Source organism: Girardinichthys multiradiatus, chromosome 17, assembly GCF_021462225.1.
Source record: "Girardinichthys multiradiatus isolate DD_20200921_A chromosome 17, DD_fGirMul_XY1, whole genome shotgun sequence".
NCBI lineage: Eukaryota > Metazoa > Chordata > Actinopteri > Cyprinodontiformes > Goodeidae > Girardinichthys > Girardinichthys multiradiatus.
The window spans coordinates 15745115-15815789 of NC_061809.1; the positions used below are offsets into that span (position 1 = coordinate 15745115).

The window sequence follows — 70675 nt, forward strand, 5'->3', positions numbered from 1 at the left end:
TATGAAACAAGCTCAGGGAATATGGAAAAACTGAGGATATATTTCTATAATATGTATAAAGTAAATGATCTATAATGGACAAGAACCTTTTATGAGCAGGTTATATATTTTTAGGTTTTGTCCACATCAGCTGAACCATCAGTCCCTTCAGCTACGGAGCTTTTAAGAGGGATTAGAGTAGGTATGGCACTTTCCACTGATGTTACACCACAGCGGTTCCACAGAGAACGGCACGCAAAAGCCAAGAGCTTTTACAGAAGCAACTACAGTACTACATCATTAGGGTTTTGACTTGTTATTAGCATACACCTGGGTAGTTTGAATACATTTATTACATAACTTCCTGCACCAATTTTGCTACTTTGGGTAATGGCTCTTTTCCAGGGTAATGGATGCATTCCTGATAATGTGCCTTGCTTGGAATACATTTTATTCCTAATGCAGATGGAAGGCATTTTGGACCAAAAAAAAACATTAAATGTTATTTAAGATCTACTTTTACCACACAGACAAAGAGGAATAAACAGGCTTTCCAGTGGAACAATCATAATTGCCAAGAAGAAAATCCCAATAAAGCCTTTTTTAAATTTGTGTTTTTTCTATGAAAGACTGAAACTGTCTTTTTGCTACTCTACATCAAGTGTAGACAGGGATCTAGGGTAATATGATCTTTTTTATTAAGAGTTCACTTGACTTCTCATTTTTATGACAGAGATTGTAAAAATCAGCCTGTATATAATAGCTGCATTGCTGAACTCAAGTGTCCTTTCACCTCATGACAGCAAATACTATGTGGAATACTCAAAGAGAGTTGAATATTAGGTCATCTATTACTGAAATGACAATTTGACAGAAGATCGGCACAATGGATTCATGCATTAAACAGATAGAAAAGCCAGGGGGCATGAGTTTATGGCGGATGGTCTTAACAGCCTCAGTAATACAGTGTGGTGCAGTCACATTTGAGCATTTTGAAGGATGCGGTTTAGAAAATGGTCTTTAAGGAACAATAAAACTTCTGAACATTTCTTCAAATAATTCTTTATGGTAGCCATGCAGTCGGTGAAAGCCTGTTTTATGGAAGAATATGGAAGGACTTCCCTTCTTGGCAGATATGACCAACCACTCTGGTTTTTGCAGAGGAAGTTAAACTTGTGGCACTTTCTTAAAGGAAGGCATTGCATATAACAGGTTTTCACCTTCCAAAGCAAAGTGTAACTTTTGGACTTATAAATGTGTACCTAGCATCCAATAAGTTGCCAGCTGAGAAAAAAGACTTGCAGCTGCAAATATGTTCTCAAAGAGGTGATGTTCTAAGGTGTTAAAAACTCAGTTAATCGTTTGACATGTTTTAAAATAAGATGTAAATAAAGTCTTCATTTCAACTGTTATGTTAATGACCTGCCTTCTAAAAGTCTCTTCCTGAAGTCTCTGCTATGCTTTCAACAGTTAAGGTGATGGGGACAAATGGAAAACGGGGATTAGAATAACTGATATTTCCAATTGACCCCTCCTCTCATATGGTTCTCAAAGGCTTCATCACAAACTTCCATGCCTACAGTCGGCAAAAGCACCGTGAAAACCCACATTTATCTTACCTCCATGCACACTGAGGAGGAAGGTAATCCAGTCCAATATATCTTGAACCTTCACTGTTAGAGAACTGCAGCAAAGAGTAACATCTTAAAATCCTCAAGTCTCCAAAACAACAATTTATTAGCCCTGATGATATATAAACAAATTATCGGCCAAGCCGTGTAAGAGTTAAAAATTATCACATCACTTTTACCTGAACAGAAGTGTTTTCCATGTTTCACTATTCACACCTGTAACCTTTTAGGGGATGCTGCATATTGATGTCAACACTGATGTCACAGTGAATGTTTTTTTTATCTTCACTTCACTTGTTCTGCATTTGCAATTTATTCAGACAAAGTGCGCAAAAACATGGCCTAAAAACGCACTTACACGAGTGGGTGTGTTGTCAACGTCTTTGAGAGGGAGTGTGGATCAGCGGCTCCTCACCAGTAACATGACTCACTCGGAATGAAAAAATAAATAAATCTGCCTGTGTGTGCTTCCTATACATCTTCATAACAGCTTGTCCTCTTTCCCCCCCCCCTTGAATAAAACTCACCCAGTAACAAAGAAGACACGAACAGTCTCCATACTGCTGCAAGTAAGCAAAAGGATATATTTAGAAATGAACATATTTCATCCAAAAACAAATCACATTTATAGAAAATAAGACAAGAAAGATTTCAGAATAAGAAAAACGATTTCACTTTCTACTGTGAGTGAATGCTAAAACAGTGCTTTGCCCGTTAGAGATTTGTTCTATTTTTGATTTTTTTGTCACACTCTAATGTTTAAGATCATCAAAAAATATAAGAATATGAAATTCAAATAAGAATATACTTGATTAAGAGAAAAAACCTATACAAACCATCCTTGCATGAGTTCAAACTGACTTGCCACATTCAGACTGGATTGCTGTTCTTAAAATAGAACCCATCTGACAACGCGAAGTAGGCTAATAGACATAACAAAACAACGCATCATGTCTAAATCTGAAGACATTTAAGAACAAATAAATTTTACTTAAAGCCAGGTCATGTTGAATAGCTTTTTACTCTTAATAAATGACATTAACATTTGAAAACTGCAGTCTGTATTTATATATGTTTGATATTGAATTTGTTTGATGATCCTGAAACATTTAAGAACAACATTTTGAGAGGGGTAATGTATTTTGAAATCTGAATCCTGGTTCAAAGTGAGTGCAAATTTCCAGCACAGATTTTCATTTTCTCAGAGTAAGAATTCAGGTTTGTCTCCTGCTCCGTTTCCATCACCATCTTCATTCTGCAGTGTTGATTTCTTTGTTTTCTGTATTCTTATCGTAGATGATGTGGAACCTCCACCTGGAAAATTACAGATTATGTTGAAGGACAAAAAGGAGACAACTGAATGATGAAGTACATTAAAAGGGTCACTGATTTAACGCTAAATAGCAGCAACCAGACTGTTTTCAGCCATGCTAATGTGATAAACTGTCAAGTCTGTTGTTATCAAAGCTCCAGTGAACAGTTTCTATAAATACCTGCACTGAGTGGATGGAATTTACCAGCTACAGCCAGAGACCCCATTATCTGAGGGCACAGATGATTTTCCACAACAATGTAACAAGCTGTGCTCCATCTGCAGGAAAAGCTAATACTCAAATCTCCACTTACTGATAAAAAAAAAGGAAAACTCTCAAAAATAAAGGCTTTTAGTATCATTATTTGCCCTGTTGTCTATGTTTTCCATTCCTCAGTTATAGATGTCGGCTTATCATCCACTTCAGGGTAAAAATGCAGGCTGGCTGACTTTATCATTGTCTGTATTCCTGCCCTATCCTGGGTGTAAAAGCAATGTGCTCATACCAGCACAGGCTGGTGGCAAACAGCCTTTTTGCCTGCCTACTGCTGTCCAGGGACAGATCATACCACAACAGCCACCAAGATGACTCAGACACCGCTGACTCTGTGTCATCCTTGTCTAAATTAAACTCCCCGCTTGTGGAGTCTGCCTTAAGAGAGTTTGTCTGCTTCTGTTTTTCACAACTGAACCTGTAAATGAGGAAGTTTTTTTTGTCATGATTTTACAATAACCCCTCACCCGCCTGAGGCTCCTAATGCTGCTGCTGCGGATGGACTCCATCAGCTGATCGTGAGCGGACCTCATGGGCGTGGATGGCCTGCTGCTGCCTTCCTCCCCTCGCCTCTCTGTCGACACAGGTCTCAGGGTGTTCTTGAGCTCCTTCAGGATGCAGCCTGTCTCCTCTTTCCCCGTCTCCTTCCCCTTGCCCTTCTTCCCCTTCTTCCCTTTCATTTTGGCCACCTTCTTGCTGCCCGCTTCGTGGGCCTTGATGACCTCCGCAATCATCCTCGTAGGTTTCTTCTTCTCCCCTTTGAATGGGAGAAGCGGAGCAGGAGGAGGTGGTGGTGGAGGAGGTGGCGGAGGAGGAGGTGGAGGTGGTGCAGGGGGAGTCTGTTGTTTAGCCAGGTCATTTCGGGGCAGTTTGGGTGAGGACCAAGGGGAGGCTCTGGGTGAACTATAGGGTGATGAACTAGGTGTTCCTCTCTTTTGAAAAGAAAATACACATATAAGAAATAATTTAATTTAAACAAAATTAATGATGGAAACTAGTTAAAGTGTTAACAGGTATAAATGCGGGGTGTGTTACTGAAGATAGTGACATAAACCCTCTGTAATCTGATTTTGCACACATTTCACTCTTCGGATCAAGCCTCTGGAAAAGGTCTTAATCGTCACACATTAAATTTAGGTGAAATAATATTTCAGGGATGAGCACACATACACATCTGTTAAAACTCAAAAGATTTTTTTCTGTGTAAAGTTTAAAAAATGTAATTTTCCCCTGTAAAAAAACGCCAAAAAATCAATAACAAATTATAAATCACAAAAAACTCTACCTGACTTGACTGAATTCAACTGTGTTGCAGTTTGATTGTTTTGGAAGTAATTGGTTGGAATGGAATTGAAATGAGTTTACTTTAATTGAATCAAGGTATTCATGTTAGTCTTACAATCTGAAGAAAAGATGCTTACGAGAGCAGAGGTTCTTGGGTTAACAGCTGCATCTTGCACTCCCTGTTGGCCCTGTTGCTGTTGCCTTTGTTCCTGGAGCCGTTTCTGCCTCTGGCGGTCCTGGTTCCTGGTGAGGATACCCGTCATGCTCATTCTGGGACCAGGGAGGTTGAACTGGTAACCAAGCTTGATCAAAGTGTGATTTTCCCTCAGAATCTTCACCATCTCCATTTCTACCTGTAGCAGGTTGTTGCAGTTATTTACATTTACTGTAGCCATAATTTTTCACACCACAGGAGTTTGGCCGATTTGGACTGAAACCAACCTGTCCTCCACACATGTGCCTCTGGTTGTGAAAGCGAAGCTCAGTCAGGGTGTTGTTGCCCGGAAGTGCTTGAACCAACGCCATCACGCCCTTCCCACTCACATAGTTGGACTCTATGTTCAGACTGGTGATGGAAGCGTTCTCCTTCAACATCTTAGCAATGGCCAGAGAAACGTGGTCATCAGCCCGAGTGTTTGCGAGACTGAAAACTCGTACATGACTGTTGGCTCTTAGTGCTTCAGCAAATCGAATAAGAGTTTCCTGAAAAACGAATTAGAATAAAACAGAAAATCCTGAACAGTTCTTTCTGTAATTTCCAGTCACAACAGATGTTTATACAAGAGCTGTATTCACAGCCTTCTTTTGATGATATTGGATTCTAAAAATAGACTAGTATACAATCAGAGGTTGCTCAACAACTTAAAAAGTGAAACCTTGGTACCTCTGACTAAACCTCAATGATATTAAAAACATATTAGACAATATTACTGCAAGGATGAGGCTTAATAGGGGTTTGATTTTGAAGCAATCATCCTGATTTGATTGTGCCTTTTGCAGCAATTTGCAAGGTTTTACTAAGGTTTGGGGTTCTTGCATTCAGACACCCTGGGCTACCCTCTTCTTCTGCATTTCAAACACTCCACACTCTTTGCAAAATTCACATTGACCTTTTATATAATCAGGAATAAAAGGATTCCCAATCTGTCACAAAAAAAGTTTTCTTTTTGTTAAAATGTATGAAAAATACCAGCGATAACAGAGTTTCTAAGACATTAAAATAGTATTTTTCAACAATGTTATTTCCAAATAGCTATTAGCTGACATGTAGTAGCTTTTTGGGCCAAAACTCTTCTTCTCTTGTTTCCCAGTTGTCCATCTACAACATTTTTAAATACATACTGCGTAATACCTTGTCATCATTTGTTAAAAAAATCTCAGCAAACATAAAGAAGCTTTGATAAATACCTTTTAAAAAGGATAATTAAACGTCTGGCTCCTTGGAAGTAAAGTAATTGGAAATTAAGGATGTTTGGGGAACTTTTGCACAATACGGTTCATACACTTGGCTCAGGATCATTTTCAAGGTAAATAGATAAATTAAATATGTTTTCCAAAGACATGTATTTGTTGGAGGCATTGAGACATGAATTATTTAAATGTATCTTGATAAGTATTATAAGGATTAATTAAATACATCTTTTAGTAGGCATCAGAAGAAGATAATTTCCAACACAATGGTCACTGGTTAAAAAGTTTGACAAAATGTAAAATTCTTTTGCTGATTATATGAAACATAAATTAATGTATACCAGCAATCAATATATTGTTGATGCCTCTTCACTGCACAAAACTGTATCCTTTTTATTAACTTTTTCAACAAGTGGAAAATAGCAGAATGGACAAATCTGCCTTTGGAACACTGGAGTAGTCAAAGTGTCAACCCATTAGTACTCACAGCACTTTAAGCCTAAAAATGTGAGTATGTCAGTGTTTAACTGTTGCGAACGATCTTTAAATCCCCGTTGATGTTCTCTCGATGGTATTACCATTACAGATTTGTTGTAATTAAAAAGGAGAGAAAAAGATGTTACCTGTTTGATGTCATCAATGTTGTTCAGATTCACCTCAGTGAGTTCAGAGTCATTATTAAGAACTCGTTGCAAAGCATCATCAACAACTGTAGGGTTTCCACTGGAGTTTGGGTCAATGGGTGGAGGAGGAGGAGTCAGCCTGATAGGCTCCACCTTCTGAGGTCTTAGTAGTGTTGGTTTAACCGCCTGCATCGTCAATAGCATTGAATCTCCTGAGGGTTCAAGTTTTGATCTATTGTCTTGTTTGTCTTCCTCCACTTCATCCTCATCTTCTTCTTCTGTTACAGGTTCCTCTTCCTCACTTTCTTCCTCTTCTTCTTCATTACTGTCTTCTTCTGTGTAATCTTCCTCCTTTGAATTTTCAGACTTTTTGTTTTCTTTTTCATTCTCATCATTTTTTTCATCCTCCTCTTCACTGTTTTGACACTCGTCATCTTCTTCTTCATCCTGTGTTTTGATAAAATTATTGAAGGCAAGGAATGGTAGACTTTAGGTACGAATTACAGTGATTTTAGGGCTCAACAAGCAGAAAGTGTTTAAGGCTAAATTTTCTGGCACACAACTTGTCTCAGCTCTTACATAGCAGAGAAAAAATATTTTCCTGATGCAGATTGTTTTCAAATTTTTTCTTTTTTTGTTACACTCAGTTGCAGCCACATATTTACAACCTCTGGGTAAAAAGACAATATATTTTTCTCATTAACATTAAATCAGACTAAACCTTGATTGTTTTAGGTCACTAATGTTATTTCTGTCAGCTAAATACCAGAATAATGCGAGAGAGAAATTTTTCATATCTTTGTTTAAAATCAGAACTTTACATACATTTCATATTTGGTAGATTTGCCTTTTTAACTGATTTAGGTCAATGTTTTAGGAATCTTTTCACAAGCTTGTCACAATAGTTTGCTGGAATTTTGGCCATTTCTCCTGGTGGAACTGGTGGAACTGAGTCAGGTTTGAAGGTCTCCCGTCTGCCAACAAATTTTCTACAGTAAATATGAGTCATAAATTTGGTGGTAAACTTAGAATTTTTGTTCTTTTGGAAGATCCATTTGAACTAAAACCTTAACTTTCTGGCTGATGTCTTGAGATGCTGCGAAGATATTTTTATTTATAAAGTGCTGTCCCTGAATGCATTTGGAGTAATAGATTCTTCCTTGCTGAATGGCATTTCGGCACAAGTTAGTCCAGGAATTGTGGCATAAGAGTAAAAAAAAAAAAAACGTAAATCTTCAAGGGGACAAATTCATTTATCACTGACAACCAAATGTAACTGTTTCTCTTACCAGTTTGGGGCTTCCTCCTGCTATCTCATTCTCCAAAAGTTTACGGGTCTCATTTTCCCAGTACTTCATGAGGGCCTCTCTGCTGAAAGTTCCCGTTGGGGTCTTGTCTGTCTGGTCTCTCTGTCTGAGTCCAATGGGCACGTTGGCGTCAGGATCAATGTCCACCAGTTCCTTTTCCAACTCAGCCAGCTCCTCCGGGCTAAGTGATGCCAAGAGCTCGTCCTCATCAACATCTTCATACTTACTCAGCTCTCGACGATACCCAAAACAACTCATGGCCAAAGCCTGATAAGCACTGACCCGTAAGATTTAAACCGTCAGATGCACTAATTGTTAACAATGACCTAGCGGGGATCCCAGAAGGTAGAAGTTTGGATAAAGAAAGTCAAACAAAACATAAGGTCCACCATAAGGCTTGAGGGGATCTATGAAGATCTCTGCAATGTTAGATTAAAGATCACTTGATCCATGCCAAGAGAAGATGTTCCCACAAATTGTCTCCTTTCCTCATGAAAACCTGCTCCAGTCTGAACTGGATTCCTCCTGGCTGACCAACGTTAAGTAAGGGCTAGTATAAATGTGTGTGTGTGCATGTGTGTGTGTGTGTGTCAATGTCCTCTCCTACCTAATCTCACCAGTTGCTGTTTAGATTTTAAGAGGAGGGGATCAGAGGGGAACGCACCAACGTGTGGGCCCCATGATGCAGCGTCTTTTTTTGGGTGTCAATGCCCTGAGAGGCAGAGCTACAAAAAGCCTGTGAGCTCAGAGGCTCCATGTCCTGCTGTTGTAGCAGTCAGTCACTGGGACTGGCGTGGCTTTGTTCATGGACAAAAAAAGACTATGTTTGATCAGAGAAAAAAGATTACCAGGAATAACGGAAAGAAAGTACTATCACAACAGAACTGTCTTTATCTATGATATGTTTAATGAATCCAACAAATTTTAGCAATTGACTGGGAGTCCTTTAAAAACCACAACAAGGTTACATATTTCATCAAGTTTTATTAGGGAGTGAATTATATGTGCTATATGTTGAACATTGTTAGCAGCTCTAAGCAAACTATAACAAAAACTTCAAAATGCAAATATGCCTAATTTTATGAAACTACATTGCTAAAAGTACATTACTGTGGAGACATATTTGCTTTTTTATCAAACTTAAATGTTTTTGGTATCAAAGATAACCTGACAAAATATTAAATGCAGTTATCAAATGATGATATAATTTATCAAGTGACAAAAATATATCCCAATTGACCTGGTCCTATGTGAAAAAGTAATTGTCCTGCTTATTAAATCATGAATCAACTGTGAACAATCACATTGTCTGGTTCAATTTCACTTGCCAAACACTGGCCTGATTACTACCTGACCTTTAGAATCAAAAAAATCACTTAAATAGAACCTGTTTGACACATTAAGTAGGTTGAAAGATTTCAAAAAGCAACACTGTCAGGGTTCTGAGGTATTTGGGTTTTGATTTTCAGTTGGGTGTGTATTTTGACCATTTATTTTCAGTGCATTCTGTTCTTCAGTTCTTGCATTCTTACTTTTATTTCTTTGTGTTCTATTTTGTTAGGTGTTTTCCTTGTCTGCTCATTGTTTTTTGTTCTGGTGTTCTTCATTCAACTAGAATTATTTTTTGATGGATCTACGTTAGATATTTTCCCTGGGTTTTCTTGTATTTCTGTTTCTGCTCTGGCAAATTACTCAACTTCCTTCAGCTGCTCTGCCCTCCCTCTGCCACAGCTGCTCCACATTTCCCCTGATTAGCTCTTCTGGTTCTTTTATGCCTGTTTATTTCCACCAGTGACCTGTTCCTATGGTAAATGGACTAAACTTATGTAGCACCTTTCCAGTCATACAGATCACTCAAAGCACTTTACACTAGAGCCACATTCACTCAATCACTAACGCTCACACATTCATACACTGATACACAGATCAGTAGGCCAACTTGAGGTTAAGTGCCTTGCCCAGGGGCACATCGAGATATGGCAGGAGGAAGCTGGAATCAAACCCACAACCTTCTGATTGCAAGACGACTACTGAGTCACAGTCGCCACTATCATGACTACCTCATAAGTTCTTTCAAACATTTGTTTTTGTAAGATAAATTCAGAAAGCTATTCATAAATCAGGAAGATTTGATGAAAATTTGCAGCAGGAAGGTTTAAAAAGATCTGAACTTTTTACAAAACTGTAAAAATCAAGTTTTTTGAATATTCCTTTTCAATTTGAAGGGTTTTGTGATCTTGTTAAGTTTTGTTCAAGAACAAATATTACTGTTGATATTAGTTACTAAAAAATTGCTGACTATGTCCTTCCATTGATTTTGAATTTATTATTTTAACTTATGTGAATTATATTTTATGTCCTATATAAGGAAATTACAATAGAATAAAATTGGGATTTCATGTGAAATAAATTATTGTGAAGTGTGAGGAAAAGCATATATATATATTTTTTCTTTACAAAGAGGGACTTAAAAAGTGTCACATTCATTTGTATTTATCCTCCCTGAGGCGGTACTTTGTGATTGAATTACAGCTGAAAATCCACTAGAGTATCACTCTAAAAGCTTTGTATATTTGGAGACTGAACATTTTTGCACATTATTCTTTGCAAAATAGGCCAAGCTCAAATTTAGATCTGGGCATAGATATCACCTATTTTATTCGCCATACATGCATTTATCAGGTGTGCTGGTTCTACTTTTACAAGTGTACAGTACGAATATAAATACAGGAAAATACAGATTTTCAACACACTTTTGTCAAAAAAAAAAAAAGGCACTAAATGCACACTTATTACAAAATTCATAATGAGTTAATGCAGATCAGAGCTTGTCATCACTAGAGTCCCCCATTCAGGTCGTCCTCACTGTAGGTCAGGTAATTGATCAGTCTGGGAGGGAAAGGAACAGCTGCCATGGCCTCTGGGTCATTCAGCATCCTGATGTCCATTCTACCTCTGATGACGAGTCGGCACAAGTGCTGCAGGGAGCGGGGTTCACCTGGAGCAGAGGCAAAGTGAATTAGGCTCTAGCTACCCAGAATATCAAATCAGTACCATATGTTTACAGTTTTACTCAGAATAGCAGAAATTTCCTCCCACTGTGGAGTTCTCTCCAAGATGCATTTCAGGTTGAAACAGATGCTGATGTGGCTGACATAGTCCAGAAGTATCCTTACAACGCTGCCAGCCAGATGGGCCAGCCATGACACTGACACAAACTCACAAAACTGAAAGAACAAAGATCAGGAATATCCTTTATTGCTGGCTCCTACTTTTGTCACTGTAGCAAGAGAATAAGGATGTATCTGTGTCAGTTCATACTGGGATGACATTAGGCTGGCAGTATATCCTGTAGGCCTGATTGTGAAGGTCAGTCCAGGTACTGTCCATGTCTTCACTTTTATTATGGCAGCACTGAAAGCACCTACAGGAAGAATGGGATGTAAAATGTTTTAGCAGTTTTATAAGGTATTTTTATTAGGAATTTGGTTTAAATGGAGTTTGATTATCAGTTAGTATACGTGCTTGTGAGCCTGATAGCCATTGTTGAGCAGCAATCGCAACATGGCCTGGTCTCTGAGGCAATATTGAAGGGCGGTGGGGAACACTGTATTGCTGATCACACGGAAATAACAGTTCACCTCGGCTCCGTAGGAGAGCAGCAGCTTCACCAATTCATACCTGGACACGGAAGATAATTCTAGGCCAACCAACAATAATTGTACACCAGACAAAACATGTCAAATGCCTCCGGCATACCTTTCTGCCCGTACAGCAACCAAGATGCATCGGAGAGGGTCCAGGTCAGTTCTTGCTCCAGCTTTCAGCAACATCTCAGCACAGGTCACATCGCCATTAGAAACGGTGAAGTACAGAGGAGTCTTCCTCAGGTCGCTATAGTTCTCTGTAAGATTTAAAAAGGTCCATAGGTTTTTGAGCATCTTTTATCATTTTCACAGCTTTTCCTTTTTAATTGTGTTCAGATGTGTAGTTCATTGTCATTATATTCATTTCCTTGGTCAAAGTCAATAAAAAGGTCAGGATTGTGAAAGCATCTTAAGGCAGGCAGGCAAAAACCTCCAAAGAGTGATGATGTAAGGTATGGAAGACTAAACTTGGACATCAATGCATAACACAACAGCTGCCAAAGAGGACGAAAGTGATGCAATGTCTCCAAATATGAGCTTATAAAGTAAAGACTTCTATGGCAATTTGTCCAGTGAGGGGGAGGAAAAAACACTGTCTGTGAGCAGTAGTTTGGAAATCTAACAAACCGACACCCTACACAAATATTTAAAAATGCTTTATGGTGAGCCCAGTCTTACAACAGCGAAAAATGACATATGACGTATGACTTATGACAAAAAGTTGAAAATGAAACAACTAAAATTATGGTAGAATTCAGGTAGATACTGTGATTTCTGCTGCTTGTCTGACCAGCATTCTTACTCTGGGTGTGCGTCAAGTACTCCCATTTCTCCAAACAGCTGTCTCACCAGAAAACATTATATGAGTGAGCCATGCAGTTATAGTAAATAAATCATTAGGTTATTAAAACCCACTGAGTAAATCTAAAACCTTCCAGTTGCTTTAGACACTAATTCAAGTTTGAAAATCACACAGCAAACATCTGCTTTGCATTGCTAAAAAGTATAGCATATATTTGGAAAGTCAAACAATTTTGAAAAACAAGTCATCGCATTCATCCACAATGCACTCATATTGATGCAAACACAATACATTTTAACAGCTTTAAGCCATTTAAATTGCAACACTTCTTACTTGCACACTATAAAAGCATCACTATAGTGCTTTACAAATGTATTCAGACCCCTCATTTTTTTCCCCCATTTTTCATGTAACCAACTCAAACTTCAACAACTTTTTGGGTTTTATGTGATAGACCAACAAAAGGCAGCACATAATTGTGAAGTGGATGGAAAACAAAAAGGTCCTTTTCAAATTCTTTACTAGTTATAGTTTGAAAAGTCTTGTGTGAGATTGTGTCTACCCCGAGTCACTACTTTGGAGAACCTCCGTTAGCTGCAACTAGCTGCAGGGCTTTTGGGGTATGTGTTTAACAGCTTTGCACATCTAGAAACTGAAATATTTGTTTCATCCCAAACAACTCCACTGCAGCTCTGTCAGTATGTTTTGAATCGTCCTGCTGGAAGGAGAATCCCTGCCCCAGTCTCAAGCCTTTGCAGCCTCTGACAGCATGACGTTGCTACCACAACTATAGTGGATGGTGCGTTTAGGGTGATATGCTGGGTTGATTTTTTTGCCCCACAGAGTATTTTCAATCTAGTCCAAAAATTTTTATTTTGGTCTCAACTGTAAAGAGTACCTTCTTCCACAAGTTTGCTCTGTCCTCTAATGGCTTCAAGGAAACTGCAAACGGGACCTACTATGGCCTTCTTTCAATAATGGCTTTACATAAAGGCCTGTTTTATAGTCATTAAGTAATAGTTGCCATGTTTTGATTAAAGTAGTGCTGTAAACAAACACTTATGTGGTCGCACCTACCAGAGATGTGTTTATCTAACTGGGCGTTGACATCATAACCCTTCTGGATGAGTAGCTCGAGACATTCGGTCTGCCCCCCATCAGCAGCAGAGTGGACAGGGCTCTGGCCTGAGAGACGGATCGCTCTCTTCGTGGTGACAGGGATCAGAGTTCTTAGGGCTCTGTGGTAGAAAAAAAGGGACCAAAACAGAGGAAGCAACACAGTGAAAAATACTCTGTAACAAACAAAAATAGCACAAAAGGATCGCTCATTAGTCAGTGGTTTGAGGAACAGTGTTATTTACACACCGAACTTAGAAACAGTGATAAACAAAGGGCTCTTTGTGGGGACTGTAAAGATCTGTCTTGTTCTGCAGAACTTTCCCTCTGTTGTTTGCTTATTGTGATGCAGAAAATGGGTTAAGTAATTTTATTTAATCTAGAGTGAGTTCTTTATTCCAAGAACTAAATCTGGTGAAATGTTATGAGCTGAGTATAATTCCACATCTAATGCATCAGAACGATGCCTCATGTTCCTTCAAAACCTGGGCCAGAACTCACAGTATGTGCCCTTCATACACAGCTCTGTGGATGGGCAGCTGACAGGCGTAGTTGGCCACATTTGGGTTGGCTCCGTGCTGCAGAAGCAGCTTGACGCAGTCCAGGTTTCCTGACCCAGATGCATCATAAAGGACTGTGTCCCCATTGCTGGCCTGGGCATTCACATCACCACCTAGTGGAGAACAGAAAAAATACAAAAACAGAGGGATGAGTAAGGAAATTCTGCAGGGTTGAATTATATTTTTAACAGTAAAATGTTGAGGTTTTACCATGTTGTATAAGTATTTCTAAGGCTTCAGTCTTGCCGTGCTCAGCTGCGATTCCCATAGCAGTCACACCATGACCGTCTCTAATAGTAACCTTGGCACCATGGCGAAGCAACAGCATCAGAATAGCTGGACAACCCACCTGAAAAACGAGATAGGAAACAAACTAGTTAAAAAACATAGAAAATATTCTCTACTATCCAGTAGTGTCTTTATCTCGCAAAATCTCAGAAATGAAGAAGAGATTTCCAATGCAGGATTACACAGCTAATTCTACTTAGTGGGTATATGGGTTGATGACATCACAGGAGCCGCAAGAATCAAGCAGATCACCCAGCATTAATATTTACTATGGACAGAACACAAGTAAACACATTTGAAGGAGGAATTACATTAAAAAGAGAAAAAAAAATAAGAAAAGTACAAATGGGCATACTTTAAAAAGTCTGACCAGTTGCCTTATACAGTGCCCTGCGAAAGTACTCGGCCCCCTTGAACTGGTCAACCTTTTGCCACATTTCAGGCTTCAAACATAAAGATATAAAATTCAAATTTTTTGTGAAGAATCAACAAGTGGGACACAATCGTGAAGTGGAATGAAATTTATTGGATGTGTCAAACTTGTTTAACAAATAAAAAACTGAAAAGTGGGGCGTGCAATATTATTCAGCCCCCTTGCGTTAATACTTTGTAGCGCCACCCTTTGCTGCAATTACAGCTGCAAGTCTCTTGGGGTTTGTCTCTATCAGTTTTGTACATCGAGAGACTGAAATTCTTGCCCATTCTTCCTTGCAAAACAGCTCTAGCTCAGTGAGGTTGGATGGAGAGCGTTCGTGAACAGCAGTCTTCAGCTCTTTCCACAGATTCTCGATTGGATTCAGGTCTGGACTTTGACTTGGCCATTCCAACACCTGGATACGTTTATTTGTGAACCATTCCACTGTAGATTTGGCTTTATGTTTTGGATCATTGTCTTGTTGGAGGATAAATCTCCATCCCAGTCTCAGGTCTCTTGCAGATTCCATCAGGTTGTCTTCCAGAATGATCCTGTATTTGGCCCCATCCATCTTCCCATCAACTTTGACCATCTTCCCTGTCCCTGCTGACGAAAAGCAGGACCAAACCCACTTGTTGTTGATTCTTCACAAAAAATTTAAATTTTATATCTTTATGTTTGAAGCCTGAAATGTGGCAAGAAATTGAAAAGTTCAAGGGGGCCGAATACTTTCGCAAGGCACTGTACCTAATGTGATGTCATCAGAGGCTTAGTAGCTTGTTTTCAAATTACGTTTTACAACAAAATAGCAAAACTAAAGGAAAATCTGACCTTGATGCATTGTGTATCAAGCACATTTAATTACACATTACACATTTAAGCACATTAAATGCATCATGCATTTAAGTGACAAACTATATCTGAAGTGAGTTTCATTGACTTTACAGAAAAGCATGGATTGTAGTTTTAAAGCACTGCTCACCTTTGCAGCTTCATGAGTTGCTGTCCACTTTTTGAGACACACCTGTTCCACAAAGGCCCCACCCAGGATGAATGAATAAACACTGTTGTATGAACTCTGTCTCACTGCTACAAAATGAGGAAAGTATAAGATGTGGCAGTAAAAATCCTTTTGTGAAGGGTTTCTTTTGCAGAAATGACTTAAAAGACAATAAAAGTAAAACATGAACTTTTTACCAACTTTGGTGATTGTAAAGGATGCCTTTTATTTAAAAAAAAATACATTGTGGGGAGAAAACCCGAAAAGATAAAGATTATTTTGGTGTGGTCCTGTGGTACCCAGAAAAATTAAATCTACACATAAGCATATGAACTGCTATAAGTTATTCAAAATGTCTTAAAACCTTTAGGTAAAATGGGAAAGACAAGAGACCACTGCAACAAGAAATGTGCTAAAGAGGTGTAGGAGGATGGTAACAAAGATAAATATATATATACAGTACAGACCAAAAGAGTTTTCTTTATTTTCATGACTATGAATATTGTAGCTTCACACTGAAGGCATCAAAACTATGAATTAACACATGTGGAATTATATACTGAACAAAAAAGTGTGAAACAACTGAAAATATGTCTTATATTCTAGGTGCTTCAAAGTAGCCACCTTTTGCTTTGATTACTGCTCCGCACACTCTTGGCATTCTGTTGAATGCTCCTCCTTCAAGACTGTTGGAAAACCATTTCAGGTGACTACCTCTTGAAGCTTATCAACAGAATGCCAAGAGTGTGCGGAACAGGTAGTAAAGTAATGATGGCCACTCGTTTTTCTTTACTTAGCTGCTTTTTTCTTGCCATAATACAAATTCTAACAGTCTATTCAGTAGGACTATCAACTGTGTACTGTATCCACCTCCTGCACAACACACCTGACAGTCCCAACCCCATTTATAAGGCTTGAAATCCCACTTATTAAACCTGACAGAGCACACCTGTGAAGTGAAAACCATTTCAGGTGACTACCTCTTGAAGCTCATCAACAGAATGCCAAGAATGTGCAGAGCAATAATCAAAGCAAAAGGTGGCTACTTTGAAGAACCTAGAATATAAGACATATTTTCAGTTGTTTCACACTTTTTTGTTCAGTATATAATTCCACATGTGTTAATTCATAGTTTTGATGCCTTCAGTGTGAAGCTACAAAATTCTCGTACTCATACTCGTCGTCTTCTGCTTTATCCGGGACCGTGTCGTGGGGGTTGCAGACTCAGCAGAGACGCCCAGACGTCCCTCTCCCCAGACACCTCCTCCAGCTCCTCCGGGGGGAGCCCAAGGCGTTCCCAGGCCAGCCGAGAGACATAGTCCCTCCAGCGTGTCCTGGGCCGTCCCCTGGGCCTCCTCCCGGTGGGACGTGCCTGGAACACCTCCCGAGGAAGGTGTCCAGGAGGCATCCGGTATAGATGCCCGAGCCGCCTCAACTGGCTCATCTCGATATGGAGGAGTAGTGGCTCTACTCCGAGCCCCTCCCGGATGGCCGAGCTCCTCAACCTATCTCTAAGGGAGTGCCCGAACACCCTACGGAGGAAGCTCATTTCAGCCGCTTGTATCCGGGATCTCGTTCTTTCGGTCATGACCCAAAGTTCATGGCCATAGGTGAGGGTAGGAACGTAGACCAACCGGTAAATCGAGAGCTTCGCTTTTCGGCTCAGCTCTCTCTTCACCAGAACGGACCGGCACAGCGACCCCATCACTGTGGCAGCCGCACCGATCCGTCTGTCGATCTCCCGCTCCATTCTTCCCTCACTCGTGAACAAGACCCCGAGATACTTAAACTCCTCCACTTGAGGCAGGAACTCCCCTCCAACCTGAAGAGGACAAGCTACCCTTTTCCGGTAGAGAACCATGGCCTCGGACTTGGAGGAGCTGATTTTCATCCCTGCCGCTTCACACTCAGCTGCGAATCGCCCCAGTGCGTGCTGTAGGTCTTGGCTAGAGGGGGCCAGCAGGACCACGTCGTCTGCAAAAAGAAGAGACGAAATCCTCTGGTCCCCAAACCAAACCCCCTCCGGCCCTTGGCTGCGCCAAGAAATCCTGTCCATAAAAGTTATGAACAGGACCGGTGACAAAAGGGCAGCCCTGCCGGAGTCCAACATGCACCGGGAACAGGTCCGACATAGTGCCGGCAATGCGAACAAAACTCCTGCTCCGCTTGTACAGAGACCGGATGGCCCCTAGTAAAAGGCCCCCGATTCCATATTCCTGGAGCACCCCCACAGGGCATCACGAGGGACACAGTCGAATGCTTTCTCTAGGTCCACAAAACACATGTGGACCGGTTGGGCAAACTCCCATGAACCCTCAAGTACCCTATAGAGGGAATAGAGCTGGTCCAGTGTTCCACGGCCGGGACGAAAACCACACTGCTCCTCCTGAAGCCAGGGTTCGACTATCGGCCAGACTCTCCTCTCCAATACCCTGGCGTAGGCCTTACCAGGGAGGCTGAGGAGTGTGATCCCCCTGTAGTTGGAATACACCCTCCGGTCCCCCTTCTTATGTAGGGGGACCACCACCCCAGTCTGCCAATCCAGAGGCACTGTCCCCGTCTGCCACGCAATGTTGAAGAGGCGTGTCAACCATGACAGCCCCACAACATCCAGAGACTTGAGGTACTTAGGGCGGATCTCATCCAACCCCGAAGCCCTGCCACCGCGGAGCTTTTTAACCACCTCAATGACTTCAGCCTGGGTGATGAAAGAGTCCAACCCCGAGTCCCCAGCCTCTGTTTCCACCAGGGAATGCGTGATGGCAGGATTGAGGAGATCTTCGAAGTACTCCTTCCACCACCCGATGATGTCCCCAGTCGAGGTCAGCAGCTCCCCACCCCCACTGTAAACAGTATTGGCGAAGCACTGCTTCCCCCTCCTGAGGCGCCGGACGGTTTGCCAGAATCGCTTCAGGGCCAACCGGTAGTCCTTCTCCATGGCCTCACCGAACTCCTCCCAGGTCCGAGTTTTTGCCTCTGCCACCGCCCGGGCCGCGGCACGCTTGGCCCCACGGTACCCGTCAGCTGCCTCAGGAGTCCCACAAGCCAACAACAGCCAATAGGACTCCTTCTTCAGCTTGACAGCGTCCCTTACTGCCGGTGTCCACCACTGGGTTTGGGGATTGCGAAAGGCACCGCAGACCTTACGGCCGCAGCTACGGGCAGCAGTATCGACAATAGATGCGGAGAACATGGTCCACTCGAACTCTATGTCGCCAACATCCCTCGGAATCTGGTCAAAGCTCTCCCGGTGATGAGAGGTGAATACATCCCTGGCCAAGGGCTCCCCCAGACGTTCCCAGCAGACCCTCACCGTGCACTTGGGCCTGCCAAGTCTGTCCGGCTTTCTCCTCCCCCAGCGGATCCAACTCACCACCAGGTGGTGATCAGTGGACAGCTCAGCCCCTCTCTTCACCCGAGTGTCCAAAACATGCGGCCGAAGGTATGATGATACGACAATAAAGTCGATCAGTGACCTCCTGCCTAGGGTGTCCTGTGCCAAGTGCACTGATGGTCACCCTTATGTTTGAACATGGTGTTCGTTATGGACAATCCGTAACTGGCACAGAAGTCCAATAACAAAACACCGCTCGAATTCAGATTGGGGAGGCCATTCCTCCCGATCATGCCTCTCCAGGTGTCACTGTCGTTTCTCACGTGGGCGTTGAAGTCCCCCAGCAGAATAATGTAGTTCCCGGGAGGGGCACTATCCAGCACCCCCAACAGGGACGCCAAGAAGGCCGGGTACTCCGCACTACCACTCGACCCGTAGGCTGAAATGATAGTCAGAGACCTCTCCCCAACCCAAAGGCGCAGGGATGCGACCCTCTCATCCACTTGGGTAAACCTCAACACTAGACGGCTGAGTTGGGGGGCGACAAGCTAACCCACCCCAGCCCGCCGCCTGCCCCCGTGGGCCACTCCAGAGTAGAAGAGAGTCCAGCCCCTCTCGAGGAGATGGGTTCCAGAGCCCACGCTGTGCGTGGAGGCGAGCCCGACTATTTCTAGTCGATATCTCTCGACCTCCCGCACAAGCTCAGGCTCCTTCCCCCCAGCGAGGTGACATTCCACGCCCCTACAGCCAGCTTAAGCATCCAGGGATCGGGCCGCCGAGGTCTCCACCTTCGTCCGCCACCCAATCCTCTTTGCACCGGTCCCTCACGGTTCCCCCTGCAGGTGGTGGGCCCACTGGGGGATGGTCTCGCGTCTCTCCTTCGGGCTTTACTCCCGCGAGGAGCAACCCAGCCACCAGGCGCTCTCCGACAAGTCCCGACCCCAGGCCTAGCTCCAGGGTGGGACCCCGGCTCCGCCGTACCGGGCGACGTCACATGCCTCGATTTCGTAGTCGTCATGAGGGGTTCTTGCTACAATATTCATAGTCATGAAAATAAAGAAAACTCTTTGAATGAGAAGGTGTGTCCAAACTTTTGGTCTGTACTGTATATCCCCAAATCCCAGTGTCATTACTCTCCAATAAAATGTATTGGATTATTTTGAAAATCCCGCATTGGCCAGTACTATAATATTCAGCTGAGCAAAGGTTTTTAAAGAAAACACTGAAAGGTGTGAACAGGACTCTTTCACCATCTGCTGAAATCTAACAAGATCAATATGTTGCCAGAAATTATATCGCCATACATTATACACAAATTCATGTTTTCTGTATAATTTCCTTCAGAAGCTCAGCCAAATCACACTTTTGAAACCGTAGGGCTAAATCAATGGGCCAGATTTGTGAGGCGAGTGTACGTCTTGTCTGTGTAGCAGTGCGATTGTGCTACCGATGAGCAGAGGAGATTCATTCCTGCTGTTTGTATTGTGTGGAGAGGCTCCGTGCTGCAGCAGCAGCTTGATGTTTTCCACCTGGTCAGCCTCTGCTGCCAGGGTCAGAGCTGTGTCCCCATCCTTTGTCTGCTTTTCTAGGGTCATGTCCATGGATAGCATCACTGCATGTAAGAAAAATAAATAAAGAGTAAATATAGGTATCTAACACTTAACCTATTCCCTCTATCAAACTCTGGTGTGCTCTCTTACCCTGCAGCACCACATGCAGCATTTCTGTCTTTGGTAGTACTGCTGCTGCATGCAGAGGCAGCCAGCCCCTACTGTCACTCTCTCTGAAGGCAGACGCACAGCACGACAGTGCCTGCAGTGCAGCTACATCACCTGTAGAGGTACAACCATGGATCCAAGGCATAACATTTGCAATATTCAAGAGTGTTAAATATTGAATTTATATGTTCTGGAATGCAGATTTTAACTGCTTTAGTGCCTTGCAAATGTCTTTGTATCCCTTGAACCTTTTCACATATTTGTCAAGTTTCAACCAGAAACCTTAATGTGTTTATTTGAGGTTTTTAAGTACCATCAAAATATAGTTTGCAATTATAAAGTGAGTAAAATCCTAAAGATAATGGTTCTCAACATTTTTTACAAACAGAAGTTTAAAGCTGTTGCACATATACACTTTATGGCCAAAGGTATTTGTCTACTTTTACATGTACATGAATTTTGATGACATCCTATTCTGAATCTATAAGGTCCAATTTGTTTATGGATACCCCTTCCCAGCAATAGCAACTTTGACTATTCTGTAACCATCTTCTACAAGGTTTGGGAGTGCATCCATAGTTAGATGAGAAAACCAGAATTGTAGCCTCTGCTCAAATTCATGACAATAAATTTGACAACGAAGAGTAAAAAACCTTTGAAGGTTGTCGTTTTAAAGGTGCAAAATCTAAAAAAACTTTAAAAATGTGTTGCATATTATTACTCATGTCCACATGTTACTTTACCTTTATCAATAGCCGTCATTATCTTCCTAAGGTTTTCACTGTTTGACTGTTTCCTGGTGAACAAACACAGTTTTATTTCACTGGTTCACTTATCTCTCAGTAAACATTTAACACCACTAAATATTAAATAAGTGCCCTGAAGTGTAGCCCCAGACCTGACTTTCAAGCATAATTCAATTTTTCATACCTGTGTGCTGGCACTGAACATTGCAGCTTGTAGGCATCTTGAATGCTCTCCAGAATAGCAAACTCAATCAGTTCTTCATTAATGCCATCCTGTTCAAGGTCATCCATTTCTACATAGTGGGGAAATGTGATAATAAAGAGCTTTGAGGAGCTTGGAAAAATATTATAGGAATAATAATATTTTAAGATCACATATGCCTGTAGTTTGTGTTTTGCTGTTGAACAGTGGGCATGCAGTCTGTTAAAGAGTTACTGTTTCACAACAGCTCATGCAGCAATGAGTGTCACATGAGAGCATATTAGCGTCATGCAGTCAGATCTAAAAATGAAGCTGTGTTTTATATGATCAATAATGTCCATACCTCACCTGTTGGTCTGAATAAGTGTCCTTGGGTTCTCTAGCGTGTTTATTCTCTTTTTGTTTTGCAGGGTCTCAGGCGGTCTGGGTTATTATTAGAAGTGGCCTACTTTAAATGACATGACTAAGCTCAGAGTGTGCTGTCTGTCATTTTCTTCACTTCCCTAACAGCTACACGGTGACAATTGAAATCGAATCATTTCAGTGACATGTGGATGAAACCCACATGACAAGTTTGTGCAGCGATGCCACACTTGAAATGCGAAGCACAAGAGATCTATTGTCTCAAAAATATGTAATTTTACTTGTACTGTTTTTAGTTCAGAATAATAAAGTAATAAAGACCCACAGACAAGACTAATGAGGTTAATGTGTTTAACAAAATTGTTTTTTTGTTCGGTTGATGCTGTTTTTGCTCTCCCATTTTAAATCTGATCTTTTTGCAGCCAACACACCTGAGAACATATTTTCTAAGAGTGAGTGTGAGCAAAAGAAGGAACTACTGCTCTGCACATTACAAACTGGTATGAGATACATCCCATTCATGCGTGTATAGTTGCTAGTTATTGCTTTATTGTTTGTCAACCTTGACACTGTTGGGCACACACAGCTTTTGGAGAAGTGTGCAGCTGAGCAATAACCTTCTCCCATCTATAAGAACCTCAGCTCTACAGCAACTTGTCGCCAGATCTTCTAACTTTCCGCAGTTACTGCTGGCCCGTTCTGAGCCTTAGTTGCCTAGGGATCCTCGCCACGGGAAAACTCCTGGACTCTATCTACTACAGCAACTTTCCTGTGAACTTTCAGCAACAATCAGGACTTTGGACCACAGAAAGCCCCAGGAGCCAAAGATCACAATTCAAAGACCCCCAGTTCCCCCCATCACAACTCAAAATAAAACACTTAATTTCCCTATGAGTTTTGGTCGAACTGGGTCCACGAGTCTAGTTTGGGACATGTTTTTTAAAGTAAAAGTGTTGGATAAACCATTATTAACTGTAAATTTCAGGATTAATGTTAATATTTCAAACATTAAAGGTGACTGAAGTGATCAATTATTGACATTACAGAAACTCATTGACATCTCTCTGACATCTAAAGAAGGTGTTTTAGAAAAATAGTGGAACTTATTTATCATTACCTTTCAAACGTGAAGTAGCTCTTACTTTACCCAAAGTCCACTTCTAATTGATTGATTGGTCAGTGCCTCTTTGATGACCTGAAAACACAATCTTCAGATAAAACCCTAGAATCCATCAAGAACAAGAATTGCCCAACCAAATCAAAGAGGATCACTTAACCTTTTGAGATTCTATTGTGGTTGAACGTGGTTGTTTTTGTTTTTTGTATCGTACACCACACTATGTTCATCTATTTTCATACAAAGTTGGGCAAAATTCTAGTTTTTCTTCTACACACCTTGCACTCTGTCACTTAGTAATATTCTTTAAGTGTGTTCCCCTGCAACCTCGTTTACTCCGATACAAATGTGTGAGACCAAAAGGTTTATGAACTAATTAATGTAATTTAACGTAGGCTAGTTTTTCCACACCATTCATCCTATAAACACCAACAGCCATTGCGGTGATTGATAATCACCACTGCAAAAGCAACATCCTTAGAAATGATTAATATAATCTGTTGACTTTTACAGCAAGTTTATAACTGCTGCTTTTCTAATTTGCAGCAGCAGGTAGCTGTGCTGCAGAGCTAACACAAACTTTAATATTTTAGCAAATGTATTTCTATCACCCTAAACTACAATGCTGCAGCATATATAATTTTTTGTTGCACACATGCTAATGAAAGAAAGAACTGTTATTTGCAGCCTTTTGTGAAAAGTTGAGGTAGTTTCCTCTCTCTGTCAGTCACAACATCCTTAGCAACAAATACTGAAAACCATTCAAGCTCATTTTCTGACATCCTGTAGCATCTAGATGTGCTACAGTGCTAATGGTGGATTGCCAGCAAATACGTTTCTGCAACTTTATTTCTGTAGCCCTTTACATTGATGTTTTCTTGCGTAAAGTAGACCTAATTTGTTATTTACTACCAAAGCATTTTCCCAGGAGACACAATACAGACTGAACATGCTTCTCATGCATATGTTTATAGCTATGTGCTACTGCCATACCGAATAGTTGGAGGGCTCTTATTGTGGTGACTATTAAAACCCAACTTTCTAATACTGAGAACTATTGAGACAATGTAATGACTTCTGAGGCAAGTTTGCAGTGCTGATTTTCCAACCTCTGGCAACACCTACCTGCAATGTAAGGCCAACGCTAACTTTAAGGAAATTTATTTCTGGCAATGCTGTAGAACTTTTACACATTCCTGCTGACTGACATTAATGAGCCTGATCCTTGTGTAAAGCCATACGTAGAGACACTGGCAACCTGTCTACCATAAGGCCAAATTAATAAATAATTAACCTGGTTTTAGGGTCTTTGGAGTGTGGGGGAAGGTACCGCCCCCCAGAGATGTCTCTGACAAGAGAGAGAGCAAACAAAGTGTACTGTCCACGGGAAACCAAGAGTTTGGTTTTCTAAATCATTTGCTCTTCCTCATTTCCTGAATCTCTCCCTTGTGACAGCTATTGATTTGATAATGGAAATCAATTATGGATAATGGCTTCTACATGGGTCCACTTATCAGGGAGGATCAGGAGCAGATTATGTTGCAAAACATTTGCATTTGCACACTAAGATGATGGAGCCAAAACATCTCCACTGGACAAAAATTAAATAAACACACATAATATATTAAGTTTACATCATTAAATAAAGCAAAGAATAGCGTGGCTGAACATCTGAGTTACTTCTCATCATCCTATTTCTTACTTTTACAAACAACAGCTTGGGGAATAACCCTGACATATTCTGAGGGAAATATTCTCACAGGAGAACAAGCACCCACTTCTCCCGATGACCAAATTGATACGTGGGAGTTTATGGAAAAGTCTCAGACAGCGTCAGAGCATGACATAGTGACTCAGCTTGTAGGCGGCCTCTCTAACACGTCAAAAGACCCCACCGGTTTGTCTGAAGTGAAAGCAGACTGTTGGCCCATCCTCGGGTTTCACTACACATTTGGACATCATCTACACACATGCAAACATGCACAGGGATCTGAGTTCTTTTTGCAAACGCAAAAGGCTGAATTTCATGAGCTGGATCTGAGAAAACGTGGACCCTTGCTCCATATGAGGAAAAAAGTAAGTAGATTATTTACATTTTTACATGCTATTTTGCACAAAGAGTCTGTCTGCTGGTGCTCAGTAAACAGCAAAAATGGTTTTTCCCTTCCATTCCTTTCACCGCTGTTTTAGCTACTGATCATTTTGAGGATCACAATGACAAAACACAAATGTATCTATCATTGTTAGTTTTGCAGAAACTGACCCTTTTTAAATGAAAACAAACACATGAACCAATGATAATACTAAATATGTCACTACTGCAGCATAAATTGCACCTGTGGGAGAGGAAGAGACATGTTTGAATGATAAAGAATCCTGTTTTTGAAAGACAATTCACTGTTCTAAGGGCTTCGTGGTATTGACTCAATATTGTGCTGCAGTTGCACTTTAAAACGGGTTGCAAAGTGAAAGGGTCATAGGAAATCTAATATGAAGACTAATAAGAAATAGAGACAAAATGTTTTTAAGCACCTATCCAAAGCCAAAAGCTTTGTAAGAAATTAAAGTAATTAAAAAATTAGAATTTAAAATGATACTGATTATATAACTTCTTAATGTCAAGAACAATGTCTCTGTTGCCTTAATTTCCCACATTAAAACATTCACTAACTATTTTTAATCCACATAAACCGAAATAGAGCAAAACAGGTTTGATGAGATGACCCTTTTTGTTTTAAGATAAATTTAGAGCCTTTATCTGACTTAGACTGGCAGACGTACAAAACATGATATCTTGCTTCCTATACTTTTAATATTCTCCTTATAATGCTATATTTTTATATATTTAAAACCTTTACCTATATATATTAAAGCATTATATTAAAATGGTGTTTAAATAGAATCTGTAATCAGTGTTCCAGGTTTGAGGCATTTAAATATTGCCATTTTCTCACACAGTCTAAGGTGTTCCTGATGCTAAAATCCCAAACAAATCATTTTGTGGTTTCTTAAATAGAATAAAGGTTTCATCATTTTTAAACTGTGTATTAAATATGGTTTATTTTATTTATCGTAACAGGGAGTATGGGCTTCCATTGCAGGATTTTACAAAATACAAAGTTTTTAAAAGTACATAGCAGAAGAAACAATTACATTGATGACATCACAAGAGGCATAATAATCAAGCTAATATCAGCTAATATTAATAATGAAATGGCATAAAAATGACATAAGACTGACAAAATAGTAAAACAAATAGAAAAACTATCAATAACATGTTTCTAATTAGGAGATTTATATTAATTTTCTTTCTACAGAAGCATCTGTCTACTAGCCTTAAAGAATCTTTGTTAAGTGCAGAATAATCTAGGTCACGTTTGATTAAAGTATTTTAGATTTAAAACTACTACAGACTAGACCATCTTCTTCAGATACATATTTTTTTCTTACATTGCATAACACAAGGGGGTGCTCTCCAATGAGGGGACATTTAAATAAAAACTCAAAACCTTTGGAGAGCCTGTATAGTGTTCATGGTTCCCCCTTGACGGATTGGCTCCCTGGGTAAAGAGCCATATCTCCCATATAAAAACATTATTGCCCTCAACAAAGTAGCATTTTTAGTTTTCTTGTGAAAATATACTCTGCTAAAAGTATGTTACCGTCATCTAATTTGAGGTAAAAAAGTAAAAAAATATATTGTTTGATACATGTGTTTTGGCTTTAGATCATCAGCACAACTTGTGTCCTCTTGGGTCTGTTTTCAAGTTTGCATCTTTGCTCTGGGAAATTTGGAACACCAATTACTGATGATGTGAGCAAGCTGTCCATATTGGTGAGATTAGTATCTTGCTGTACAAATCACATTGACCGCATACATTTCTGAATGTACTGCGTATTTCGTAACTGACCATAACACTTTTCCTCGCTGTTCTTATTTCCACTGCAGAAGCAGAATATCCCCACTGATTATGAGATCCCTGTTAGTTACATTCCCAAAGAGGTGGTATGTATAACAAATAGATGAGAAAGAATGAGGTAGTTAAATAAGGAATGATGAATTTCATATTAACTAAGAAGGTTATCTGCTTGTCTACCTGCATCACAGGCCGGCACATGCTGGGTGGTTTTAAATATCTATCCTTTGGAGGAAAGTCTTCGAAATCTGGCCAGCTTGTTTGGTGCCATGTCCTCCAACAAAGATAACATAATCGTCTTCATTGCAATGCTGAAGAGCTTACGTTTCACCTTTGACCACGAAGAACTGGTGGGTAATAGGCAGCTTCATTCACTGTGTGCTCTTTTCTCGAGAGCAAAAATAATATTTTACTGTACTTATTAGGTTATAGCTAGAAGAAAAAATACATTGCAAAACAACTTTAGTTCTGATAGGCAGCTCTAAAGGGAGGCAACACGTGAAGATTTTAGAGACTGTTTGGACATTTAATTGCATGAGTGAATTATTTCAGGATGGTTTGTTGGCTGATCCCCCAGGAAGAAGCAATGCAGGTCTTCCAGTGTCACTATCAAAAAAAGAGCTTAGTGTCTGGACTTTACTTTGACTACATCCAAGACCTCTTACATGCTGCCACTCAAGGAACGTCAAGCTTCTCCTGCAAGCCACCGCCATGCCTTAATCATCAGCAAACACCAGGTCCATAATTTCTTTGCATCTGTTAACTGTTTTAATCTAACACATGCTTCAAAAGAAATTAAAAAAGTAGACAATTATCGATTTAATGTTGTACAGAAAGTGTGATGCCATGCCTAGCCACTATCCTGTTTCTCATGTGTAAGCATATTCAATTACAACTGCAATAATTATCTTCTTGCAGAAGGTCAAGAGGAGAGTCGCAAATACAGCTGGTTAAAGAGAAGCGCCTTGCTTTTGGTGCTAATCCCCTTCACAGCCTGTGTAGTGCTGATTGTTTGGCAGGTAAGAAGAGCATAGAATTTCACCATGTAATCCTTAGTGTTATAAAAATCTGAAGGGGACAATAAATATAACTCAAATTATGTGTACCTTTTAAATAACATGGGAAACAGAAATGAGAAGTCTTTTCTTTATACTAAATGAACAATTGGTAAATAAAGCTGTTGGCCATTTAAAAGTACTTGGAAATGAAAACCATAAAAGAATCCGAACCAGCTTTGGACATTTTGTAAGCTGTCAAGAAAGACCTTAAAAAGTTTATGGCTTAGAGAACAATAATTGTTACCATTAGTTTACTCACAACTTTGTGGAAAACAATTATAAATATGCCCATATTCTAAAATCTTTAAGATGTACACTTTCAGTTTTAACTTGTTTAATACTGCCACTATTGTAACTTAATTTTGCATTGGGCTGATAAATATCTTTAAATAACTCCAATACCTCTAATAACTCCAATGCTAGCATTTGCAAGCCATATGCTTTGAGCAAAATAAAGATGATAAACTTTTGAAACATTTACCTTTACAATAACAGTTCTTTATTATGATGTAGTTTTCACATTTTTATTATACTTTAAAATTTAAACAATAGTTTATTTGCTCCATAAGAACACGTTCTAGTTTTAAGTAAACCTTTATTGGTACTAGCTGAAGTGCTGATGTGTTAGATCGGCCATCCAGTTCTCTTTGAACCTGTAAGTCCTTTATGGAAATACAACAAGAAAACACTTTTAGTCGGAATTCTGATCGGGAAAGCTGGAGGTGACCCAACAGCCCTAACTTTAAGTAAATACATATTAAACTATTTGGAAGCCCTTCTCACAGTATGTGTCTTATTTATCCAATGGCATACATAATATCTATTTGTGTACATGTTCGTTTAGTGTTCAAACACATAAAACTAACACATAAAACTGAGTAGTTTACAACAAAAAATAGAAAATGGGGAGAAATGAGGAAAAGAAATATGAAAAGCCCACCTTCATGATGGAAGACATTTTTACCACTGCCAAAACACAGCATGGCCCGTGAGACGTCATGAGTGAACCAATATAGTCTCCATCTCAACCACCTATCAGTGCAGTATACACCAGTTAATGTAAGAAGAGGGGAGACATTTAGACAGTTGTACAAATGGCAGGATAGCTGTGAGATTGTGTCTTTCATCATGTTGGTGGTGAAAACTGCAATGTTAAATTAGATTGCACTCATCAGTATCTTCTTCTGTGAAAATTTTGCTGAAATTTAAAAGTAGGAAATGTAGATTAATACATTTGAACAGCAACATAGTTAAGTGTGGGATCATTCCCTTATTTGACTCCCAACTTCTGAGGTAAATGGATTGCAGCCCACATATAATAGACTGTTTAACCTAGTATCATAGAATAGCGGTGGTTAATTGCCTTTTGACCTCAAAAGCTTTCCTTAAAAGGACATTCCGGATGCTGAATTTCCTCCCACATTGATTTTTATGTATTTGTGCCTCTTTGTTGTCAGTCTAACAAATCCCGTGAGTTTATCTGCCCACATTTTAGAGAGCATTTCCAAGAAGACAAGGCTTGTAAATTTGACAGCCGCTCATCAAATATTTAGGTGACATTTGGAACTCTGGTAATGTCAAAGCCACTTGCACAATTATCTGTGCCTGTGTTTTTTAATTTCTCCTTTTTTTCCTAGGTAAAGTCTGGGCCAAGCCTTGTTGCGTGCAAAACTTCAAATGGCCGAACCGCATCTCCCGACATGATCCCAACTGTGTCTGTCTCCATCCCACTTCAAGCACTCACCCACGCCGCAGACTGCCAGGCAACGGGGGAGGCAATCTCTGAACATGAGAGTGGATGAATCCTGATAGTGTAGAAAAATTAGTGTGGTCTGCCATTTTCCTGCTCAAGCACCAGAGAAACTGGATGAGAGAAAGTCTGCTGGTGTATATGGAAAGTGTGTTAGCAAGGTTCACCGGGTTCTTGAGTCTAAACAAGAGTAATCTCAATAGTTGGCTCTCTCCAAAACGGGCTGCTGATGTAAAAACATCATATTGTCTTGGCTGGTGAATAAAAGCTCTTAGCTGGTCTGTTCTGTGAAGTTAAAAGCCACTTTAATGTCATTCAGGCTATTGTGGGGCCTTATTTGGGAGCTTATCGACGGGGCTTCACATCAGCACAATGCTACACAGTTCAGAGAACCTTGTTATTTTGATATGGAACAACACTCATGATGTCATGGTTGTTGAAGTGATTGTCCTTTCATTTCTCTACAGTCTACAGAGTTCTTTGGAAATCTTTTAAAGATTCATGGAACAAAGTCCATTCCTACGAAGGTCGTGTGAATATCAAAACCACAGAAAGGACTGATGAAACTTCTCTTCTACTTGTTGTTGACATTGTTGCAATCTGTTATCTGTCACAAATGATGGACCTACTAGTCACGAACAACACTCTGAGGAGTAAATCAAATGTCTGACTATGAATCAAAGATCTGACCAGATGGCAGATAGCCATGGCCAGAGGCACTTTGAATCCAGTCATTGTGTTTCAGAGTCTGTTGCTCGGTGATCTATTGCTGCTCCTCGGCCACTGCAAGTCTGTTGGGAGGTTTTTAATGCCTCAGTTAGGGAGTCAATCACTTTCAGTCATAAGAGCATGACTCTCAGAGTGTGAGTGCTCTTGTACTGCATGTGTCAGAGACCAGGACCAAGAGACAGGACAGGCACAGCGAGGGAAAGTGAGGGAGATAGAGACGGACGGATAGATGAACGGATGAGCTCAGTGAGGAGCATAAGGAGGGATTGTTCTCATCACAAAAGAGCAGGCCGTAGGCTGAAGGAAGTGCCAGTTGCAAACATGACCAATGTCGACAGATCTCTATGAATCAACCGGCTAAGAATCTTCGCAAACCGCAGGCTATGTAGTTGAATCTGCAGGCATTGGTCAGCATTTCAAAAACAATTCACTTGATTTATTTCCAAAATAGGTATTTGACATATGGATTATTCTATAGTGAGATGTTTTGGATGAGGTTCAAAACCAAGCAAACATTTCACATCTTCTAAGTGTACTATATCGGTGAATTTCATTTTTGTAATTGTAAGTAAATGAGTATTTGTATGTGTGATGTTTAAGTTATTTTATTACACTTTGAATGTCTAATAAACCTTTTCCAACAGTTGGAAACAAACAGACATAATTTCAATATGAATGCTTCAGGGTCGTGGTTCCCAAACTTAACACTGGTGTTATTTGGGCTACCTTTAGGTCCTACCTACACTACTGTAAATTTTCTTTTTATTTCTAGGTTTGTGATAATTCTGCATGATTTACAAGCAGTTTTATGGATTCCAATGAAAAATGCTGCAATACCAATGCTGCCCCACTAGGTTGCAATAATCTGCTATAATTTACTAAATTAAAACCCAAAAGAGCAATTTCCTGATCTTGTCTAATGGTTCATGCTGTTTGTATTTAGGATAATTTTGGAGATAACCAAGCAGCCCCATGTTTAGTATCAAATACAGCTGCAGTACTGTATTTATTGGTGCTCATAACAATTTTTATCTTTTCAGCCCAAAGTCCTACCAAGCTATGTATAACCTCTTTTTGTGGGCAATTTCATAAAGTATTTAAAAACAAAATAATGCAGCTAAATATGATAAATTGTTATCATCTCATACTGAGCATAGTAGCAAATCCCAGCAGCTTTGACTTCTGAGACAAATGGAGCAGAAAGCAGTGCTGGGGTTAAAATTATCCTAAAAATGTTGTTTATGTTTTCTTTTAGTTTATGTTTACTCTTCCCTCTCAGTCATAAATATCTGCAGCTTACATTTGAAGAAAAATGGAAACAGACTCAGGGCAAAGCAAGACAGATGTGGAATAACTCTTTTAGCCCCAGAATGATACACTAGGCATGTGCAAAGGTTAGGTGATGGTCATTTAACCCCTTGCCATTTTGTACCTTTGTAGTTTTGGTCGTTTTGTGCTTTTCGGGTACGGAATAGTTCTGTCTGTCGATTGATGTTTTGTTCCAACCATGCATACATTCGTACCCACCAAGGAGAAAATTTGTTGCAGCTTTGACAAGCAAATATTGGAAGTAATTATTTATTTATAGACAACTTTCAAGAAATATTCAATTGAATTCAATTTATTTATATAGCCCAATTCACAACACATGTTGTCTCAAACCACTTCACAAAAGTCAGGTACATACATTCCAATTAATCCTAACCATTGAACAGTGCTGTCAGATTCAGTTATTTATTCAAATTAGATACAAAGTTTTTCTGTCTAAGAAAACCCAGCAGATTGCATCCAGTCAGTGACTTGCAGCATTTACTCCTCCCGGATGAGCATGTAGAGACAGTGGAGAGGAAAAACTCCCTTTTAACAGGAAGAAACCTCCAGCAGAACCAGGCTCAGTGTGAGCAGCCATCTGCCATGACCGACTGGGGGTTTAGAGAGCAGAGCAGAGACACAAAAAAAAACACAGAAGCACTGATCCAGGAGTACTTTCTATGGGAAGGAAAAGTAAATGTTAATGGATGTAGCTCCTTTAGTTGTTTCATCTAGAAAGAAAGAACAGATAAACTCTGAGCCAGTTTTCAAGGTTAGAGTCTGAAAGAGAGCACATAGAGTTAGTCACAGTAGAAGCTCAGCCAGTAGCTATGTCTAGGAGAGAGAAAGGGTTAAACACTGAAAGACAGGGCCATGTGGATCATCGGTAGAGGGTGAGCATTACGTTGTTGCCAGCAGAAGCTTGGACGATGCCCCTCTCCAGAAAGGTGTCACGGGTAGACACAGAGTCAGGCCAGGTGTAGCTTCTAGGAAGAGAAAAGAGAGAGAACATAAAGTTAGAAGCTGACATAACAACAAATAATGCAAAATTGGAGAGTAGTGTGAGAATGTAGCAAAGAGAGGTGAAAGTGGTCATTATGTCCTCCAGCAGCCTAAGCCTATAGCAGCATAACTACAGAGATAGCTCAGGATAACCTAAGCCACTAACTATAAGCTTTATCAAAAAGGAAAGTTTTAAGCCTAGCCTTAAAAGTAGACAAGGTGTCTGCCTCACGGACTAAAACTGGAAGCTGGTTATACAGGAGAGGAGCTCGATAACTAAAGGATCTGCCTCCCATTCTACTTCTAGAGACTCTAGGAACCACCAGTAAACCTGCAGTCTGAGAAAGAAGTGCTCTGTTAGGAACATATGGAACAATCAGATCTCTGATGTATGATGGAGCTAGATCATTAAAGGCTTTATATGTGAGGAGGAGAATTTGAAATTCTGTTCTGGATTTAACAGGGAGCCAATGAAGGGAAGCTAAAATAGGAGAAATATGATCTCTCTTTTTAATTTTCATCAGAACTCTTGCTGCAGCATTTTGAATCAGCTGAAGGCTTTTAACTGCATTTTGTGGACATCCTGATAGTAAAGTATTACAATAGTCCAGCCTTGAAGTAACAAATGCATGGACTAGTTTTTCAGTGTCACTCCTGGATAGGATATTTCTAATTTTGGCAATGTTCTGGAGGTAAACATTATATTTAAGCTATCACTTCCAGTGTCGACATGAATGTTAAAATCCCCCACTATAATAACCTTATCTGTATTTAACACTAAAATCAGATAAAAGGTCTGAAAACTGATCTAAAAATTGAGAGTAAGGGCCTGGTGGACAGTACAAAACAACAAACAGAAGTGGTTTTAGTGCTTTGCAATTTGGATGAGGAAAACTAAGGATTAAATATTCAAAAGAGTTGTAGCTATTGATTGGTCTGGGACTAATCAATAAATCGGACTGAAAGATGGTTGCTACTCCTCCTCCTCGCCCAGTATTTTGAGGAATGTGAAAATTTAAATAATTAGTAGGAGTTGACTCATTTATAGTAACATAACCCTCTTGCTGCAGCCTGTGAGGCAAAATAAATCAATCTGATTGTCACAAATCAGGTCACTAACTAGCAAAATCTTTGAAGAGAGAGATCTTATGTTCAGTAAGCCACATTTAAGTGTTTTATTTTTCTTTTCAGTCTGAGTTTTATTTATTTTTATGAGATTTTCATGATTTCTTCCTTTTACATTATTTTTTAATCTATTCAGTTTGGGCCATGGGCGAGACACTGTATTAATAGGGAATGGGTGGGTAGCAGTACAGAAGCTGCAGAGAGGTGTTAAACTACGACCCTGCTTCCTGGTCTGAACCCTGGATTGTCAGAGGTTTGGAGAACTAATAAATTCGGCCAGATTCCTAGAAAGAAGAGCAGCTCCATCCAAAGTGGGATGGTTGCCGTCTCTCCGGATCAGACCAGGTTTTACGATTTTAAAACTCGAGTAAACACTATCTTCCAGTATCATTAGACAGAACAATTTTGGTTTGATATAGGGTCTTAGGTTGTTGTATTTCATATGAGTCAGCTGGCCTAAACACAAAAGTTTCAGATAACATTCAAATAATTCAAATTATATGTGAGATTTCATCTTTTATTAATGACCATCAATATCCATAATTTATGTAAATACTTAACTTCAACAAAACAAACTGATATGTCATGGTTTAATTACATGGATACAATATGGTTTGTTTACAGGTATGACATTGAACTAGGAAGCTACAATATGTCAATGAGAAGCTACAAAATTGGGAAATGAATTGACAAATGGGCTCATTGATCCAGAGCAGCAAAGGTCTGTATAATAAACAGATCAGATCCAGAAGCATGAGGAAAGGCTTTGCACCATTGACCTTCTCAGATGTTCTACCTGGTGGAACATTCATCGCAGTGCTGAGAGGCTGCAGAACCTCCTCTGGTCGTCCCTGATTCAATCAGAACATTGTCCTATGAAGAGTTTTCTTCCTCTCCTTCAGGTAAACCTACAGCGCCGCATGGAGTCCGAACTGTGGGTTTTTAGCTGCTGGTACTGAACAAGATCCAGCAGAACCATAAACAGGAAATGGACTATACCCAGGAGGTGAGGTGGTACTTTCAACTTTACTTCCTGAATCTGCCTTCAGATATTTGTTGTGAGCTGTTGCATAATAAACTAATCTGACTACTTTATTACACTGTTGGTAGATCTTGAAATGTCATCATCATCAATGTCATCATTTTAATACTCTCCCCATATATAGTTCTCAAATACTGTATACACCACAAACTGAATTGGTATAAATATCTTATTTATAAACCAAAGCTGCTGTGTATCAACAGGAGGTGGAAATAAAGAAGAACATAAACAATTTGCAAAATATCTGAGTTAGTCTGGACAAATATTCAGACAAAAAACATTTTATCACTTATTTGCAAGGTAAATAGGAAAAAGATTAACCACTATGTAGAGCTCATAAGTCCCGACAGCTGAAAAGATTAGTTGTTCAAATATATTGATCTTTGCCTTACCAAAAACTTCACAACTCACACGAATTAAAGCAGATAACACTGAAACAGGAACAAATACTGGTGGCTTCTTATGCTACTATTCTATTTATCTCTGAAGATCTAATTTGGATCTGGAAATAAAATCAGACCTAACTAAACCATGTTCTAGTTCAATATTGAAAAACTGCTAGGAATACCTAATCAATATGCTTAGTGACCAAACTAACTGCTATTAGTATTTCACACCTAAAATAATCTATTTATCTGCATGTTTGTACTTTTAAAAACTGTTGTAACATGTTAACTAAAGGAGGTTGCATAGTACACTGTAAAGATGGAAATCATTAGAAGAGCAAAAACTCTTTAGAAAGCATTATCTGTAAGGGAACCATGTTGGAGATTGGGGTTTGGAGAGAAACCTTCAACTTTCCAACTCAGCATTATCTTTGCAGCTTGAAAGTTGTAAATGTTATCTTCTGAGTAAAAAATGGACCATATTATTAAACTCCATGCTTTAATCGGTTATGCAGTGCCAACGGATAGGAACAGTCTTTCTTTCTTTCTTTCTTTCTCCAAGTCCTGTTGTACAAGTCCAAGCAGAACCGAGATTGAGTATCAATTAGGAATATGTCCAGTAGGACCATATATTTGTGAATATAAAATATTCTGTATACTGTTGACTATAAAATATTTAGATTATTCATTTTTACTCATAAAATTGTGTGTCTAAAATCATGTTTAAAAAAAGACAATGACTAAGCTTAACAAAACTGAACTGTAGCAACACCAGACCTTTAACTACACAGGACCTTTGCTCATGAAAACTTTGGCACTTAACATGATTTTTGTTATACACTATGATTTGTACATTCCAAATTAATTTAACACAAAAATTTAACTAAACTTTGCAGTCAACATTTACAAAATTAGTAATGTGTCAGTTGCAACCATGCTGTTTTATTGTGCTGGCTCGTTTACATGAACTACACAGATCCCTCTACATTGAGAGGGTTATTTTCCTCAGATAATGTGTATTGTGTACCCCAGAGGTGAAATTGGCTGCAGCACCTAGCAATGGTAAAGCCTGTCTCTGTTCAAACCAACTTAACCAGGTATGATAAATCAGTTTCATATAGTAAAACAGAGGGCACAACAGAGACATAAAGAGTGGTAGACGCAATATAAATATAAAAAAATTATGTTTTCAGATGTACATTTCCTTTACATTTTCCATTGAAAAATAAAATTGCATTTTGTAAATTATAGGCATCCTTTCAATTTTAATATCAAAACTCCAGACTTCAACCCATTTTAGTTGATTTTTAAATCTAAACATGAAATTTCACTATGACAAACCATGGTATTAAACAGAAAATGGAAGGGCGGATGGAGGGACAGCTTGATGGATTTTTTTAGAGAGTGGGACAAGAAATAAAATATGGAATATACTAGTGTCTTCAATGTTTTTACAGGCCAGAAAAATCCTTAAATCAAATTTCCACTGTATAAGAAACCTCGTTATACTTTGCACAGTTTTGATAATACACGTTCATTTGTTGGCTTATTTTCTGAATCACACTTGATTATAATGTCAGTAATACACTGTGGAGAATCGTTTGGGAGTCTACAGACCCGTTTATTGTTGAATCAAATCATCCGGATCTTGGAAAAGAGCCGAAACACCCGCGACATACTCAGAGACGGTTCTTTTACATTATACAAGAACATCCGGCGGAAGTAGTCAGGCTTTTGTTTTGGAAGGCTGGCAGCCAGTGGCCGCCATTATTCTTCGTGGCTTGACGCCCGAGATAAGACGGTTAAATATTTGTAACTATTATATTAAAGCGCAATCTGCTGCTTTATTAGTTGTTTTTGAGCCGCCAGTCAGTTGGGTGAGCTATCCGCGCATTTTAAGGCCAGAATGGACAGACGGTCCCATACAACAGGTAAGTTGCTAAGCTAACTGTAGCGGCCACCGAGAATGGTGTTAAAATAAGACATTGAATGATGCTCCCTTTGCTGCAAGAGGGCTGTTTTCTTCTTAACAGCAACATAAACATTCACATGTCTGCTCTGTTTGTTGAAGATGTGTAATAAGCAAGTAAGCTAACTATGAAGCTGTTTTGGGATTTTTGTCTTTTAAATGAAACTATCCAAATGCGCGGTCCGACCCTCGGTAAAGCATCGCGTAAAGCAGCTAAACAAGCATCGGCCTAGTGGAGTGATATCCTCTTGTAAAGTTTGAATCTAAGTGACCCTAGCTTGGCGCTCAATCTCTCCATCACTGCACATGCACACGCAGACGTGCACTTTTCCAAAAACAACTCTGCAGCCTGTAAAGCATGTGGCCCCTGCTGCAGCGCCCCCTGCGGCAGCACGGGGCTTTACCTTGAAAAAGACCAAAGCATAGTGCATAATTGTTAAGTGGAAAAAAAGAATAAATTATTTTAAGCAATTCTTGCAAGTAGACATTTTAAAAGTGTAGGTTGCAATTCGCAAAATAAATTCTGATAAATATTTTTAGAATCACCTTTTGCTACAATTACAGCTGCAAGCCTTTTGGGGTGTCTTTGCAGGGGTGACCAGCTTTGCAGAAATAGAGACCAAACGTTTTGTCCATTCTTTGCAAAGTAGCTCAAGGTCAGTCAGAACGGACGCAGAACGTCTGTGAACAGCAGTTTTCTAGTCACTCTACAAATTTTCAATTTAATTTAGCTCTCTTTAACTAAGCCATTTAAACACATAGATATGATTTAATGTTAACTATTCCATTGCATGTATAGGGTTTTTGTTCTTCTAGAAGACTGTTTCCTCATTGCCAAACATTGATCTCTCAATGAATGATTAAGAAAAGAAAAAGGTTTTCATCATACAACTGTGTGACTGTTCTCATTGTACATCTAACTGGCACCAACTGCATCATTTGTAAGGTTGCAGCCGTAATGTCTTCAAACTTGTTTCCAGCTGCTGGAGCTTCCCTCCCTCTGGCCTCCCTCCGCCTGCTGGCCTCCCCGCTGCAGCTGACGTATTCATACATATGGCAGGTCATACGGCAGAGGAACGTGAAGCATTACTGCAAAGTAGAGGAGTTTGTGACCATGGTGACACAGACTGTTCCGGAACTCCTGAGTTTCAAGCAGACTGCGCAACTTATCCTGGGTTTGAGAGCAAGGGTGAGTTTGTCTTCTCTTTACATTAGATCATAGAGAAATTCAGATTATTTGTTTTCTGATCATTTTTATATTGGTGTTTGTGTTTATTCATCTAGATAATCTTGGACCTGCTTCAGAATGACGGCCCACCTGATTCCAAGACTATTCAGAACCATATTAATAGGTTAAAGATAACATCCTCAGCGGTATGCATGCATACTTTAGCTATATATGCCATGTATTCCAACTAATCTCAATCTACTGAAATACTAAGGCATGAATACAATCTGACTGAAGTGTTTTTGTACCATAGAAGGATGTGGAGGTGGAGAAATCACAGACCAACTTCATGGTCCTGATCCAGAACCTGCTTAAAAATCCCAATGAGAGGAAACGTTTCTTTCAAGTATGACCTGACGTGTGTTGGAACCATTTAGTTTAATTGAAACTTGGCTGTATATCCAGTTCACCGGCCCGTTGCATGGTTGCTTGACACATGAAACGACCTCTTTTGCAGGAAGTTTTCCCTGTCCAGTACGGCGTCAAGTTTGACACGGCACTGCAAGCCTTGATTGCTGGCCTGGTTTGCAAGCTGGAGCAACTTCTTCCCGTTCCCAATCTGTCCCAAGTAAGCACGCGCACACATTTACCCCCTGCACTTTGTTTTTTCAATATGTGTGAGAATTAAAATGGATTAAAACAGCGAGAACGTACAGAAAGAAGTGCACATTTTAGTAGTAAGATAAAGTTTGTGCTGAAAAAGGTAATCATAATTTCAACTTTTTGGTACTTCTGCTTTAGCTTGGTGCCATGATCTCAACAGATGCCACACTCCTGGATGCATGTCGGGGCTTCCTCCCCGACCAGGGAGACCTGAAGAGTCTTCTGCAACACCATCAGGGCAAAGGACTCCTTGGTGTTAAAGGTATATGCTGGCACGTTTTTTTCAAAGTTACAACCACAAACTTGGGATGAAGCAGAAGAAAAATATCTGAAACGTGTGGCATGCATTTATATTTTAGCCTCTTACTCTGGTACCCCTAAATAAAAATCTGTTTAACCATTTGCCTTCAAAAGCCTTCTTATTGAGCAAAGGAGCAAATGTTGGTCTGTCACATACAATAACCATACAGGTCCTTCTCAAAATATTAGCATATTGTGATAAAGTTCATTTTTTTCCATAATGTCATGATGAAAATTTAACATTCATATATTTTAGATTCATTGCACACTAACTGAAATATTTCAGGTCTTTTATTGTCTTAATACGGATGATTTTGGCATACAGCTCATGAAAACCCAAAATTCCTATCTCACAAAATTAGCATATCATTAAAAGGGTCTCTAAACGAGCTATGAACCTAATCATCTGAATCAACGAGTTAACTCTAAACACCAGCCTGGTTCATCACTCAAAACCCCAATCATGGGTAAGACTGCCGACCTGACTGCTGTCCAGAAGGCCACTATTGACACCCTCAAGCAAGAGGGTAAGACACAGAAAGACATTTCTGAACGAATAGGCTGTTCCCAGAGTGCTGTATCAAGGCACCTCAGTGGGAAGTCTGTGGGAAGGAAAAAGTGTGGCAGAAAACGCTGCACAACGAGAAGAGGTGACCGGACCCTGAGGAAGATTGTGGAGAAGGGCCGATTCCAGACCTTGGGGGACCTGCGGAAGCAGTGGACTGAGTCTGGAGTAGAAACATCCAGAGCCACCGTGCACAGGCGTGTGCAGGAAATGGGCTACAGGTGCCGCATTCCCCAGGTCAAGCCACTTTTGAACCTGAAACAGCGGCAGAAGCGCCTGACCTGGGCTACAGAGAAGCAGCACTGGACTGTTGCTCAGTGGTCCAAAGTACTTTTTTCGGATGAAAGCAAATTCTGCATGTCATTCGGAAATCAAGGTGCCAGAGTCTGGAGGAAGACTGGGGAGAAGGAAATGCCAGAAGTCCAGTGTCAAGTACCCACAGTTAGTGATGGTCTGGGGTGCCGTGTCAGCTGCTGGTGTTGGTCCACTGTGTTTTATCAAGGGCAGGGTCAATGCAGCTAGCTATCAGGTGATTTTGGAGCACTTCATGCTTCCATCTGCTGAAAAGCTTTATGGAGATGAAGATTTCATTTTTCAGCACGACCTGGCACCTGCTCACAGTGCCAAAACCACTGGTAAATGGTTTACTGACCATGGTATCACTGTGCTCAATTGGCCTGCCAACTCTCCTGACCTGAACCCCATAGAGAATCTGTGGGATATTGTGAAGAGAACGTTGAGAGACTCAAGACCCAACACTCTGGATGAGCTAAAGGCCGCTATCGAAGCATCCTGGGCCTCCATAAGACCTCAGCAGTGCCACAGGCTGATTGCCTCCATGCCACGCCGCATTGAAGCAGTCATTTCTGCCAAAGGATTCCCGACCAAGTATTGAGTGCATAACTGTACATGATTATTTGAAGGTTGACGTTTTTTGTATTAAAAACACTTTTCTTTTATTGGTCGGATGAAATATGCTAATTTTGTGAGATAGGAATTTTGGGTTTTCATGAGCTGTATGCCAAAATCATCCGTATTAAGACAATAAAAGACCTGAAATATTTCAGTTAGTGTGCAATGAATCTAAAATATATGAATGTTAAATTTTCATCATGACATTATGGAAAATAATTAACTTTATCACAATATGCTAATTTTTTGAGAAGGAGCTGTATATGAGTTTATGGCTGTAACCTAATAAAATGTGAAAAAGTCTTATTAAAGTCGTATTAAATACTTTTGGAAAGCACCTTTAGTTCATTTTATGTTTGATTAAAAGTGACAAAGAAGAAATGTGTTATTTTTAATAAAAACACTAGAGCAAACTAACTTTTTTTTGGTTGTTTTTTGTCTGCAGCAACTGTCTCAACTTCAGTGGGCGACTGTGTTCTCTCTTCCCTGGCTTTCATGCCCAAACCAGTAGAAACTCCGCCGCCACCACAGCCACAAAGGCAGCCAGAGGTCACAGTCGTTGACAACAGCCCCGCCTCTCTCAGTGACAGCGAAGATGTTGGAGGTTTTTCAGATGATGCAGCGAGCCCGGCAACCTCTGTTGATGCACCTCAGCAGGAAGTGCCAATAAGTCACAAGTCAGCCGCCGGAAACGGAGCAAAGGAAAAGGCCGTGAGGGCAACCGTGCAAAGCCAGAACCTCGAGCAGGACAAAAGTTCTGAACAGCAGCAGCAGGCCGTAACAACTCCTCAAAGCGAAAGGAAGGATGGAACACCAGCAGCATCAGAGAAACTAGAGTTGCAACAGCTGCCTCTGAAATCAATCCCTTTCAGGGTTGTTCAAGTGCCAGTCAAGACTGCTTCCACCTTAGCGAAAGACAACAAAAAGCCTCAAACCCACCGAGTCACATTACATCAGTGGGTGTCACAGATCGCCACCAACTCGATGTCTCTCCCAGAACTGCCGCCGCTTCCTCCGGGCAGACTGAGCGACGACGACGACCCAAGGCCGAGCATAAGACGAAAGAAGCAGTTGAGACACCTGATTGATCGATTTAACTGTACTGTATGCGATAAGAGCTTCCCCTATCAGTCCAAGCTGATGGACCACGAGCGCATTCACACGGGAGAGAAGCCCTTTCAGTGCTCGGCGTGCAACAAGAGCTTTCGCACGCAGGCGTTCCTCAACAACCACCTGAAGACCCACAGCACGATGCGGCCCTATGCCTGTGGCCAATGCGGTAAGTGTTTCACCAAACTTCAGAGTCTGACAAAGCACATCCTCGCCCACAGCGGCCAGAAGCCTTTCTACTGCAACATCTGCAATAAGGGCTTCACGCAGTCCACCTACTTCAAGCGGCACATGGAATGCCACACGAGCCAGATGACGTTCCCCTGCAAGCACTGCAGCAAAACCTTCCCGACGGCGTTCAAGCTGTCCAACCACGAGCGATGGCACACCCGGGATCGGCCCCACATGTGCGAGCGCTGCGGGAAGAGGTTCCTCGTCCCCAGCTTGTTGAAGAGACACATGGGCTACCACATCGGGGACCGGCAGTATCTCTGCTCCCAGTGCGGAAAGACCTTTGTTTACCTGTCCGACCTGAAGCGGCACCAGCAAGACCACATACCCAAAGCAAAGATCCCATGCCCCGTCTGCCAGAAGAAGTTCTCCAGCAAGTACTGCCTGAGAGTTCATCTGAGGATCCACACCAGAGAGAGACCCTACCGGTGCCCCCTGTGCGACAAGAGCTTCACCCAGGTCGGGAACTTGAAGGTCCACATCCGGCTACACACCAATGAACGGCCCTTCAGCTGCGACGTCTGCGGGAAGACCTACAAGCTGGCATCCCACCTCAACGTCCATAAAAGGACTCACTCATGCAAGAAACCCTGGACATGCGAAACATGTGGGAAGGGGTTCACGGTCCCCGCCCTGCTCAGGAAACACGAGCAGATCCACATAAAGGAGGCGAACCCCGACTTCGCCGGCAAGCGGAGGGTGAAGGGTAAGCACAAGAAGCAGTCCCTAAACAGGAAATACGACGAGGAAGAAGAGGGCAGCGATGACACTTATTAAAGGAGACGGGATAAATGAGAAAGCCCTGATCCGAGTTTAGAGCTTAATGCCGATCCCTGCTCAGATAGGTCAATGAAAACTGCTTCAGCACAAGACACAATTTAAAGATGCCACTGGGCGAGTGGATTTATAACTGAAAACATGTGGCTGATTAAGGGACAACTGAATCTTAAGATTATAGTTAGAATGTAGAATAAAATGAGTGGCTCTTATATGCTTGTGCATGAATAATGGATTTTCCCCTCGATATGAGTTTATTGTTTTAGCAAAGGCAAAAACTGAAGGCTAGATTTTAGAAGTTTAGTTTAAAAAAAAAACAATTATGCACCTATGTGGTTTTTCATAGCTGACGCTCATGTTTGATTTTGACTATTCTGTTTTTGTAAAAACTGTAACACAAAATAGAGAAATTCCCTGCAGTTTCTTTGTGCGAGGTTGTAGATTACACAATTTTGTAATTACAACATTATCCCCAATAATGCATTAAACACTATCTCCTTAATGTTTATTTTTAATGAACACAAAAGAGTGTTGACTGATGTGTTTATAGGCAGAAAGTGATCAAGATTGGTTTTTGTGTGTTTACTGAATGGAAAAATATCTGATTTTTCACTTTTTCACCTGCTGATAACCACTCGGATGATCAAGGGAAAATTGGGAGAATCTGTTCTTTGTCCGATAGACCAGGATCTATTGTTTGAGTAATGTAAACAGGGTTAAAAAATCTGATTTATGGAATTTGAGGAGAAAGCAAATTAGAGATGCACCCATCAGGCTTTTCCTGCCTGGAACCAATTTTCTATAACACTTTAGAAAAGAAATGCACAGCAGGTTCTTTGAACAGTAAATAATGGAATTGGAAGATTATTCCAGTTCATCTGATTTTCATTAAAGTATTAGTTGATGCATTTAGATATCAGAGACGACCAAGTGGAAATCATCCATTTCTAATCTCTTGCTGATTGGTGCATCTCTAGAAAAATCCAGCATCATCCTTTGCATAAGGGTGTATTTTTTATAGTCCACTCGTGTCATACCTTCTAAACAGTACATGTTTCCTCAAAGCATGTGACTTTAGATTAATTTTGTTGTTTGCTGCGTAATAAAACGCTGTACCATATGAATGAAACGTTTTCTGTTAGTGTATTCTGGTGGAAATTGTACTTATCTGCTGTCTTTATTCAATCATAAATGTAAACCCTTAAACTTTTCTGTTTTTGTTAAATGCCATAAGCCCTTTTTGTCTTGATTTATGTATCACAATTGTGTTTTTCTATTTTATGACCGTAATAGTGGAAACTGACTAGATTTAAAGGCGATCACAGCAAATCTGTAATTAAAGTTTGCTGTGATTTTAATATTATGTGTAAGCGGTCATATGTATATACCCTAGGTATACCTGTTCTCAGTATTTTTTGTTTTTCATTTTTTTTAAATAAACTAAAATAATTGGTTTTGTTGTAACTTATAAATGTGTTGTAGGATAAATAAATCTTCTAAATAAATAATAAAAATAACGGACAAGCACTATAGTCTTTTACTACAGCAGACTGCCCATTACTGGGGAGGAGGGTTCCCCGTACCAAGATGGCGGTGGAATTTACGTATCGCTTCAATGAACAGCTGCGGTCAACGCGACTCTACGTGTTAACATGTATGTTCTGATTGGCCCGTTTCGTCCAACGTCACCAAAGCGACGAGAAAACTGGGCGCCATTTTGAAAAAATAAAAAAGTGAAAACATTCCACATTAATCTTTTGTATTATTATTATTATTTTGTAAGATTTGTATTCAAGGGAGAAGACACGGACATGGAGCCAACGGTGAGCTGGTCTCCCGAACAGACCGAGGCGCTCCTATCCCTGTGGTCGGAGGAGAAAATTCAACGTGAGTTGGCAATATCGATAAGCAATGAAGAAGAGGTTTACAGGCAAATGTCAGGCAGACTGGCCGCACTGGGAGCCAGTCCCTCTTTAAACCAGAGGAGACAAACCTTAGGGACAATGCTGTCTGCAACATCCTTTTACTGTTATGACTCCTTCATGCATGACGGAGTTGCTGCTGCGATTGTGATTGTTGGAGTCATAATTTCAGATGGGGTTGAAGGTTCAATGTGAATATATTAGAACAACCCAGAACATTCCCTACAAGCTCAGCAAAGAAATGAATTATGTATCTAACCCTTGGGGTTCCTAGACACAAAAGTTCTTTAAATTTAGTTAATTTTATATGAATGGCATTATTACCTTCATTCCTCACCATACATAATATCCATTAATGGTTTCTCATGAATCATGTTTTATCCTCTTAAAAATTATAATTACAGTTATCAAAGTTAGTTTTTATAGAAAATTGTACAACTCGGGATGACAGAAAAATGGCATCAACATTAATTCGGATCAGTTTTAATGTGACTGTGCAGTTATCAAGAAGATAGACAGACAGACATTTCTGCCATGTTGAAAGGCAGAAAGCCATGAAGCGATTTTTACAGGGAAGGCAGAAAAAACTAAAAATCAGCAATGGTAGTGCAAAAAAAAAACATTTCAAATGACTGTTAATTGTACCAAAAAAGCTGCAGGGACACAAATTGCTCATTTTTGTTTAAAAGACAATTAGTTTTAAATCAAATATATATTTTATCCTGTTTGTCCCCTTGTAGATCCAGCTGTTCTGGCGAATATTCCTAATTCCTTCACTGCAAGTGTCCAAGGACCTAATAAAAAGGAAAGCACACACGATACTGTTTTCTATTCCATTAAAGTGGAGGACTCTAATACTCCGTGTACCAGCAACGGAGCGGCTGAGGCTTCATTTCAGACTTCAGCCTTGTGGTCAGCCACCACTGTGGAAAGAAGAAGAGGTAAGATCAAGGAGTGACTAAAGAGCGGAGGCCAGGAGGTTTCAAGGACTTTCAGGGAGGCTCTTCCTCAAGTGATCTTTGTCAGAACAATAGAGCTGCAATGTTTAGTCAGTTAGAATAGGCTGGCGTTTTTGAACTGTAGCTGGTTGAACAAAGATTCCTGATATCTTATGAACTGCCCTTCCACCCCTTCGCGAAATCCCTGGATAAGGGATGTAGTGTTTCTCTCCAGTTTGCGGTGTGTTATAGTAATGGTGAGGAATAAATCATCACAGATTTGTCTCTGAAAATGAGATAGTGTTAACTGAGAAAACTCAGTCCCATTGGTGTAAATAAAATGCAATCTGCAAATTGGCACTTGGGTGCAATGCAGCAGTTAGTATAGTAGTACGGGATCGCTTGACCCAGGGACCGAATGGCTCCTCACCTTTGGCTATATTCTCTTTGCTTTTCTCAGATAAGCCCACATGTAGCTGGTCAAAGAAAGAGGTCCTAACGTTGCTGACACATTGGGCCAATCCAGCCGTTCAGCAGGAGCTCAGTCGCAATGTGAGAAACAATGCCGTCTACAGCAGCCTCAGCGCCAAACTGGCGTCGCTCGGGTACAACAAAACGGCACAGAAGTGCAAGGAGAAACTGAAGAAGCTGAAACAGGATTACAGGAGAATCAAGAACAGCAATCATTTGGATGGTGGGAAGAATATATGGTTTGACATTATTGATCAGGTCCTCGGTGCTCCACCTGCTGCAGTACCGAAACAGCCAGAAACACGGAAGCTGTCCTCCGCAGAGCCTGGTCTGCCAGTAGTGTTTGAAGAGAATTGTAAAGGTAATCAGAAGTAAATATTCTTGTACCTGCCGTTTCCAGTAGGTGAAGGTTAACAGCTTTTAATGTCCATTTATTGCAGGTTTCTCTCCTTCAGCAAACGATTTCGAAACCTTCTCTGAGACCGGCCCGACTTCTGCCTCCACCGACATAAAGAAAGAAGCGGATTTCTTCGTGGTCAGAATTGATGATGATGACACGCCATCAACAAGCACTGCAGGTTCCTCCTCTGCTCAGCAGACCTCTGACATGTTTGCAACCAGCCATGTGGAAAAAAGGAAATGTAGGTATACAAACCCTCAAATAGAAGACTAAAATGTAGTGTTACCTTGGTTTATGCACTTGTGCAATTTCTAGAATACTTTTTGTATCAGAAAACTACAAGCATTGACTTTTCAAGCTTTTTATTAGCTACATATTATTGAATCTTGTAAGAGAAGTTACCAAACTGGGGAGGTATCATGCTGTTAGCAAGTTTTCATGCACTCATCATTACATGCACCAAATGTCCTTCAGGGAAATGTTTTATGGTCAAACAATATAAAGATTGAGTTGTTTGACATGAGTAGAAAATGTCAAGGTGAAGCGTTTAAACTGACAGGGGAAGCATCATGCTGGGTGTTTGTGCAATGCAAAAGATGGGTGGAAAAATGAAGAAGAAGAACTGCTAAAAAAACCTTTAACTTCAAACCAAATCAGCAGAAATGATTCCAAGCACACATCAAAACTGCAGGGAAACTTTTATTTTTGGAAAAACTATGGAAAGTTCTGAGATATTGAGTGTCTCTTTCTTAAACAGATGTCCACACATGTAGCTGGTCTAAGAAGGAGGTCCAAGCGTTGTTGGCATACTGGGCCAATCCGGCCGTTCAGGAGGAGCTCCGTCGCAATGTGAGAAACAACGCCGTCTACAACAGCCTCAGCGCCAAACTGGTGTCACTGGGATTTAACAAGTCCGCACAGAAATGCAAGGAGAAAATCAAAAAACTGAAGCAGGACTACAGGAGGGTCAAGAACAGTCAACATGTTGGTTGGGCAAGGACTGCGTGGTTTGGAATTCTGGATGAAGTCCTTGGTTCTCAGGGTGCGACCTCGAAACTTTCAGAAACTTCAAAGTCTTCATCGGCAGAGCCAAATGAAGTTGATATGGAGGCTGATGGTTAGTGGAAAATTTACACTTAACATACAACTAAGTTAATGTCAATTTTGTTTAATTTTCACCTGCTTGGAGATTCATAGCAGGTTTAGCAACAGGGTTCCTACGCTTTCTGGGAAAATCTGGAATTTTATTTGTTTATTTTCCAGTTTTGGATAAAAAAAAGAAAATAGAGTGGGAAAAATATTTCTACAGGTCCTTCTCAAAATATTAGCATATTGTGATAAAGTTTATTATTTTCCATAATGTCAAGATGAAAATTTAACATTCATATATTTTAGATTCATTGCACACTAACTGAAATATTTCAGGGCTTTCATTGTCTTAATACGGATGATTTTGGCATACAGCTCATGAAAACCCAAAAATCCTATCTCACAAAATTAGTATATTTCATCCGACCAATAAAAGAAAAGTGTTTTTAATACAAAAAACGTCAACCTTCAAATAATCATGTACAGTTATGCACTCAATACTTGGTCGGGAATCCTTTTGCAGAAATGACTGCTTCAATGCGGCGTGGCATGGAGGCAATCAGTCTGTGGCACTGCTGAGGTCTTATGGAGGCCCAGGATGCTTCGATAGCGGCCTTTAGCTCATCCAGAGTGTTGGGTCTTGAGTCTCTCAACGTTCTCTTCACAATATCCCACAGATTCTCTATGGGGTTCAGGTCAGGAGAGTTGGCAGGCCAATTGAGCACAGTGATACCATGGTCAGTAAACCATTTACCAGTGGTTTTGGCACTGTGAGCAGGTGCCAGATCGTGCTGAAAAATGAAATCTTCATCTCCATAAATCTTTTCAGCAGATGGAAGCATGAAGTGCTCCAAAATCTCCTGATAGCTAGCTGCATTGACCCTGCCCTTGATAAAACACAGTGGACCAACACCAGCAGCTGACACGGCACCCCAGACCATCACTGACTGTGGGGACTTGACACTGGACTTCTGGCATTTTGGCATTTCCTTCTCTCCAGTCTTCCTCCAGACTCTGGCACCTTGATTTCTGAATGACCTGCAGAATTTGCTTTCATCCGAAAAAAGTACTTTGGACCACTGAGCAACAGTCCAGTGCTGCTTCTCTGTAGCCCAGGTCAGGCGCTTCTGCCGCTGTTTCTGGTTCAAAAGTGGCTTGACCTGGGGATTGCAGCACCTGTAGCCCATTTCCTGCACACGCCTGTGCACGGTGACTCTGGATGTTTCTACTCCAGACTCAGTCCACTGCTTCCGCAGGTCCCCCAAGGTCTGGAATCGGCCCTTCTCCACAATCTTCCTCAGGGTCCGGTCACCTCTTCTCGTTGTGCAGCGTTTTCTGCCACACTTTTTCCTTCCCACAGACTTCCCACTGAGGTGCCTTGATACAGCACTCTGGGAACAGCCTATTCGTTCAGAAATTTCTTTCTGTGTCTTACCCTCTTGCTTGAGGATGTCAATAGTGGCCTTCTGGACAGCAGTCAGGTCGGCAGTCTTACCCATGATTGGGGTTTTGAGTGATGAACCAGGCTGGGAGTTTTAAAGGCCTCAGGAATCTTTTGCAGGTGTTTAGAGTTAACTCGTTGATTCAGATGATTAGGTTCATAGCTCGTTTAGAGACCCTTTTAATGATATGCTAATTTTGTGAGATAGGAATTTTGGGTTTTCATGAGCTGTATGCCAAAATCATCCGTAGTAAGACAAATAAAACACCTGAAATATTTCAGTTAGTGTGCAATGAATCTAAAATATATGAATGTTAAATTTTCATCATTACATTATGGAAAATAATGAACTTTATCACAATATGCTAATATTTTGAGAATGACCTGTATTTCCCACCTTTTTTCCTACCCATAGTCTAAAAGATCCATCCATCCATTTATCTTTGCACCATATTCGCATTAAATTTGGTGGCTATTTTAAACCCTATCTCTTTCTTTCTGTTTTTTTTTTTTTTTTTTTTTTTTCAACAATCTCCCAGATGCATGGAAGTGGTCTCCTGATGAAGTCCAAGTGCTCGTAACTCTCTGGGCGCAGCCGAACATTCAGAGGCAGCTGCTCGCCTCGGAAGAAAATGACGAAGTCTTCACGTACCTCAGCGATGAACTGGCTCAGGTTGGCTTTAGCAAGTCGCCCCAGCAGTGCAGTCTGAAAGTGGATAAACTTAAGAAGGAGTACACAAAACTCAAACAAGGGGGGGCAAATGTGAATGATAAAAGTGACTGGTTTGCCATCATGGATAGTGTTCTCTTCCCTGAAGGAGAAGCTTCCAAAGAGCGTAATTTATCTGCAGTGCTGACAGCCTCTAAACCCCCTGAAGGTGAGGAAAAATGTTTAATGAGATGAAGCTGTGAGAGCTGTGAGAGTTTATGTTTGTTTCCTTGTTTTCGATAGATTTTTCACACGCTGTTTGGACAACAGAGGAAGTTGATGCACTGCTCACGAAATGGGCAGAGGAGCATGTCCAGGAGCAGCTGAAATCCACTCAGGGCGACGAGAGGGTGTACGCTCAGCTGAGCTCAGAGCTCGCCACTCAGGGATTCGATAAGACCACCAGTCAGTGCAGGACAAAACTGCGACTGCTAAAACAAGAGTATGAAAGGATTAAGGAGCAGAAAGACTCCAAAGCACAAAAGAGTAAATGGTTTGCCATCATGGAGAAGGTTTTTAGTTGCCACAAGCCAGAAATCAAGTCAAATCTGGTACCTCTGGAAACTTCACACCATGAAAAACCTGAAAAACTGGAGGGTAAAAATAAGCAGTTTTCTAATTTAAAACTGACATGTATGCAGCACTAACCAAATTATTCTGCCTGAAAAACAAGATTGTTTCATAACAGACAGAAAAACTGTAAAATGAATTTCCAGGTTGTTTACAGGTGCATGTCAGTCATTTGGAATATTCTCAAAAGGTTTATTTCAGAATTGTGATTCAAACGATTTATCACAGAAGTGTTTATTTCTGTCAATTTTGATGATTATATGGTTAATGAAAACCGTAAATTAGATAAGAGTATTTTTTAATATGGAGCCAGAAGCACAATACACTTCTTAAGTTGTCTATTTTTCTGAAGTGGCTTTACAAAAAGGAGTGTGCTCGTTGTAGCCCATGCCTTGCATAACTCTGTGTTTGGTGGCTCTTAAAACACCAATTTCATCCAGTCTGCTCCTTATTAATCTCTTCTAACGCTTGAATTAACCTTTCTTTACAATCCTATCAAGACTGCTGTTAACCTTTTTTGTGCACCTTTTTATTCACACTTTTTTTTCTAGTTAACTTTCCAATTAATTCACTTTATCTGTGCACTTTTTACTAAAACATCTTTTCCTTCCACCTAACTTTCCAATATGCCCATGTATGTTTTTCTAAAATACTTTTCTTTTACAATAAGTGTCCTCTTAAAATGCATTTGCACCTTTTTCTAACCATTTTTTCCTTCCACTAAACGTTCCATTAATATTACTGTCTGGACACCCAGCTTCTTTAGCAATTTCTCTCTGTGGCTTCTGTACCCTGTTTGCGGAGTGACTGTGCTGTAAAACAATCTTTCCAATGATTGTGCAAGTAGTAACATGGCCATAACGCTTCTATATTAAAAATCCCTTCTTGATTGGTCCTATCTAATATACTAATAATTGTGAGAAATGGAAATTAGGGTTTTCATTAGCTATACATTACAAGAAATAAATGCTTAAAATATGTCTCTCTTTGAATGGTGATGTATAATTTATAAATAAATTTCACTTTCTGAATTGAGTTACTGAAATACATTTTTCTGTTCTAAATAATTGAGATGCATCTGTAAAATAAAATACTTTGCAAAAGATAAAATAATAACCGAAGTTTAAATATCTCTGTTTCAGTGCTTTTCAAGCAAGGAAGACAAAGTTGCTTTAACATTGGAATGCATCTATGTTCATCTGCTCATGTTAGGGTGTCGGTTTATTTACAGGTTGTGGCTTGTCCGTCGCCTCTCTGTGCCTCCTGGTTCCCACCCTACGCCTGATGTGTGCCTTTGCCTGGAAGGTGATCCAGAGTGGTAATGTTGCACATTACCGAAAAGTGGAGGAGCTGGCGATGCTGGTGACGGAGCTGGCTCCGGGTCTGCTTACGGCCAGAGAAAGAGTGCAGCTCCTGCTCAGACTGAGGGCGAGGGTAACTGAACAAAGCCACACCAACACTCTATAATGTTACTTATGTTAAAAAAGATTCATGAGTAAAACATATTTATGAGAATTTTTATATTTCTGTTTCAGTTTGTGCTGGAGTTGTGTCAAAGTAAGAACACAGCTAACCTGCTGAACATCCAACCCCACCTGAGGGTTATTCAGGATCTCAAGATGAGTGCTGACTGTGGTCAGGAGGTAGTTATCTTAAATACTAAATAAAGTATTTGGCAGACTCCTCCTTTGTATACATATAAAGTTATCCACTTCCCTCTTCCTGAGGCAGTGCAACCATCTCTTCTTCACCATAAAAGGGTTGTCAATGGATCTTTCAACAGACGGATGATCCAAAACATTTGGTTAAAATTAACCATCTTTCATTTTGGTCCCAGGTCTAAATTCTTTGTGGTGAACTGAAGAGAAGAGAGCATAAAAGAGGGTTCTGGGCAATCTAGTGAGAAAGGATGGATAACTATTTCTCTCTATAGTTATGGGACAGGACTGTACTATTGACTAAAGTGGGTTGTACAAAGTATTAAATGTAAGTAAGAAGGAAGAAATGTACTTAAAGTTGTACTTTTCAAAAATATTTAGTGTGAGATTAAAGCTTTCCCAGGAGGCTAATAATGTGAATTACAATGTTTGTCCGTGTTTTTATCATGATGTCTGAACATTTATTGCTTCTTTTTTTTGGATTTGAATCTACTTTAAAGGAGCTGAATGAGTTGGAGAGTTCAAAGTCAAATTTTGTAGAGATTGTTTATGCCTTGCTCAAGGACACAGAGGAAAGAAAGAGGTTTTTCACGGTGGGACACCCTAAAAACAGTCACTATAATTCAAGCAGGATTTCACAGTTTCATTAAAGACTGAACATGCTGGTTGTTGGTTTCCCAGGAAGTCTTCCCGATCCACTACGGACAACAGTATGAAGCCACCCTTCAAAGATTAGTTTGGAAATTCATTTCCAGATTGGACAATCTCTTACCTATTCCTGATATAAAACAGGTAAGCTGCACTGTTATCAGAACTTAATATATCATCATTTATGTTCTGTGTCCAAACAAGTAACCATAAATGTGCTGCATATAATGAAGGTTTGGCTACCTTTTACAAATCCAGACTCATCTTCATATGCATGAAAACACAATTTAATTGTATAAATCAGTGGCAATTTGTGAGCTTAATGTTCTTTTTTGTTCTTTTATTGCCTATTACAGACTGCAGAGTGGCTCAGCAGCTCCCCCTCGGTTATGGAAGAATGTGGGAAGCTGGTTTTGGATCCAGGACAGCTGAAGACACTCCTGAACTTCCAAGAGCAACAAACAGGAACTCTAAACACGAGTAATTCACTACGGTCTAAAATAATAAATAAAGTAAACATGCTTGTTTTCAGGTGTTTTGATGTGATTTTAATGTTTTATTTTTTTCTGTTACAGGCTTGCCTCATGCTCAGAATATGTTTTTGCCCTCGTTGTCTCTTCGTCTGAAAACAAACTCGAAGCAGCAACTACCAGTCCATCCCAAAGGGTCAGCTGCCGATGATGATGATGAAAACCAAACACATGACAATTTAATTATGGAGAACCTAAAAGATAAACAGAGCGATAGTGTGGTAGCTGCAAACTGCTCAAGTACGTATGCATTTGTTTATTCCTGGAGTATTTCTCTGTTTTCTTCTGTTTTTGCCATTTTGTCATGGTTAAATGTTTCAGATCATCAAAGCAGTTTTAATATAAGAGACAGAATAAAAAAAAGGCAGATTTCAAATAAGATCACAGACATCGACCAGTTGGGAAAGGGTTACATTTCTTAAGAGTTTTGGATTCAAGTGAGCAGCAGTTAGAGCCGTTATCCAAATTTAAGGAAAATATGGAGCAGTGATGAACTTTCTCTTGTGTGGCTGCCCTTCCACAATTTCTCCAAGAGCCCAAAGAGGACTCATTCAGGAGGTCACATCTAAAGCACTGCAGGCCTCACCTGTCTCAGTTAAGGTCAGAGTTCACGATTCAACAATAAGACACAGACTGGGCGAAGGTGTAATTCATTGGAGAGTTCCATAGGGGAAGGCACTGCTGACCAAAAAAAAAAAACAACAAAGCCTGTCTGACATTAGCCAAAAACATCTGCTGCTCAATGAGACAAAAGCGGAAGTTTTTGTTAGGTGTGCATCCGTTTACATTTGGTGTAAACTAGCACAGCATTTTAGAAAACAAATTGTACTTAGTCATGGTGGTGGTGGTAGTGTGATGGTTTGGGATTGCTTTTAAGCTCCAGGACCTGGAAAACCTGCAAAACTTTGTGGAACCATGAATTTGACTCTTCCAGAAAATCCTGAAGTAAAATGTGCGGCCATCAGCACACCAGCACGCCCACCTCTTAATGGCTCAAGAAAAAAACAAAGATTTGGAATCAAAGCCCAACGTTCAATCTGATTGAGATGCTGTGTTTGGCCCAGAACAGGTTGTTCATGCTTGAAAACCTCAGTGGGGCTGAATTAAAACTATTCTGCAAAGAGAAGTGGGCCAAGATTTCTTCAGTGATGTAAAAGCCTTAGTGGCAGCCAAGTGTTATGATAAAATGGTAAATGGCTTGTACTTTTATAGCGCTTTATGAAGTCCCCAGAGATCCCAAAGTGATTCACATTGCAATCAGTCATCCACCAATTCATACACACATTCACAAACTGACAGTTGTAAGCTACATTGTAGCCACAGCTGCCCTGGGGTGCAATGACAGATATCATTATTTGAAAGATAACTAGAAGAATCCTGGATAGGAGAAAAAAAATTTTTCACAGGTTTAAAAAACAGTGAAGCTGATATTTGAAAAAAAAAAAAAGAGTGAACTTTTCAAAAAGTGCCCTTGTTCTTCATCTCTTTCAGGTGTCATCTCTGCACCTTTAAAACTGCATCGCTGCTCCATGTGTCACTTTACTGACACCAAAGTGTCTGCACTTCTCAGTCATATCAGACAGGAGCATCTCAGTCCATTTCAGGACACTTTTGAAGACCACTTATTTCAAAACACCAGCATGGAGCTTGATTGTGAGTTGTCCAGCGAGCTCTTATCAAATGTAGCAGGCTCAAACAGCCACGGTCCTCCTTATCAATGTGACAAATGTGACAAAAGGTACCTCTCCAAATCGTCCCTCATTGTCCACTATCGGATCCACACGGGCGAGGCTCCATACCTATGCTCCCACTGCGGCCAAGGGTTCAGGTCCTCGGCCTACCTCGACTTGCACACACGCGTCCACACTGGAGAGCGGCGCTACAAGTGTCACATCTGTGGCAAGACCTCCAACCAGCACCTGACAAGGCACATGCGAATGCACAGAGGAGAGAAGAACTACTTGTGCACTGAGTGCGGGAAGGCATTCCTCTCCAACGGGGAGCTGAAGCTTCATATGCGGTACCACACCGGGGAGAGGCCGTACACGTGCAAACACTGCGGGAAAGGCTTCATCGCCAAATGCCTTCTGACAGTTCACACTCGTCGGCACACTGGAGAGAGTCCCTACAGGTGTCCAATGTGTCCGAAATCCTTTCCCACTCTGAGAGCGCAGAAAAAGCACCTCAAGATCCACTCCAACAAGAAGTCCTTACAGTGTTTGGAATGTGGTCGAATCTTCAGGCTGGAAGACACTTTTAAACTGCATGTTAAAACACATGAACTAATATAGACTCATTTATATAGGACTGTGGCTTTTAAAAGCCCAACTTGGACTTTCGCCAAATATTTAAAATTTTAAAAATTCACAGCCTTGTTTAGCTCTGGTAAGATTAGCTCTATGAACATATTACGACTTCAAAGGAAAAAAAAACGGCTCAAGTTTGCAGTGCAATTACTTTATTAAAACTGTAAAGCTAGCATTCCAAAAAAAACAACATAAATGACATAAACTGTTTATGCCCTGATGTTTTTATGATTACTCTGAAAATAATAAACAATAATGTTTTAACCTTTTTTTTAATTCAAATATTTTTCTAATTATTCACAAGGTCAAAACAAAACAACCTGATGTGAACGTAAACCTACATAAAGTGGTTCCTTGACAGACTTATAAGGGCTGTGAAATAATATTTAAAAACTGTTTTTGCTGTTGTTTGTTGTTTTTTTTACGTCAAAATTACACAAACCACAGAACCCCAGCCCAGTCGACAAAAGAAACCATGAGTTGTTGAAATCCTATTCAGCATGTTAGCTACTTTTAAATTTTAGCCAAGTATTTGTAAAAAAAAGAAATACAACTAACTAGGTATTTAGCTTAACTGAATATTTTTCATCCATTCATTGTCTATACCCCCTTATCCAAGTAGGCCCAAATGGGGGCTGTGTTTACTTCCAACAATCATTGGGTCAAAGGCAGGGTACAACCTGCACAGTTCATCAGTCCTTCACAGAATATTTTGCATGTTAATTTCATTACTTGGCTAAATATTTTGCTTATAATAAATATTTATAAGTCATTTTCTTCTTCCATAGTGGGTCACGGGGAAGTTGGTGCCTATCTCCATCTATGGGCAGGAGGTGGGGCACACTCTGGACAGGTCGCCAGTCCATCAAAGGGCAAATTTACAAACTGTTTTGCTAATTTATAGCAACATTTTTATTTTACCTATTTTACATTTTCAGTTGAATTAAATTCAGTTTATATAGCGCCAAATTCACAGCACATGTCATCTCAAGGCACTATACAAAGTGCAGTCAAATTCAGTTCAACAAGCATATTTTGCTCGTTAGCTAAGTTACATATCAAGCTAAAAAGTTAGCCAAATATGTAGTGATATGTTTAGATACAAATTATATATGGAGCAAAATGTCTTACAGTAAGCATTTGTTGTGTTAAGCTTTTTGCTAAATATTTAATTTAGCTTATTAAATGAATTTATTTTAGCTAAATGTGTAGTTAATTTATATTTTAAGCTAAATAGAATATTAAGCTTTGCTAAATTATTTAGCTAATTTAAATATTAGACATACTAGCTAAATAAACTAAATATTTAGTTTTCAATGAATATTTAGATAACTGTTTGGCTAATAGTTTTATTTTATCTAAATATTACATCTTCAGTTGAGTTAAATAGGCTTGTTAGCTAAGTTTCAAATTTAGCTAAAAACGTAGCTGAATATGCAGTGATATGTTTAGATAAAAATATATGGAGCAAAAATATTTAGCTGTTTGCATTTGTTGTATTGAGCTTTTTGCTAAACATTTAATTTAGCTTAAATACATTATTTTAGCTAAATGTGTATTTAAATTATAATCTAAAGAAAATATTTTACATGTTATACAAATTATTTAGCTAATTTAAATATTCTGCATACTAGCTAAATAGTTAAATATTCTTTGAAATGTTTTATATTTAGCTTAATTACCTGCTTAGTATGTTAATACTTATATATAAAATCGAATTAATGTTTGATTGTATAACTAGTTCAGGTTTTAATCATCTTTTTTGCCCCTACAATCAGAGATTTTGTTCAGACAGCTCAGCAATGATTCCCTCCACTCCCACTGACCCCTCACCGAAGCCTTCAGCAGAATCGCTCACCAGTCGTCTGACCTTGTGACCTCACCGGGGAAATCCCCCATGTGAACTGGACCTAACAGAGCCAACCACAGTAAGTCAGACAGTCTGTCCACAGTGAGTACATGGGATATGTCTGCTGTTGTTCACTTCTATATGAATGTATATGCTTGTTCTGGATGTTAGTCACACAGATCATATCCTGGAATGACTTAATTATGAGAACTGTATGCATGAATAACAGGGAGGACATAGGCTTATATAGACAGCAAAAGAAGGCCAAATGGATCAGATTGAGCTGACAGAGACCTAGATGTTCTGGAGGATCATGCGCATATATTATGTGGTTTAAAGCACTTCATGCCTACAAAAATAACGTTTTTTTAAAGTAAATGCATAAGTATCATAAAAGAAAAGTAAAAAGAACTTCACCGTTCCACTGTATAAATATAAAATAACACACTGAATAACAAATGACACCAGCAAATCTGATGTATCTCCATTAGCTTTGCACACCTATAGACTGAAATATTTGCTCATTCTACTTTGCAAAATAGCTCAACCTTAGATTGGGTAGAGATCAGAACAGGAACTTTCAAGTCTTGCCACAGATTGTGTTGAATTTAGGTCTAGACTTTGACTGGGCCATTGTGACACATGAATATGCTTTGATCTAAAACCTGCTATTGTCCAGCTGTGTTTAGTGTTGTCCTATTTTCATTTAAATGTCCAATGTAGTCTGAAATCTTTTCATGTCGGGTAAAAGTGTACTGTCATCACTCTTAATTGGGACCGCCATTGGTCACATTTAGAAAAGCACAATTGGCTGGAATTTCCAGCATTTGTTTCTGAATCCGGACACAGATGCCTTCGAGGTTCACAAAAAAAACACCAACAGACTTTGGCGATATGCTGATGACGACTGATTACAACCGCACATTCACGGAATGGTCAAATTATCGTACTTTTGGCCTTTTTTAGGAATATTGATCGTACATCGTACAGAGAGCAAAATTATCGTACAAATACGATAATTATCATAGACCCTGGCAACACTGATCGGACCATACAGCCAGTGGCATCATGGGAAGTCCGCTGCTGGAAGTAGGTTAATGCAATTTATTTTGGAAGTTCCAGGAAAGTGCACTGGCCTTTCATGTAGTAACCATGGCTGTCGGTCCCAACAATGTGTTGATGTAAAGGACCTTTTAATGTGTTCAGCTACGTTAGGATTAAATGCTTTTATTTTGACTGAAGGACCAGATATTTTCACATTAAGATGCAAATCCGGCTAGAAGCTCACAGAGAAGGTTGCTACTGTTTTCTATCATAGCCACATTTAACTTCACCTGTAGCTCAGGTGAAAGTCCCTCATCATGACCCTGAAGATGCTCATTAGAGTGAACCTCCACCTCATGTCTTGCTGGGTGAATAAGTGATTAGCTGTAACTTACAATTAGCCCATCCTGAGTCAGCATTCAGGTTTTACCGCTATCTTCGTCTGGGTTATACCGCTCAGCGTCCACCTGTTCCTGAACACACACACACCAGAATCCCTCTCTCCAGTTGGCTCCGCGGTTGCTCTGAAATAAGCCCTGTTCGAGCCGCTCAGTGTAACTTTTCAGGTAATGAAGGAGACAGGTCGACCTGGAGTAAACTGCTGTTCTGGACTTCTCCAGAATGGAGTCCGTCTCTGGTTGTGCGCGTAGTTGCGCATTCGTGGTGCTGTGAGTGCGCAAATAACTATTTTTTGTCTTCTCCTTTTAACTCATTGTCAGGTTAGGTGGAGCTGGAGGTGATTATATGGAACACAATTTAAAAAATCTGATTGTTTTTAAATAAAAATGTGAAGTCCAATACCATTTTGTGGCTGCATCTTTTTAATACTTCGAAATTTCTTCTATCAAGAAGTCCGGGACTATTTAGGAAACATCCAGGGCTTTCGCCCCTGAAGCCCAGGTCTAACTACGTTCCTGCTAGACAGTGTTGCATTAATGTTCTATGACATTGCAATTAACAAAAATACGTAAAAAACAAAGCCAAAAGTGCAAGCTCAGCTGAGAATATTTTCACACGTAATTTATCAAAAATTAAATTGAATTAATCAAGAATTGCGTAAACATACCGCTCTTGCCTTTAAATTACTCGATAAAAAGACCTGTATTTAGTATCTTTGTCTACCAGTTAGAGGGATATGTTGGGTCTACTGCTCCTCCTGCTGCTCAAAAATGTTCCACAGCATTCAAGGGACCGAGTATATTTAAAATACTATTTAAGAACATGAACTTGTTATATAGTATTCTTAAGAGCGAGTAAAAGCTAAAAGTGGCTAATATCAAATTATAGACTCGAAACTATAAGCAGACGGTGGTGTTTTTTACAGACACCTTTTATTAATATATGTAAAGATCATATCTACAAAATGATGGGTAAAAATTTGGAATTTCCTGTTTCAGTTCACCATCCTTTGCAGCTAAGTCTACATTAGAGAATGTCGGTGTATATTAAGTATTTATGGCATTCGTTACAAAACCCCAAAGAGAAGACTAATGTGTCTCTTTGTGCAGCACTGATGGGCACAAATCTGTTGGTTGATTACATTCAATGTCCTCTCATAACAAACAATATCTAGTCAATGTGCACAAAAGTTATTTCTAGTCGGTGTGCACAAATTAAATTAATTTCAGTAGAAATTAATGGAAGGACAATATTTTAGAAATAATTTTTGAGTACATGTTCAACTACTGTGTCAAAAATTGAGATAAACTAATGAACAACAGTATGATTTAACCATGTGTCATTACTGATTTAATCACACTGTATTTTTTTCTTGTTTAGGCATGTTTGTGTTTTATTCTGAGCTACTCTTAATAAATGGTTTGGATTAATACCTATGGGAAATATGTTCTTCATGGCTCTCATGGTTCAAACCAGTATTCTAAGAGTATTGTATTGGCAATATAAGAGTACCAAGAAGTGGTTGGTGATATTTGAAAATCATGGCAGTCTTATTTATATAGCTCATCAGGCATCGACTTGTTCCAATGTCAAGGTTACAAAGTCTTGAAAAAGGTACAAAATCTCAAAACTGTACTATATTTTCCCAAAGAGAGAGATTCCCCTGTTCTATTAACAGTGGAGCTATTTGCCCTGACTCTTTCTGCCAATAGCTATTAAAAAAAAGAAACCTCAACAACTAGGAAGTTGATAATGTGCTTTTTTTTCCAAATATGAACACTTAAACAAATTATCAAACTAGTTTCTTCAAGTGAATTCTTGCCTTAAACTCGAGACATTTCCTGAATATGTTCCCAGATGGAAACCCCAGCCATGTTGAACCCCTTGTAGAACATTTTAATGAAGACAATAAAAAATAAATAAACGCAACCACCTAATAAAATAGAAATTGCTCAAATGGGCTGTATCTAATTTAGTGCAAATATAACCTTGTAATATTTTCTACAATAAATACGTTGATCTGATCACTAACAGGACTAAGCAGCATCGAAGGAGTTTATTTAAAGAACCATCCTCGATCAGTGCTTTCTTTCTTTTGCAGCAGGTCTTGTTTTAAAACCAGTGTCACGTCAAGGTAGTTATCCCCAATAGAATTTGTATCCCCTGCGTCAACAGGAAGAGCGGACCCAGTTGTTTCCCTTCAAATCTATCCAAATAGATGTGGAAGTAGTGATGTTTTACTTTAGTGAAATATGAATGCCATTAGTTAATCATTCAGGTAGTGGTTTACAACAGAAAATGATGCATATATTGTTCTTACGTGGTATCGATCGTGATATTTTGAACTAACTGAGAGCGTTTGTCTTATAAGTGGATAATCACGCCAGAGTAAACTTGATTCATAATAACATTAACGCTTGATTTACAACATTCTCAACATGTCAACGGATCTGTGATTATTTCCATATTGCAGACCGCTGTATTTTTAGTCTGCTGATAACAAAAATACAGGTTCCTGAGCAGGGCCCTGCAGAGACCACTAGGAGCAGGTGTTCAAAATAAAAAAAGGGCACATGTAACCAGATGTTAGGGTGAAATATTAGCAAGAATCTCACACAGCTTTTACAGTTTGATTTCTATGATGTACTACAATAATTGAGATATACAGCTTTGAGTGTACTGTAATAAAGGCCCTAATAATAAACAAATCAGCCTGGATGTTCTGTACTTACATTGGAGGTGAAGATGGTCCATTCAGAACCGAACAGTTGTGTCATTAACATGCAGACAATAAAATGAAAGTGAATTGTTAGGTTGTTAGGTTAAACATCTTCTGTTTGTGTTTTTAGTACCTATATACAGTACAGACCAAAAGTTTGGACACACCTTCTCATTCAAGGAGCTTTCTTTATTTTCATGACTATAAATATTGTAGCTTCACACTGAAGGCATCAAAACTATGAATTAACACATGTGGAATTATATACTGAAGAAAAAGTTTGAAACAACTGAACATATGTCTTATATTCTAGGTTCTTCAAAGTAGCCACCTTTTGCTTTGACTACTGCTCCGCACACTCTTGGCATTCTGTTGAATGCTCCTCCTTCAAGACTGTTGGAAAACCATTTCAGGTGACTACCTCGACTACTCGATTTACCGGTTGGTCTACGTTCCTACCATCACCTATGGCCATGAACTTTGGGTCATGACCGAAAGAACGAGATCCCGGATACAAGCGGCTGAAATGAGCTTCCTCCGTAGGGTGTTCGGGCACTCCCTTAGAGACAGGGTGAGGAGCTCAGCCATCCGGGAGGGGCTCGGAGTAGAGCCGCTGCTCCTCCACATCGAGAGGAGCCAGTTGAGGTGGCTCGGGCATCTATACCGGATGCCTCCTGGACGCCTTCCTCGGGAGGTGTTCCAGGCACGTCCCACCGGGAGGAGGCCCAGGGGACGGCCCAGGACACGCTGGAGGGACTATGTCTCTCGGCTGGCCTGGGAACGCCTTGGGCTCCCCCGGAGGAGCTGGAGGAGGTGTCTGGGGAGAGGGACGTCTGGGCGTCTCTGCTGAGTCTGCTACCCCCGTGACCCGGTCCCGGATAAAGCGGAAGACGACGAGTACGAGAATTTTGTAGCTTCACACACACAGAAACAAAAACAACCCGACCAGGGCGGGCAGTGGGGGCCTTGGTAGGAGTAAGTAAGCTAAAAGCTGTGTGAAACAGTGTGTATTGACTCAAAGTTAGATGGCATAAATTTGGAGAAATTGCTTGAGATTGGTTTCCGCTTAACCAAAGGAAAGGAGGGAACGACTCTCTGGCGGCGATTATACACACAGGTCCTTCTCAAAATATTAGCATATTGTGATAAAGTTCATTATTTTCCATAATGTAATGATGAAAATTTAACATTCATATATTTTAGATTCATTGCACACTAACTGAAATATTTCAGGTCTTTTATTGTCTTAATACAGATGATTGTGGCATACAGCTCATGAAAACCCAAAATTCCTATCTCACAAAATTAGCATATCATTAAAAGGGTCTCTAAACGAGCTATGAACCTAATCATCTGAATCAACGAGTTAACTCTAAACATCTGCAAAAGATTCCTGAGGCCTTTAAAACTCCCAGCCTGGTTCATCACTCAAAACCCCAATCATGGGTAAGACTGCCGACCTGACTGCTGTCCAGAAGGCCACTATTGACACCCTCAAGCAAGAGGGTAAGACACAGAAAGACATTTCTGAACGAATAGGCTGTTCCCAGAGTGCTGTATCAAGGCACCTCAGTGGGAAGTCTGTGGGAAGGAAAAAGTGTGGCAGAAAACGCTGCACAACGAGAAGAGGTGACCGGACCCTGAGGAAGATTGTGGAGAAGGGCCGATTCCAGACCTTGGGGGACCTGCGGAAGCAGTGGACTGAGTCTGGAGTAGAAACATCCAGAGCCACCGTGCACAGGCGTGTGCAGGAAATGGGCTACAGGTGCCGCATTCCCCAGGTCAAGCCACTTTTGAACCAGAAACAGCGGCAGAAGCGCCTGACCTGGGCTACAGAGATGCAGCAATGGACTGTTGCTCAGTGGTCCAAAGTACTTTTTTCAGATGAAACAAATTCTGCATGTCATTCGGAAATCAAGGTGCCAGAGTCTGGAGGAAGACTGGGGAGAAGGAAATGCCAGAAGTCCAGTGTCAAGTACCCGCAGTCAGTGATGGTCTGGGGTGCCGTGTCAGCTGCTGGTGTTGGTCCACTGTGTTTTATCAAGGGCAGGGTCAATGCAGCTAGCTATCAGGAGATTTTGGAGCACTTCATGCTTCCATCTGCTGAAAAGCTTTATGGAGATGAAGATTTCATTTTTCAGCACAACCTGGCACCTGCTCACAGTGCCAAAACCACTGGTAAATGGTTTACTGACCATGGTATCACTGTGCTCAATTGGCCTGCCAACTCTCCTGACCTGAACCCCATAGAGAATCTGTGGGATATTGTGAAGAGAACGTTGAGAGACTCAAGACCCAACACTCTGGATGAGCTAAAGGCCGCTATCGAAGCATCCTGGGCCTCCATAAGACCTCAGCAGTGCCACAGGCTGATTGCCTCCATGCCACGCCGCATTGAAGCAGTCATTTCTACCAAAGGATTCCCGACCAAGTATTGAGTGCATAACTGTACATGATTATTTGAAGTTTGACGTTTTTTGTATTAAAAACACTTTTCTTTTATTGGTCGGATGAAATATGCTAATTTTGTGAGATAGGAATTTTGGGTTTTCATGAGCTGTATGCCACAATCATCCGTATTAAGACAATAAAAGACCTGAAATATTTCAGTTAGTGTGCAATGAATCTAAAATATATGAATGTTAAATTTTCATCATGACATTATGGAAAATAATGAACTTTATCACAATATGCTAATATTTTGAGAAGGACCTGTATTACTCCGATCTGGGAGCACTACCACAATGTCACTCGGTGTACAAGCGTTACACTGATAAAATACAAATTCATGATGCCAAACACCGACATAAAAACGCAAAGTTAAAGTCAACTGGTGATTGGACATGGAATTTATCGGCAACTGAAGCAGGGTCGGGAAAGGCTAAATTACGAATATGAATGTTTTTTGTTTGCGATCATTTTAAGATATGTTTAATTGTTAAATTTGCTCATTCAAGTGGCCTCGCGGCTGCTGCCCTCGTCTTTGAGGCTTTATCGACCCGTCTGGGAAGAAAAGGAGAGCCACACAGCTTTGTTTTATAGATACTTTAATTTAAAGAATAAATCCTATTGTACTTTTCCCCTGTTGCTTTCTTTGTGAAACAGCTGTAAAATGCATATACACCTAATTTGTTATAATATTATTGAACATTTTATCCCTCAAAGATAACACAAAAACTGCTTGTAAAATCCTGGAGGGTTGTTAAATTTTTTTTTACTGTCATACAAATGGATAATGGATTAACTGCTACTATGCTGTTGTTGGTAGACGAAGCTAAAATTGGTGTCCGATTCCAGCTTCGGATTCGGGAAATGGCTAAAGGAAAAATTGTATAAATTTTTTTCTATTATCTTATATTCTGTTCCTTTTGTGTTATTTTAACTATTTTATCTTATAATCATTCAAGATGTGTGTGAGTAATGATCTGATGAGTTGTCTGCAGGCAAAGATATAAATGGAGCTGAGCTTGCGGGAAAGGAAGCAGTCCAGTTGAGGAGGTCATAAAGAGGGGTTGATTGTACTGAACAAAAGGGCAGAGCTGACCCTGGAAGATGGAGGGAACTGTGGGAATGTGTTTGTTAATGAATAAAGCTGTTTATGACCTGTTTACGATGCAGCTGTTGTTTCCCATCCTTTAGAGAACAATGTTTTTGTAAATAGGGACCCCCAAAGATAATAAAAAGAGAGGTGCGGGCAGATGCTGTTCAGAATGGTTGGGAGACTTGTAACTGAACACATCTCTGACCGTTCTCCTCGTACGAGTAAAATAACTAATACTTTGTCTCTCTCTTCTTTTCTGTGTTAAGTATTGTAGGTTGTTTAAACCTGACAGATTCCACTCAATTTTTCGCTACCTTCAGCATCTTTCAGCTATTCTAGTTAAAACACTACAACACCTAGACACTTCAAACCTGGACTAGATTATTCTAAACTGATAGCAGAATAATTAAAACCAAGTTTGTGATTTGGGAAACCTTTCTCTGATTTGTGAAATGTCAATAAAGGGCGATTTCAGCATTTTTCTAGTACCTATATCACACTAGAACTGGTACAGCTTCAAAACTACAACACCTAGACACTTCAAACCTGGACTAGATTATTCTATTGTACTGGCTAAATAATTAGAGCAGAATGAAAAGAGAAGTCAAAATAGGCAAATATGTGTTGTAGTTTTTGAGCTGGACCAGTTCTAGTGTGATCCAAATGCCAAAAAAGTGCTGAAATCACCCTTTATTGGAGTTTCACAAATCAGAGAGGTTTCACAAATCACAAACCTGTTTTTAATTATTCTGCTATCAGTTTAGAATAATCTAGTCCTGGTTTGAAGTGTCTAGGTGTTGTAGTTTTTTAACTAGAGTTGATTAAAGATGCTTGAGTAGAATCGCCCTTTAGCATTTCCTGAATTGCAAACCAACTTCAGCTTCGTTGTTGGTAGTGATTGTTTTTCTTTCTGTGTGTGTGTTTTTAATGCAATAACATTTTACTTGAGATTTGTGAGGTTTTTGCAAATGAAATAGATATTTAGTAAGATTTTATTAGAAACATGTTGGTGTCTTACAGTCTAAGTAATATCAGAATCAGCTTTATTGCCAAGTTCGTACATACAAACAAGGAATTTGACTCTGGTACACTTTGCTCTCGTTTTTAAAAAAAAATTTCTTATATAACTTTGCTTTCTTACTATCACGTGCTACCATTCATACAACACTGTACTAAATCTTGCTCATGAATGGCAACATTTTCTATATTATCTTTCTTTTTCATTTTTGTTTTAGGTTCTGCAGGAGAAGTAAAAGGCCTTTATCACAAAAAAGAAAAAGTAAGACTGCACTAGTTGACACCACCTCAGTTTTCTCATCTCACTACGTCTTCTTATTGGTCCAAGAGATGCCAGGTCACTAGACTTGTTAGTGACATCCAAAACGACATACTTAAAGAATATAGGAATGTACTTGAGGATCAGATGGAAGAAACAGAAAATATGGGACCACAGCACACAACATCTACTGTACAGACACTAGATACACCTTCAACTTCTCAACAGGTTGAAGGGGATCAGTCAGGTAGTTGTTTAGTTGTGAATGATGAGGTCAACACGGTGGATGTCAACATAGAAAATGCCAATTTGGATTCTAATTTCGCTGAGGACGAAGTTAGTTCAGTTTTCTTTATTGACAGCAATGACACTTGTGATATTGAGGCTAGTGAGGATGAGCCTAAGGAAGATATGCTAGTAAGGAGTCTTAGATATTGGGCTACCTCGTTTTCCATCAGCATCGTTGCATTGTCTGCCTTGTTCTCAATCCTGAGAGTCTTTCACCCTTTGCTCTCTAAGGATGGGCGAACACTTCTAGGTACACAGTCTCATGTAAGAACTTGTAAAATGGAGGGTGGTGAATATTACCATTTTGGTTTGGAGCAAGGAATTCTATCGAGACTGAAGTGTTTGTGTTTGCCTGATGCCTCAGCACTCTGTCTGTACAGTTCAACATAGATGGCCTTCCACTTTTTAAAAGTTCAAAACTTCAGTTTTGGCCAATACTTGGATTTCTAAAGAGTGACTGTACCCATTCACCATTTGTTGTGGGTATCTTTTGTGGTTTAAGCAAGCCAAAGTCATTTTTTGAGTATCTTGAACAGTTTGTGAATGACCTCAAAAGGGTCCTGACAAATGGCATTTTTCATAATGGTAAGCGGCTTCGGGTAGTATTCTGTTCATTTATTTGTGACGCTCCAGCCAAGGCCTACATTATGAATGTTAAGTCAAATAATGGATACTGGGGATGTGACAAGTGTGAGCAAGAGGGTGTGTGGATGGAAGAAAATGACTTACCCTGAAACAAATGTGAGACTCAGAACAGATGCAAGTTACTGTGCTATGTCTAATGAGGAACATCACTTAGGACAGAAACTCAGTCCTTTAACAGACGTTGTGAATATGGTTTCAATGTTCCCAATTGATTATATGCATCTATGTTGTCTTGGTGTTACAAGAAAACTACTTAATATGTGGCAAAAGCGAAATTTAACTATCAGGCTTTCTTCGCAGATCCGCAATAGTATATCCAATAAGCTGTTGAAGTTACGATCCCATACCCCTTGTGAATTCAATCGCAAGCCAAGGGGTTTGAATGACTTAGATCGTTGGAAAGCTACGGAGAACATAGTACAGGTAAAGGATGAGGTGTATGTTGTATACAGATTTTTCAAACACAAGGAATCATATTACACTTACCCATGTGAATCATCATACTTGGGTACTTACAAAGTTAGTAATCTGTGTGACAGTATTGGGTTTACCAAACTTGGTTGTATCCAACAAAAGTGCATTCTTTATCCATGGTCTGGTCAAAACTGCCTAATTGCTACTCCTATTGTACATGTACATTAGTTTATTGTTGAGGATGTATAATCTGAATTTTCATTAATCCCTTCATGTTTTATTTTTACATTTTTTGTTTTACCAAAACGACTGTAGAATTCAAATGTTTTCCTGTTTATTATACTTAAGATGAAATTTTATAAAGGTTATAACACAGCTATAGAAGCCAAATGAGTTGTAATGGGGGTACATTCAGTTTACCTCACATTTTAAAGAACCTCTAATTTTAGATTAAGGCAGGGGTGCAGCTAAGAATTATATGTTAACTATCACAATGCAGATTTGTTGATTTTGTTTGATTAATGTCTCTTGCTAGGCCTATCCACATCAAACAAAAACTGGCACAAAATAAATTTGGGTCTCTGCCCTCTTTCTGAATTACGACAGTAAAATAGTTGAACATTAACACAACCTATTAATATCTTTGACACACTGTCAGGAAATCTCACAAGAATTGAAATTATGTAGGTGCATATATCCACTATTATTTTTACACAGGATGGAAAGTGAGGTGGTGTCCTGGGCTGTTGTGTCTTTCCCAAATGGTGGCACTGCCACAGTCCATGCCAGCTGGCTCAATGAAAATAACAAAGTATTAATGTGGCCTCCCAAAAACACCAATTATTTAAAGGCCTTGAAGGAAAATATGCAACCAAACCACAACTGGATACCTTACGACAATGTCCGCCTTCTACTTACCTGTGGTAAGCAATCATTGTAATTATTTCTTTCATAATTTTTTTTAATCAGAATTGGAAAAGCAAAGTTTGATGTAAATTTAATACAAATTAATCTTTTTTGTGTTAAAGACTCATATAATAAAGCAAAACGTTTTGAGGATAAATATGTCCGGACGGGGTACCCAACAACTGAGCTGGAATCTGAAGAAGAAGTTCTTGAAAGAACAAAAAGAAGAGCAAGGTACCTTTTCAATAGATGCCACTACAGCATCATGAACGACAATCAGTATTTTTGGTTGAGTAGTTTTCTCCCTGAGACTGCATGAGTTTATGCCAATTGACTCCTTGCACATTGTAGCTACGCTAGTTCTGCTAAACTGAAGTTGTGTGCCTTTACTTTAGAATAATGAGGACAGGGAGTACTGGATCTCATTCTATTAGCATAACCACACGGTGTCACAAGCCAAATACACCTGTACTGGATAAGAACTTTAAAAAAAATATAAGATCTAAATTGCCCTGCTCCTGAACTTTGCTTTTGTATTTGTATTTTGTATTTGTGATGTCAGGTGAAAGGCCCCTATACAAACTATATTTTTGGTAAATTGCTGTATCATTTTTTTAATGATTAATTTAACTTTTGCTAATCTAGGGACAACAACATTAAGCCAGTACTCCAGGACCCCAAACCTGAATACAAGTACGTATTAACTTGTTTAAAGTCACATTGCAAAAAAGTCAACCTTGTGCAGCTCCAGAGTTGTAAAATGTTATAGCGTTAACAAACATAGCAGGGATACCAAACATGCTCTCAAAGTTCTTAGACAGTGACGCTGTTGATTTATTGCACTGAGTTATCAGAAGATTTAGGTAAACCTAATATAGTTGAATTTCCTCTTTGACCACTTAGTTAAAAGAAAGCCTTATTTTTAGGTGGCATCAGCATGATTGATAATCACGGCTGCCAATACACTGATGAACGTAAGTGAACAACTGGCAATACAGTTTGAAACTTGAATCAAAAAGAATAATTAGTGGGGGTAAGGTTTTAGGTGGCTACATCTGTGTTAAAGCAAAGGTGATGCAGATTTTCAAATAATCTTTGCCCCAAGAGAGCACATCTCTAAGCAGTCCTTGCTCAATGCAGCAGAGGGAGAGAGAGTGAAGGTGAGGTGCTTGGGCCATCTGCATTGGATTCAGATGCATCTATGCTTGCTTTGTTAAAATCTGCACATTTGTTAACGCACTTAAAATTACCTGGACTGTCAGTTTTTTGACAAACCACATTTTTATGTGCATCTTAATAGCCTGCACTTCTTCACTCCATAATAAAGGAGAAAAGTTGCACATCCTCATGAACTGAATGGTACACACATAAATTGAACTGAGACAGTACAATTGAACGTCCGGTTTTCATAAACCGTCCAATCCCTATTTTGGTCGACAGCAAAATTTAACAAGCAACAACCTTGATGTGAGGAGTGAGCTGAAGAAGGTTTGCCATTGTGAAAGAGAGAACAAAGCTATCCTCAGCCTTTTTTAGTCCGTTGATATTACATTGCACTGGGAAAAATCCATTCTGCAAACTAAACCCGGGCCTGCAGATAATGGAATGCAGATATCTTAAATCAGCCCATTCCCATGATAGAAAAAAACAAATTAGCTGGCGAAACAGGACACAGAGAGCAAGTAGATAAATTACATTTCATCCATGGTATGAAATGCTCGTATCACGTAGACTACACAAGAAACATTGCTGTCATCCCATGTCAACAT

General features: G+C 39.9%; 5 protein-coding genes across 8 annotated transcripts; 3 read left to right on the forward strand and 2 right to left on the reverse strand.

The window, feature by feature from the left end:
* Positions 1-2168: 2168 nt before the first annotated feature.
* lmod2b (leiomodin 2 (cardiac) b) lies at positions 2169-8547 on the reverse strand. The gene is made up of 6 exons (XM_047389450.1): positions 7803-8547; positions 6514-6960; positions 4922-5182; positions 4618-4833; positions 3664-4128; positions 2169-2924 (listed from the first exon to the last, which is right to left on the reverse strand). Exons 1-6 carry the CDS (start codon positions 8076-8078, stop codon positions 2898-2900), a joined length of 1692 nt encoding a protein of 563 aa, XP_047245406.1. The 5' UTR covers positions 8079-8547; the 3' UTR covers positions 2169-2897.
* A 237-nt stretch (positions 8548-8784) lies between these two features.
* Positions 8785-22218, reverse strand: asb15b (ankyrin repeat and SOCS box containing 15b). Of its 2 annotated transcripts, none has more exons than XM_047390160.1 (14): positions 21997-22217; positions 21631-21739; positions 21444-21496; positions 20683-20814; positions 20430-20594; positions 15631-15737; positions 14156-14294; positions 13887-14058; positions 13347-13507; positions 11580-11724; positions 11346-11501; positions 11142-11244; positions 10894-11047; positions 8785-10818 (listed from the first exon to the last, which is right to left on the reverse strand). In XM_047390160.1, exons 2-14 carry the CDS (start codon positions 21735-21737, stop codon positions 10658-10660), a joined length of 1755 nt encoding a protein of 584 aa, XP_047246116.1. In that variant the 5' UTR covers positions 21738-21739; positions 21997-22217; the 3' UTR covers positions 8785-10657. The 2 variants fall into 2 exon arrangements, with proteins under 2 accessions (XP_047246116.1, XP_047246117.1); XM_047390161.1 differs by having other exon boundaries at positions 10717-10818; positions 10920-11047; positions 21997-22218.
* Positions 22219-25017: 2799 nt separating this feature from the next.
* On the forward strand, positions 25018-31492 carry LOC124883160. Of its 2 annotated transcripts, none has more exons than XM_047390121.1 (7): positions 25018-25204; positions 26856-26942; positions 27078-27134; positions 27237-27395; positions 27623-27782; positions 27964-28064; positions 29741-31492. In XM_047390121.1, the coding sequence occupies exons 1-7, from the start codon at positions 25193-25195 to the stop codon at positions 29903-29905; spliced, it is 741 nt and encodes a 246-aa protein (XP_047246077.1). In that variant the 5' UTR covers positions 25018-25192; the 3' UTR covers positions 29906-31492. The 2 variants fall into 2 exon arrangements, with proteins under 2 accessions (XP_047246077.1, XP_047246075.1); XM_047390119.1 differs by having other exon boundaries at positions 25022-25204; positions 26856-26963.
* Positions 31493-37129: 5637 nt separating this feature from the next.
* si:dkey-14d8.1 (zinc finger protein 587) lies at positions 37130-44660 on the forward strand. Of its 2 annotated transcripts, none has more exons than XM_047390007.1 (7): positions 37130-37379; positions 38398-38606; positions 38702-38791; positions 38899-38991; positions 39103-39213; positions 39387-39510; positions 41471-44660. In XM_047390007.1, the coding sequence occupies exons 1-7, from the start codon at positions 37355-37357 to the stop codon at positions 43141-43143; spliced, it is 2325 nt and encodes a 774-aa protein (XP_047245963.1). In that variant the 5' UTR covers positions 37130-37354; the 3' UTR covers positions 43144-44660. The 2 variants fall into 2 exon arrangements, with proteins under 2 accessions (XP_047245963.1, XP_047245964.1); XM_047390008.1 differs by having other exon boundaries at positions 38902-38991.
* Positions 44661-44821: 161 nt separating this feature from the next.
* On the forward strand, positions 44822-56089 carry LOC124883099. Its single transcript, XM_047390005.1, has 14 exons — positions 44822-45030; positions 45806-46006; positions 46464-46835; positions 46915-47115; positions 47632-47991; positions 49944-50282; positions 50357-50710; positions 51915-52117; positions 52219-52326; positions 52842-52934; positions 53023-53133; positions 53346-53469; positions 53565-53759; positions 55011-56089. The coding sequence occupies exons 1-14, from the start codon at positions 44955-44957 to the stop codon at positions 55808-55810; spliced, it is 3537 nt and encodes a 1178-aa protein (XP_047245961.1). The 5' UTR covers positions 44822-44954; the 3' UTR covers positions 55811-56089.
* Positions 56090-70675: the final 14586 nt, after the last annotated feature.

Bases quoted from the DNA above. Each gene is read 5' to 3' on its own strand.
- lmod2b (XM_047389450.1), bottom strand. From the start codon at position 8,078: ATGAGTTGTTTTGGGTATCGTCGAGAGCTGAGTAAGTATGAAGATGTT. The intron at 4,129-4,617 runs GTAAGCATCTTT...TCTTTTCAAAAG, and splicing joins ACCCAAGAACCTCTGCTCTC to AGAGGAACACCTAGTTCATC. The intron at 2,925-3,663 runs GTGAGGGGTTAT...GTAATTTTCCAG, and splicing joins GCATTAGGAGCCTCAGGCGG to GTGGAGGTTCCACATCATCT.
- asb15b (XM_047390160.1), bottom strand. From the start codon at position 21,737: ATGGATGACCTTGAACAGGATGGCATTAATGAAGAACTGATTGAGTTT. The intron at 14,295-15,630 runs GTGAGCAGTGCT...CTCGTTTTTCAG, and splicing joins CAACTCATGAAGCTGCAAAG to GTGGGTTGTCCAGCTATTCT. The intron at 10,819-10,893 runs GTAAAACTGTAA...CCTCTGCTCCAG, and splicing joins GGAAATTTCTGCTATTCTGA to GTGAACCCCGCTCCCTGCAG.
- LOC124883160 (XM_047390119.1), top strand. The intron at 27,135-27,236 runs GTATGTATAACA...CCTGCATCACAG, and splicing joins GTTACATTCCCAAAGAGGTG to GCCGGCACATGCTGGGTGGT. The intron at 27,396-27,622 runs GTGGGTAATAGG...CTGATCCCCCAG, and splicing joins CCTTTGACCACGAAGAACTG to GAAGAAGCAATGCAGGTCTT.
- si:dkey-14d8.1 (XM_047390007.1), top strand. From the start codon at position 37,355: ATGGACAGACGGTCCCATACAACAG. The intron at 38,792-38,898 runs GTATGCATGCAT...TTTGTACCATAG, and splicing joins TAAAGATAACATCCTCAGCG to AAGGATGTGGAGGTGGAGAA. The intron at 39,511-41,470 runs GTATATGCTGGC...TTTTGTCTGCAG, and splicing joins AGGACTCCTTGGTGTTAAAG to CAACTGTCTCAACTTCAGTG.
- LOC124883099 (XM_047390005.1), top strand. From the start codon at position 44,955: ATGGAGCCAACGGTGAGCTGGTCTCCCGAACAGACCGAGGCGCTCCTA. The intron at 46,007-46,463 runs GTAAGATCAAGG...TGCTTTTCTCAG, and splicing joins CACTGTGGAAAGAAGAAGAG to ATAAGCCCACATGTAGCTGG. The intron at 46,836-46,914 runs GTAATCAGAAGT...CATTTATTGCAG, and splicing joins GTTTGAAGAGAATTGTAAAG to GTTTCTCTCCTTCAGCAAAC.